Source organism: Mytilus californianus, unplaced genomic scaffold (assembly GCF_021869535.1).
Source record: "Mytilus californianus isolate M0D057914Y unplaced genomic scaffold, xbMytCali1.0.p SCAF_11, whole genome shotgun sequence".
Lineage (NCBI taxonomy): Eukaryota > Metazoa > Mollusca > Bivalvia > Mytilida > Mytilidae > Mytilus > Mytilus californianus.
The window spans coordinates 2,039,552-2,111,640 of record NW_026262593.1 but is presented as its reverse complement, the minus strand read 5'-3'; the positions used below and the strand labels follow the sequence as shown (position 1 = coordinate 2,111,640).

General features: G+C 33.1%; 1 protein-coding gene and 2 long non-coding RNA genes across 3 annotated transcripts; 2 read left to right on the top strand and 1 right to left on the bottom strand.

Moving 5' to 3' along the window:
- Positions 1 to 17,581: 17,581 nt before the first annotated feature.
- LOC127719361 (uncharacterized) lies at positions 17,582 to 27,307 on the bottom strand. Its single transcript, XR_007990233.1, has 5 exons — positions 27,232 to 27,307; positions 26,702 to 26,781; positions 25,288 to 25,384; positions 24,930 to 25,039; positions 17,582 to 21,294 (listed from the first exon to the last, which is right to left on the bottom strand). It is a non-coding gene; the product is annotated as an uncharacterized LOC127719361 (long non-coding RNA).
- A 15,694-nt stretch (positions 27,308 to 43,001) lies between these two features.
- On the top strand, positions 43,002 to 69,100 carry LOC127720748 (alkaline phosphatase-like). The gene is made up of 10 exons (XM_052227503.1): positions 43,002 to 43,034; positions 45,033 to 45,084; positions 48,780 to 49,000; positions 49,976 to 50,320; positions 50,962 to 51,066; positions 64,324 to 64,426; positions 66,136 to 66,276; positions 67,063 to 67,254; positions 67,796 to 67,897; positions 68,829 to 69,100. Exons 1-10 carry the CDS (start codon positions 43,017 to 43,019, stop codon positions 69,098 to 69,100), a joined length of 1,551 nt encoding a protein of 516 aa, XP_052083463.1. The 5' UTR covers positions 43,002 to 43,016.
- On the top strand, positions 57,878 to 60,381 carry LOC127719362 (uncharacterized). Its single transcript, XR_007990234.1, has 3 exons — positions 57,878 to 57,980; positions 59,434 to 59,624; positions 60,252 to 60,381. It is a non-coding gene; the product is annotated as an uncharacterized LOC127719362 (long non-coding RNA).
- Positions 69,101 to 72,089: the final 2,989 nt, after the last annotated feature.

Genomic DNA, 72,089 nt, shown 5'->3' with positions numbered 1-72,089 from the left:
AAGACAAATAAAAAAAACACTATAACACGTGATTAAGATGAAAAACAACGTCAGTACCTAGCATCTACACTTCAAGACCTTCATGTATTATTTGTGAAGTAATATGGAATATTTATCAGCAAGGTCTTGGTATCTTCCGATGAACGTTTTTTAAGAAAAAGGACGAGACGTTCTGGTTAATCAACGTTATGCTCAGACACTGGCGACGTCTTATAAAGTCTGAGTAGCAGCTGCAATCTCTTGAATACCGAATGAGTTTGTTTTCTGCCCTAGATTCCCATATCGACAATAACTGTCTCTTCAGTGATGCTCGATGCCGCAATATATGAACATTTATTAAAAAGATGAAGAGCGTATAAACCAAAAACGACAAAAATTATAGCCAAGGCCGGACAAGTAATAAGTACGAAAGCCTATTAGGGTCCCAAGAAAAAAAATAAGTATTTATCTCGTAATTAGGAGAAAACTATCGCGTAATTACGAGATAATTATCGCGTAATTACGAGAAAGCTATCGAGTAATTACCAGAAAACTATCGCGTAATTACGAGATTATCATTTTTTAACTCGTTATTACGAGATAATCATTTTTTAACTCGTAATTACGTGATAATAATTGCGTATTTACGAGAAAACTATCGCGTAATTACGAGATAATTATCGCGTAATTACGAGAAAACTATCTAGTAGTTACGAGATAATCATCGCGTAATAACGAGAAAACTATCGCGTAATTACGAGATAAGAAGTTTTTTATCTCTTAATTACGAGATAATTATCGCGTAATTACGAGAAAACTATCTTGTAATTACGAGAAAACTGTCGCGAAATTACGAGATAAAATAAACTGCTTCGCTGAGCGCAGCTCGATACGCCCGCAGAGGTCCAACCCTGAACAGTTGGGGCAAAAATGGACACAATATTCAAGCTTGTTACAGGTCTGAATTTGGATTGTAATTAAATATTTGACATATTATTGGTTTCTGAATAAATGTAATCAAAGAACTTGAAATTGGTTATATGAATTGAATTTATATTCAATTATAGATTTCTTGCTGTTGTGCAATACTCTGTGCTGTTGCGCAATACTTAGTAAATCTGTTGTCAGACTATAAACAAATAAAGTTCAATTAATTCTCAATGTCATATTAGAAATTTATGAAAATGTAAAGGGAGCTTACATCAATAGATATAAACTATTCACCAAAGTTTCATGAGAATTGCTGACAGCATTTTTGAGTTATTGTCCGAAAACTGGAAAATCCCCCCTTTTTTAATGAAAAAAAAACCCAATAACTCAGAAAGGATAAATGAAAAATTTATAAAATTCTAAACAGAGCTTATATCAATAGATATAAACAATACACCAAAGTTTTATAAGAACTGTATTTTCTTGCCAGTACCAAAGTACGGGCTTCTAGTCTTATGATAGCCTCGGGGACTAGCAGTCCAGCAGAAGATGTATCGACCCGGTGGTAGTACTAACATTAACGGTACCAATTTTTTGCACAGGTATACATTCTCATTAAATATACATATTATACAGTGTCGAATATGTCATACCGCAGTTGACATACAAGTTTTGAAAGGCGTAGATATTTAACAGCTCTAAAGATTCTACTACTGTGAATTCATTAATTATTAGGGATACCAATTTTCGTTGATTTCGTGGGTATAGATGAACCACAAATTTATATGTTCAACAAAGAAGGAATTCTTTATTGGCCTGTATGCAGCCTTTTGCAAAACCACGAAATTAAATATCCTAAAATACAATTTTTCCCCAATCCACGAAAATTGATACCCACGAAAATAGATGAATCCACAGTAAGTATTACATATTAGTATTTCAAGCAAAGATATGCAACTGACAAATATAAGGTCTTGGATCACCACATTTCATGTTATTCATTCCATTATAGTAAAGTACACCGAAAATAACATCCTGTAGTGTAAGGCAGCGTTCATCACAATTACCACAGAGTAAGGAAGATGGCTCCCATGGCGCCCATTTCAAATAGGTAACATCAGAACTATCTGAGTATTTCCAGTTGAACTTTACTGCAGTGTCATTTCCATCTATGAAAACATCCGTACCAGCTGCAAGTTAAAACAACCCGTTAATCATAGCTAAACAGGTCACTGTCCACAATTACAGGTGAAAGATATCAAACCATCTTAACGAAACAAATCAATAAAAACAATATAACCCAGGAAATGAAGACGAGAAAGAATGTAAGTTTAATACAAGCTTCCTTTGAAAGCAAAAACTTGTGGAAAATCGTCCATTAACAGTTATTATGTTTAATTATGATTATCAAGCATATACCCACTATTGCAAACAGAAGAAAATATGATTAAGGACATAATTTGTAAAATAAAAATCAAACGTATTCTGAATTTTTTTTTCAAACTTGCATAATAATTGGTGTGTGCACCTTTATAGAATTAAAATTGCAAAGGGCAGACAACATAAAATCAAACTACAATTCATTGAAAACTTAAAGGAAAACTAACGATTGAGCTTCCTATGTTAATCATCAGCGCAAGTCTTAGTTTCTGTTTAACTATTGGCACATGAATCGGTACAAATGACAATTTGAAAGCATTGATTGCAATAAATAGATGGCTTATAATGATTGATACACCAGACATGGGTTTCGTCTGCAAAACGCTTAAAGTGACGATCGAATCAAAATATTTACAAGCCATCAATTAAGGCGAAAAGTACTGAACACTGAACATTCCAAAACGTTTCGATAAATCTGGCTGGGGTTATTTATACCTTCTGTGGACCATTCTTAGTGTTTTGAATTGTTTTAACATTTTCTGAAGGGTAAATCTACCGAAAATGACTGCTTGAATGATATTTCATGTCAGCACAGTAGTGCTGACGGCTTGGCTGATGATACCATCGTGATTAATCAAAAATAAAACACCCCACATCCTATCGGTCGCACTGGCCAGCAACTTAATTTCACTAGGTGTCCTTACACCTCCGGTTTCCGTAAGGGCACGCCAAAGTAGATAAAATCCGTTGGGCGTGACATATCAATTGTAATTTGTCACAGCCATGCGATGCGACAGAGGCTATGTTACCTCTGAGAAATTGCAAATTAAAGCCATCCATATGGCTCCTCATGATTTCAAATATTTATACATCATTGGCTTTTCTTTTTTTCTTTTTTTGAGCGTTCAAGTCAAGCTAAATCCAGAAAAGGGCGTCGGCGCAAGAAACTGTAGTGTTATTTTCATTAAAAGCCGCCCATGTCATTTAAAAAAAAAATTGTGTAGCAGACATTCTAGTTTTGTTAGTGTACTTAACGTCAAATTCACTAGGATATGTGAGATATAATCAATCTCTAAAAGTTTGAACGAGGTTATGATAGCTTGAATTTTATTATTGTGGCTATTACAAACGGAACATACCATGATAATGTTTGCCATAGTTATTTATCAGTTAAGTTACATTTATTCAAAACACACTTTTTACTGTTTGACTCATAACACCGAGAGTAAAAATACAGTACAAACGACGAGCAAATGGCAAAATAACAACAAAAACTGCCTAACGACGGATGACACTTGTGAACAAGGATTTGCTTACCCTTCCGGAGCAACTATGATTTTTTTTGTTAGGTTCGTTTAGCTCAGCCTTTAAAATATTAAGCGTTTTGTAAACTGTTGTTTTTCTTTTCGTCTTTATTTTTGCCATTGCGTAATCAGTGTCTCTTCGACTTATGAGTTTTGAATTTCTTCTGTTTTTTTCTCTTTATGTACTCACAATTCTGATGATAATATACATTTGAATCATCACCCTAACGCAAAAAGCAGAAAATGTTGATTTTGTTGACTCACGATGCTGATATTTAATAAGCACAACCACTGTCAAATGTATTTATGTAGGATCGGTACAACATAAGGTAATTATCAACACATGTACATATATTATTCGTGTGATTATTGTGCGCTTTTTGTTTATTTCGCCACAACTTCTTGAAATCAGCTTATAATTCGTATTCAATCTTTTATTTGTTGTGAATGTTATGAGGGGGAGGGTAAACCAGCAAAACCTGTATAATCACATGAACAGATGACAAAATAAAAGAAGTCTGTTCTTATAATAGTTTCTATTCTAATATATATGTATATTATTTCTGGCTGAAGAGAATGCTTTAAAAGAGTATAAATAGAACGTAATAATTTTATTTTCATGTGACCAATACTTCAATAATTCCCAAATAATAATTCACAACATCATCTTACCGTTTATTCCCCTTAGGTATGCTCCAATATAAAAGATTGTATCATCATTGATAATCCGTAACAGTGTTGCTGCAGATTTTTGACATTCATCAGATGCGGAGATAGCGTCCAAAAATGTCGATTGAAATAACCGGATGCAAACGGGCATTTCCGGCAGAATTTGTGATTGGATGTATCCTTTTGATAAACAGTAATCTATTAAAATGTACAAACAAAAAGTTAAGAATACAAAATTTAATGAAAAACAAAAATCAATTGAACCGTACCGATTTTTTTGCGCCAGATGCTCATATCGATCATTAATATCTTTTTTTTGGTGCTTGGTCTTAATATTTAAAAACCATAACCTTATACAAACGGGGAAAAGCTAATAAAACAAAAAAGGACCAAAAGTATAGCCATGCCCGGACTAGAAATCAGACCTATTCACGAGGGATACATTCCTTAATTTAGAATGATTTCCAAAATTTTAAAACAGCAAATTTCAATAAAGACAATGTCCGTATGTTTGTGCAAGTACTGATGAAATACTAGCTATAGGGCTAATGGTTCTCTCCGGGACTATCAGTCCTGCAGCAGAGGCATCGAAAAATGAACTACTTAGTACAGTGAACATTACAAGTGTCTGGAATGATATTCATAACATGAACAACCAGGAATAAAACAGCAAATTCATACGAAAATTGTGTGTATCTAAACCATACAGAAAAATTATTTATATATAAATAATATTCGTGGTCCTTAGCAAATGAGCAAAAAGTATGAAAAAAGCAATCAAATGTATCTAGAAGTCAAAATTCGGTCATGGCAATATATCAATTTCTAAACAATTGGTCTTGCTCTAAATCGAATGTTCATATTGTTTTATTATATAAAAATGTAATAGGGCACCAAAATTGTATATATCTACACATATTTATTCAGTCTTTTTATTTAAATGAAATGATTTTTACTTAAACAAAACAACAAATGAAGTTGAAAGAGCATTAAATGCATACAAAATGACAAAAAAAACCGACATCCCCAAAGTAAGTACATTGAGCCCCAAATTCAATTAAAGAAAAAAAAAACAACTAAAAACAACTAAAAACAACGTTATAATAGATCTATAAAAGAGCACAAGCTCATAAACAATATAATAATAATCATAAAATGCACAAAGTCATTGAAAACAAGCCCAACTTATTTACGTCCTATTTCTACTGTACGTTCTCTGACCTATTGATATGATAGAGGACTGGTAATTTACCCCTGTGTCTTGCTTGGTTGTTGTTTGATCATCCTTCATAACCACATCCCCTCAACATTCTTAATTAACGCTCCTCCTTAAAATGAATATCAAACAGCACTTAATCAGGTATGGACAATATTGGCTTCTTAAGGATGTTCGGTACTCTTGTTTTGACATTTTGTAAGATTTTCGAAACTTGTTACTTTGAAACAGAGGAGCGACCATCATTAAAGAACATTTGAACCTTACAAAACTAAACGTTATAGTTGAATACATATGATTACTCTCGTTTTACTTCATTATTGACATTTTTAGTATCTAACATTGCAATCAAATCCTCTGTACTTTATACATACTAAAACTATTCATGTATTTGTCTTCATACTCTGGTTATTGTCACGATACTACTTTAATGTATTTTTTTTCTACAGCACTTATTACAAGGAGTATTTAATGCATGTAGACTTATAAATAATTTAACCGTATGAAAACATATTTACCTTTCCGTTTAAAGTACACGTTACCAACTGATGTTGATTGTGCAGTAGTATAAAATATTTTGGAGAATATTTTACATATCAATCCAAATTTATTCCATGTAAATGAGAGACACCTGCTATCTCTTGCACAAATATTTCCACACACTGCGGCACTTTTTCCTGGAACTGTCCATAGGATATAAACTGTAAAATCTTTATCGTCATAAACAGCCACATTCCGCCACTCCTCTCTGATTTTATTACTAAAAACTGAAAGATTAAGTACCAATAATCGACATTTGCAAATTAATTTGTATCACAAAAAAAAGAAGTTTTGAAAAAAGTAAAATAACAAAATGCCGAACTCCAAGGATAATTAAAAACGGATAGCCTTATCAAATGGAAAAAATCAAAAGCTCAAACACATCAAACGAATAGAAAACAACTGTCATATTCCGGACTTGGTACAGGCATTTCCTTAAGTAGAAAATGGTGGATTAAACCTGGTTTAATCGCTAGCTGAACCTCTCTCTTGTATGACAAACGAGAGGAATTTCGAAATTAAATTGTCCTCACCTTAGCAGCAATATACCAACTTCATCGTCGTATGGAGTATACATTTCTCAATTCATACGATGTTCAAGAGCTTGCAGCTGCTACTCAGACTTTGTTAAACGTCATCGGTTTCAGAGCAAAAAAATAATAAGTCAGGGTTTTGTTAAAGAACGTCTCGTCCGTTTTCTCAATAAGTTCATCGAAAGCACCAAGACCTAATAAATAAATATTCAGTGTCTACTTTACAAATAATACAAGATGGTCTTGACATATAGATTCTAGGTGCTGAAGTTGTGTATCTCTATATATCACTTTAGTTTCCCCGTTATTTATGTTCGTGCTATTATGTTTCTTATGGTTGTATGACTTTTGACGAGACTCGGTATTTATGCATCCCGCCATCAGGTTTTTTGACTTTTTAACTTTGGTCATTCATGGTGCAGGTGGGTCCTGAGGTCAATTCGGACAAAAAGGGTTTTATAGTGTTGTTTCTATTTTGTTTACTCTTGTATATTATATTTACTTAATTTTTACTTTGTCGAGAAAGTGTTTACTATATACGGTTTGTACCATCAACGACAAAAAAAAATTTTTTGTTGACGTCATTGTCAGATTGACATCTTTTTTGTTGGCATCTTTGATAGATTTATTTGTATATTTGTTTGAATTTTTAGTCAGTTGTGTTGTATTTCTATGATGTATGTTTACACAGTTAGGCTACCTGGTCCCAATTATTGTCGCATTAACCTATTACGGCTCTAATTTACCTTGCAGCTTGATATTTTTGTTATACTTTTTTATAGAACAGTTAGTAAAAAAATGTTTGCTGTTGAAAAAGCTTTTATAATTACAAAACAATAAACGAAAAACAAAGTCAGTTTGAAGTTCAAAGATATTTTTTTTATATTTTCTCACAAATATACACTATCAAATCAATTATCATATTCTAACAAAAAGTTAGGAACGCAAGTAGATTGGTAGAAAATGCAACCATATCTCATTATGGTGTTTTGAAAGAGCGACTTAAATCGACAGTTTACCAGGTTTACGGTCAATTTCAAAAATTGATTGTCCTATACGATGTGTCTTTGTCTCAACTTACTAGAGACATGTCTTCTTATATATTAAGATACAAAAATAGATAGTCTGATCTGTAAATTTACCGATTGTGTTCATTTTCCGATAGTGAAATTATTATTGAGTGTGGATTCACATGACGGGTGATGCATACATAGCAGGAGACATTCAACTTGTTGCAACGCACCAGGTCTCGATCCTTTTGAGGTCATGCGATTCAGTCAGTATTTGTGTTTTACCTTGATTTGTATGTTCTTAATGGATGTAAGGAACCATGAGTTGTGACAGTGTAATAGTACTAGAATGAAACGAGTATTTGTTGAGACTTTCTATTTCACATAGGAAAATGGTCATACATTTCAATTATACAAGAGAAAGGGTCATGCATTTCAATTATACAAGAGGAAGTGTTTTTTCAGCAAATAACGATTCCAAATACATATAATTTGTAATAAATGATATTAAGATAAAGGTGTTGGGTTATGTTATGTACAACTCCTGGTATTTTGAGAAGTGTCGTCATCTAAATATGAAACGGCTTGATCATGCTTGATAATGCTTGATAATGCTTACATCAGCTTTGGGAATATCAAACAAAGCCACAGTGTTAAATACTTATTGTTAGTGTATATTTTTTGTGCTTTTCCTGAATTAATTTTTTAAAACATAAAACTCTAACTAAATTCATTTTGAAAATAGTACCTTTACTGATCAATAAGTTTTGTCCATACTTTTCTTTTTGATTTTGTATTGAATATTGTCAAAATATTTGACAGAGGGATTATATATGGCCACCTGAAAAATTTTGCTGGCAATTGTAAAAATGAAAAAAAAAATATTGTCAACATCAACATTGTTCTGTTTCTATTATCAAATTTGCTGTAAATATTTAGAAGACATTGCTTCTACAATTTTGAGACAAAACAGTATAACTCTACCTATAAACAAAAATGATAATTATGAATAAATCTCATACCATACGAATAGCATATTAATCCTAAAAAGAATCCTTTGCTTATTAATAAATAGTCCATAATTCAAATGATTTGAACTGTATTATCCCAATGCAAAATGTTTATGGTGGATCGGGAGAATTATAAGCAGTACATCTTCATGAATCAAAAGATTGTGAAGAGAAATCCAATATGTCACGGTTGATTTCATTAGCTATGACAGCTTAATTTAAGAATAATACAAAACATTAAAAGAAAAAGCTTTTGTCTCTGCAATTAACTTTTATTTTGATTAAGTTGGGATGTTATCCTTCTTTCAAAACTCGTCCAATATACCATACTGGTACGTCAGAAGCGCGTTTCGTTAACATGTGACTCATCAGTGGCACTCAAATCAAAACAGTTGAAAGGTCAAACCTAAAACGAGGTTAAAGAATATTTAAAGCCAAAACTTCCGAAAAAATTGCGGCGAAGACGGCTGAGGCAGTCTATGCTTAGTGTAGAAAAATCTTAATGTTTTAATAATTCAAAATTGTATCAACATTAAATTATAGAAAATGAACATGTCAATGATATTGCATTTCAGTATAAGGGTATTGACTACTGGGTTGGTGATATCATCGGGGATGAGACATTCACCAGCAGTGGCATCGTCCCAGTTGTTGTAAAAACTTACCAAAAAATATCAGGTTTAAAAAATTGGGTTCGCCAGCTGCACATTTTAAATTATTAAGTGTAAATCTTTACAGCTCAAATTCATGAACAAAAGATAGTAAAACTGGCATATTAAAAGTGGAAATATTCAAATCAATCTAAATAGTGTGTCCATCTTAAAAGTATATGGGAGTCTAAATTATAATTGTTTATTAATTTGCTACGATACTGTTGATATCATGCTTATTTCAAAATATGTTTATAATTATAGGCCAATGATTTTCTTCAATCTAAAGATTTTGCACAATTGTAAGGATTATACATGAAAAATGCACTTTTGTGTAGATAGAAAAGTAAGCGATAGAACTTTTCTTTCTTTTTTTTTATAATCGATAGATAAAATAAAATAGAAAAGTTTTTTCTTTTAATTTGCTTTCTGAAAATTAAAAAGAATAAAAATTAGGGTCGTCGAAATCGTTGTTTTGCCTCAAAACAAATGATATTCACAGTACATTCTTCTAGAGTTATCTGAATAATATGATATTTCAACACCGGTTAACTACTATAATTTTTGACGTTTTTACCTATTATGTCTGTTTGTTTTGTTCACATATTGTTGTCAATATAATGTTATTCTATGCAACTGTCATACAAGTGAGAGGTTTAACTAGTTATAAACCCATGTTTAATCCACCATTTTCTACATAAGGAAATGCCTGTACCGAGTCAGGAACATGACAGTTGTTTTCCATTCGTTTGCTGTGTTTGAACTTTTGATTTTGCCATTTTATAAAGGACTTTTCGTATAAATTTCACTTGGAGTTCGGTATTTTTGTTATTTTACTTTTTATCTTATTTGATAAAGCACAGTTTTCCAATTTTGAATCAAATAACACTGTTTCTGTTTTTTCTTGTAAAACAATGATAATTTTTTCATAAAACCATTCCATTTCTGCGGTAAATTTGATAATTAACTAAACTAATATAAACCAGTTCTACTATAGAACAGTTTCGTACAGGTTTACACAAGAACTGATCTTGACATTATACCCAAGACAAGTAATACTCTGCAACTGTTTTATGGTAAAACCGTCTGGATTAGTACACATGTTCAAATCTGTTCTAGAACTATTGAGAAACTGTTCTATGACAGATTATACTTCCCGTTCTAACGAGAAGTTAATACTGATTTCATTTGGATATCTATCCTATTTTGTTGACCTGTGTCGATTATAAGCTTGTCGTATAATGTATTCGTCTAGTATCAAAGGCGGTCTGGATGTTTATTATTGTTAATCTATTTGTTTTTTGGTTTACTTATATTTGAATTTATAATCAGTCTTAGTTTCTTTCCCATTTTGCTCCCTAATACAAATGTACCATAAATGACACAAACGATTCGATTTTTCATTTAATTTTCATTTTTAGTGAGCAAAGCAAAAATACCACTATTATAGATTATATTTATCGTTGGTCATCTCAACGAGATTGATTTTCTGGCTTGAGCCGGTACGGCGAAAGTGAGAAAAGGAATCGAGTTGAGATGACCAATGATAATCTGTTTATCGCTATTTTACCTATGACGACGTTGTTAATTTCATTGACAATGGCACGTGCGCCCTTAATTTCTAGCAGTAATTTTTCATATCACTCTGTTGTGCTGAGAAAGGAAATTATCAGTCAGTAAGATCAAAGGAAAATTTCGTAAAATAGCGGTAATAGTTAGAATCTATTTATGTTTCGAAAGCACATGAGTACCACAAACTGATATACATTTAGCTTAATTCGAAGCAGAAGATGGAAGATAACAAGGGGACATTTAAAACTAATAAGTCGAAGAGAAACTGATTAAAGTAAAATAATAAAAATACCGAACTCCAGGGAAAATTCAAAACGGAAAGTCCCTTATCAAATGACAAAAGCAAAAGTTCAAACACATCAAACGAATAGAAAACAACTTTCATAGTCCTGACTTAATACAGTCATTTCCTTGTGTCAAAAATACTGGATTAAACCTGGTTTTATAGCTAGCTAAAACTCTCACTTGTATGACAGTCGCATAGAATTCCATTATATTGACAATAATGTGTGAGCAAAACAAACAGACATAATAGGTAAAAGTGTCAAATATTTAGGGTACAGCAGTCAACATTGTGTTATAATCTTAATCACTATAAAAACAAATAATTATTTCAACAAAGAAAAACAAAATGGCATATAAACACTCTATAGACAAAGTACATAAGCAAAAATGAAAGACAAGAATACAAAAAATAACCATAGCACAATAACACAATGGAGGGATGTATAAATACCCAGCCACGCCAAAAGTATATTACCAAAAATGAACTAAACAGTAAAGGTTAAAAATATACAAAGACAAATAAAAAGAACACTATAACACGTAAATAAGATGCTAAACAACGTAAGTGCCTAGAATCTATACTTCAAGACCATCATGTATTGTCTGTGAAGTTGATACGGAATTTTTATCAACAAGGTCTTGGTATCTTCCAATGAACTTTTTTAGAAAAAGGACAAGACATTCTTTTACATAACCCTGGTTCATCAACTTTCTGCTCAGACACTGGTGACGTTTTATAAAGTCTGAGTAGCAGCTGCAGCTCTTAAATACCGAATGTGTTGGGAAATGTATATCCCATATGCAGGTGAAGCTGGTATATTGCTGTTAAGGTGGGGGAAATTTATAATTTCAAAATCAAAATCGTGTCGTTTGTCATAGATTCTGATACTGAGATGACCGTTAATTAATCCTATTAAGATAAACTGTCATGTCAGTTAGAAGATATTGCATTTATCTTTGTTCTTTGGTGAGCTTTTTGAAAATAATCCAAAAAATTAAGTTTTAAGTAACAGATCTGATTAGATAATTTTGTTAATGGCCAACGATAAGTGACTAAATCTGACTGATTTTATAAGTACAAGAAAATTAAATTAAAAGAAGTTATTTATGAATAGACGGCAAGATTAATAGAGGTAAAACAATTGTGATTACTAGATACGTCTTATCAATCCTGGTACATTCTTCATCATTAATTAACGTACTTAAAGATAACCACTCTTAACTCAAATCTTAATACACGTACATTGGCTTATAATGTTTAAACTAAGAGCACGGAGTAGTGAATCGATGTTCTAGTTAATCCATTGTATAGCACGTAACGAGGGAATTGTATGATTTATAAAAAATCGAGATAGGGTGGATGAACTGTTATGAATGCTTAATTTGCCATGTAAATCCAGACATATTAGATACTGTCTCTATAAGAAATAATACACAATCTTCAATTGAGGCAAAAGACGAAAATCATATACTTACATCGGTATTTAATATAGACATCTTCACAACAGACTTCTTCCCCATGAACCGAAATCAAAATCGAAACCAAGGGCAATAACACGGTCAACATCTAAAAGATGTTAAATTATATTAGAATTTGAATATTGAAGCTTTAATCATGTACTTCAAACATGTTTTTACAATTCTATAAATTTACGATTAAACCAAATTTATTTCAGCGCTATATGTTGAAGGCATTTTGACAAAAAATTTTAAATTTTACATGTTTTGTAAAAGGCAAAGACCTTTCAATGTTAACCGGTTCATTGTAAAACTTGAATCGACTCTGATCATGAATATTTTATATCAATTATATAAAGAGCTGAATTAAAGAATTGACACAAAAATGAAATTCCTTGTAATGTGTTAGATGTCAAGTATCTAATCTGCAGATTACTTTTCCAAGCTAAGAAGATTATAAAAATATTAAAACTAAGAATATTAGATATTTTATAATGTCTGAGTTTTTTTAAATTGTTTATTGAATAGTTCTTATGTAGAACTGTCATATTGTTCATCATTGATATCTATTAATCTTTTCGTGCCGCGTTATTAGATACGCCATGGAAACGCTTTTTTTTCTTATTTGGATCGTCGGTCTATCGCTTGTATGGTAAACACAAGTTACCGTGTCGACAACTTCGAATATGAACCACCCTGTATTTTAAAATTAATAACCCAAAACCTGTGTCTTTGATGTGCTGATATTAGTTTTACATGGACAACATATCAAGGGATCAGTTTAACAATTTGTTTTTAATTTAGTGAACAATTATGGTCCAGACGTCATTTACAAGGACTCTGAGAATACGCAGCGTAATTTACGAGGGTATTGAAGTTGAATTTCGTTGATTATAAAGGTCGCCAAACTTGATAATAAACGTCCTCATTTGAATTCCCTAATGCACCCCAATGGTTGACTGCGGCATTAAAATATGGTAATCCCATCAAATACTTCGTGTAGGTTGACAGCCACGCTCCCTGTTCGTTGAATAACCCTTGTAACAACTCTCTGGTGGTTCTGTAGGTAACCTTTGTACTTGGTGGCAAGTTGTCTCAGGCAATCATACCACATCTTCTTATTTGTATATCAAAGTACATAACCTCCTTGTAAAAAAATCATTCTCAAAAACTGCTCCAACAAAGTTACGAAGAAGAACGAGACTTCATAAGTCAACATCACAATTTGGTCGACCGATGCAAAAAAATATGTGGCACTACTCACTCGACATGTTTTCGCAGTCTGAGATCTTAAGATAACGGATTAGTTGTCTTCTCTGTGTCCTATATCGATTATGACATTTTAACTGAGCGAGGATTCGCCTGGCGGGTGATCCATGCATAGCATGAAACGCTTACCCTGATGAGGCATCCGTTCTTGCTTAAACTGAAGTTCCTGAGATTCCCATGATTTGGATTGTTACCTTGATATATCTCCTTAATCGATTAATGAGACAATTTTCCATAATCTTGAAAGTATAGTAAATAAAGGCAACAGTAGTATACCGCTGTTCGAAAGTCATAAATCGATTGAGACAAAAACAAATCCGGGTTACAAACTAAAACCGAGGGAAACACATCAACTATAAGAGGAAGACAACGAAACAACAGAAACACTGAAGTGAACAAAAAACAAACGACAATGCAACACACACAGAAACGAACTATAAGATAACAACTGCCATTTTCCTGACCTGGTACAGGACATTTTAAGAAAAAATGATGGTAGTAAGATTTTTATACAGATAGTAGAAAGGCATTTGATATGGTCTGGAGACTAGGTTCTATGTTCAAATTGTTTCAACTAGGTGTGAACGGTAAATTATGGGTAATACTCAATGACTTTCATACAAACACAAAGAGTGCTAAAGTTGTTAACCAACATCAGTCAAATTTTTTTTCCAGTTTTGGAAGGTGTAAGACAAGGCAGTCTGCATTCTGGTTTATTGTATTTAGTGTTTATCAATGATTTAATATTTGAAATTGACAAATGCAATCAAAACACAGGTGTATACAGTATTAATTGCTGTGCACCTGTTTTTGCTGATGACATGTCATGTATTGCCACGCCCCGCTGTCTCTTCGGCGCGAAATTATGTGTTTCGAGTACTCCAGAAATTAGAAATTGGATGTTTTGTTTTAACGCCAGCAAATCAAGTATTATGCAATTCTCCGTGATTACAAGAGACAGCAATGTGAACTTCCACTCGTGTATGGGAAATAATCTGACAATTACGCACATTTAGGTATAGAAGTTAGTTCTCGATTAAAAACTAAAGACAGAGCTATCAATGTATATAGAAAAGGTGAAAACGCATGAAAGGAGTAATGCCAAGAGCAACTAATCCGTCTGTAATAGTTAGATTATACAAAACTGTTGTCTTACCTAGTGTCCTTTATGGTTGCGAAACATGGAGTAACCTCAAATCCTGTGATATAACGACTCGATTGTTTTCATCACTTCATTGTCAAACATATTTCAGCACTTTTAAAAAACTTCTACCATATGTTATATGTGTGAAAGCATCAATGGGATTCATCTGATTATGAGTTTTATTCACAAATGAAAATTGTTCATTTTTCAAAAAACTGTGTATGTAAACTAGCATTTATCTTTCAAGAAGAATATTTTTAGTTCGACTTTTTCCATTCTTCATAGACTCTCATCGCCGCGTCACTATGGATACATCCATGATGTTATTGACATTTTAAGAACATATGGACTTATTCAATATCTTACCGAATATATTGATACTGGGAGTTTCCCTAAAAGACAATTGAAATCGAGTGTTCACTAAAAAATTAACGAATAGCAGTCAGTCAACTGGTTATACCGTATTGCGTCAGATGACAATTTTATGCGTTTTAGAAATATTCACAAGACAGTTTTTATGATCAACTTCTGGAAAAAGCACGATCGTTTGCAGAAATAAGAAAATCCTATTTCATACAAAACTATTACCGAAATACCAAATTCATCAGGAAATAAGTGCGTCGCATGCAACACATACTTTGATGATATTTATGTACAAGGGTTTTATTCATTGTTGAAGGCCGTTCGATGACCTAAAGTTGTTAGTTTCAACAGTGAACAAAACCCACTGTCAGCTGTAAAAGGTCCCGAAATGACAAATGTAAAACAATTCAAAAGAGAAAACAAACGGCCTAATCTATGTACAAAATTATGAACGAAAAAAACAAACAAATCGTCATTAAAGAGCAATAACTCCAATAAAGAATCTTCTAACAATGTTGGATATTGGATTTTATTCTTAGAGCTTGTCCTGCTGATCTTTTTTGCTTATTTAACTTTTTATCTTTGTATAATAGTCAAGTTTTAAAGATATAAGGCAAAAAAGCGCAAACAATGATAAAAAAGTCATTAAAAGGCAATAACTCCAATAAGGAGTTGTCGGACGATTTAGGCCTTGTTGACATATTTATAGTTCTTGTCGTGTTATCCTGTTGCTATTTATGTTTTATCTTTCTATTATAGTTTTCAGGATAATGGATAAAAATACTAAAAATGGGGTAAATATCGTCATTAAAGAGCAATAACTCTAATAAGAAGTCATCGAACGATTTTGGTCATGTTGATTTATTTGTAGATTTTGTCATGCTGATCATATTTATTATTCTAAGTTTCTCTCAATCTATTATAGTTTTCAAGATAAAAGGCACAAAAAAATAAAACGATTGGCAAAGTTCGTCATTTAAGGTTACTAGCTCCTATAAAAAGTCATCTAACAGTTATGATAAATATGAACAACAATAAGTTCGCAATATTTTGAACATTTTTATTCTGTCAGATTTAATCTGTTAATAGCGGTTTTCAAAATAATAGACAAAAGTTGCATTTAACCCCAATGTTCTATTTCACCCAAGTCGGCCATATTGGTAGACCAAATGGGTCACCGGACATCTTTTTAAAACTAGATACCCCAATGATGATTGTGGCCCAGTTTGATTAAAGTTAGCTTAGTTGTTTCAGATGAGATGATTTTTGTAAAAGTTAACGGACGTCGATAGACACTGACGGAAGGCAACGGGGAATGGAAGAGATGCGCGACGGACGACAAGTTATGAGAAAGCTCACATGGCCCTTCGATCCAGGAGAGATAATAAGTAACACGATGAAACAAAAACAAATTCATAGAGAACAAGAGACCAAATGACACAGAAATTAACAAGTATAGGTCACCGTACGGTTTTCAACAATGAGCAAAGTCCATACCGCATAGTCAGCTATAAAAGGCCCCGAAATGACAATTGTAAAACAATTCAAACGAGAAACTTACGGCCTAATTAATGTACAAAATAATGAACAAAAAAATATGTAACACAGCAACAAACGACAACCACTGAATTACAGGCTTCTGACTTGGGACAGGCACATACATACAGAATGTGGCGGGTTAAACATGTTAGCGGGATAGTTTATTCTTGTGTTTTGTCGTTGCACCGCTGTCCGAGGTTAGGGGTAGGGTTGGCGCCTACAAACATGTTTAACCCAAACATTCTTTATGTGTCTGTCCTAAGTCAGTGGTTGTCGTAAGTTCAGGTATGTCATACTTGTGTCTGGTAATTTTTTGTTATATATGAGCCATTAACTCAATTGAACTATTTCCTATTTTTCATGTCGGGGCCTTTTATAACCGACTAAATGGTATGGGTTTTTGTCATTGTTGAAAGCCGTGCGGTTGCCTGTAGTTGCTAACATCAACTTCATTTGAACTTTGGTGGATAGATGTCTCAGTTATCATTCTTACCAGATCTACATATTTTTTTCACTCTCCCTTCAAAAAAGAAGCGGTGATAAAAATGAGCTTGGCTTCCGTTTAACGCCCCTGAGATAAATTATAAACGATTCAAAATCAATCTATACACACTAAATTTTAACCTCATTGTAACGGGGATTAATCTTTTCATCGGAACTATTGGTCTCTTTTTCGAAAAATTATTTCCATACCTGTAATATAAGCTCCGTGTAATAGTACACATATATAAAAAAAAAATATAGCTTTTACTGTAAATACAACAATTATAGTCACCTAGTACATTAAAACATGTTGATGAAACAAAAAGACATTAGATAGTTAATATTAAAGAGAGAAAAAATAGAGAAAGCTTTTATCTTAAATTTTGAGAAAAGGCCAAGTATTCGCTAGTTTTAGGTTTAGATATCCGATATATCATGACTTTTCGCGTAGAAGGATCATTTTTACACACATCGATGTCAATATAATAGAATTTTATGCGACTGTTATACAAGTGAGAGGTTTAGCTAGCTATAAAACCAGGTGTAATCCACCATTTTCTACATAAGAAAATGCCTGTACCAAGTCAAGAATATGACAGTTGTTTTCCATTCTTTTGATGTGCTTGAGCTTTTGATATTGCCATTTGATAAGGAACTTTCCGATTTGAATTTTCCTTGGAGATCAGTTTTGTCGTTATTTTACTTTATTTCCAAATTGATTGATTGCTTAACGCCACTTTGAGTACTATTGGCTTTATCTTGATGGTCAGTTGTTATTTTTGAGACACACCAAACTTAGGCAGGTAAACTGACAATCCTAGTCAATAAAGATTGAAGTTGAACGTATCCTTTACGTGCTATGTTCAAACTCACATCCTCAGTGTTGACATGCTAGTGATACATTAGATGAACTACTTAGATCACTGGGCCACGGAGGTCCCTTTCAAAGAAGCCATTATGCACTCTACCCCAGCAAAAGGATTTAGCGGTAAAAATTATTCTTTCCATATACAAAATATGTTTTGAAAATGTCACAGATGTTCAAAGAAATTATTAGATATTATATTACTTTGAACAAAATGAATGTACAATATAGACATCCTATTCCATTTTTCAATAGTAAAATGAACACAATATTTCTGCTCAGAGGAAAACGTCCATTCAGAGGAAAAGTTTCGTTTTTTCTTTAGGTAAATCTGAATTTTGTTTCATCTGAGAGCGTCGTAGAATTTGACTGGAATATTTGAATAAAAGTCTTAATCCACCGGTTTCTACCTATGGAAATGCAGGAATATGACATTTGTTTTCCATTTGTTTGATGTGTTTGAGCTTTTAATTTAGCCATTTGATAATGCACTTTTTGTTATGAATTTTCCATGGAGTTCGATATTTTTATTATTTTACTTTTTCCTATTCGTGTAATTGATAAAGCAAAATAAAATTCACTGAAACCGAGACCGGAATGTGACCTGTTTCAGAACGATGAAACAATGTCAAAGAAAATGCAGTGTAAGCAAATGTCCGGTTTATTCAACTCTAAACGCCAAAAGAAATGTAAGTATAAAAAGAATATGATATGATTCCTGGTTTATAGCATTTTTTCACAAAATATTTACTACAGCAATGACTTAAAATAATACAACCATTAATTGCAATTTCGAATGGCTCTAAATCAAATACGCCAAGTTTAATAGATTATTGAAATATAGAAGTTAAAAAAACAGTTTTTCTATTTCAAATTCTTATCTTTAGATCAGCCAGAGTTGAACTTCAGTGTATTTAGCATATATTTTTAGGTCCTTTGTGGTCATATATCTCTTCAACTGTTTCGATTCTCATACATCCTTGACACTAAAGTGTTCGGCTTTGAGCGTTTCTGATGAATGTAAATCCAGAAAAGCGCTTTCGGACGCATGAAATTTACAATGTGCTGTTTTCATTTTTTTTGTAGCACTGAGTCAATACCGCTGTTAGTGGACTGTCAGTCTATGATGTTATCATCAACTCAGTAGTTCGAACTGTGGTATTGACATGATTTATAACAAACCTTTCTTTAATTGTCCGTTTAAAAATTTAGAAATTGTTAGAAAAGACCAGGTTTCAACGCCCTCGATAATTTGGCTATTATATTTGGTCTTTTTGGTCATATAGCTCTTCAACAAGATTTTTGTAAAAGTTAACGACGACGACTGGTGACGACGGACGAAGGACCACGCGATGACAAAATATCACTTGACCTTTAAGGCCAGTTGAGCTACAAATCATAGAAAGTTATGGTTGTCGATATGATAGATAAATTCATCATAGATACCAGGATTGAAATTGTGTACACCAGAAGCGCGTTACGTCTACAAAAAACTCATCAGGGACACTCGAATAAAACGAGTTCAAAAGGGCAAAAAAAAAATAGGTTGAAAAGCATTGATGACCCAAAATTCCTAAATGTTTTGCCAAATACAGCTAACGCAATCTATTCCTGAGGTAGAATTGCCTTAGTATTTCGAAAATTAATTTGATTGCTTACTTCCAGCGACAAATAGTTTTGGCATAATGAAGACGCAAACAAATAAACATTGTAGGTTTTTTTTAAGTTGGGCTATTATTTTTTCCTTTGTAAACATTTTCTTTGACTAACTTTAAGATTTTCATTGCGTCGAGATTCCTTGTTAAGAAATTATTTGCATTTGTTTTTATATCCCTTCCGCGACTTTTATTACCGTCTCTGGAATCTTTAGAGGTCGCCTTCGTGGATTTTATTTTTGGTAATCAGTACCTCCTTTAATTTCCGGACGCTGAACCCAAACTTGCTCTGTATCGATTTCATTGGATAGCAGGTCTAGAATTTTTAGGCTTTGGACTTTAGTAAATTTAAAACACCTGATGTTTTCAATCGAGTCCCTCATGTTTTGACATTATTGACGTGTCAGAAGACATATAAGCGCTAAAAAAAATGAGACGTTCTGATGTCTAAAAATGAACACGTTTTGGCGGATAAAATTGTTGTTTACGATTTGGCGAGGTCAAAATAGAACACGTTTGAGTGGAGAAAATAAGCAGAAACATTTGGATAATATGAAATTTGACATGTTTGGGATATTTGTGATTTTAAGAAGACAATAGAGCAAAATGAACAAGTTTCTGCTTGGCGGAAATGATTAAGGGGGTCGAAACAGTTAAGAGTGTCACATATATATGATTAAATATGCACGTACTACATTCAAAATTAAATAATCATTATAGGTTGCAATTCTGTAAATATAGACCATGCAATTTCCCATTTGAACTCCCTTTGCGGCTAAAACTGTGCCACTTTAACTGTGAAGGTTCGTGAAAAATTATATCCCAGAACGGAAAGTTGATATGCACTACTATTTTATTCAAAGGTCAAAATATAGGGCTGTGCGGCATATTTTCAACATTTATATGCCCTAAACTTCTAAGAGTTTAAACTTATACTAAAATTCTATACTAGCCCTACCTCCATTTTTGGACCTCCTAAGAATTAAATTATAGGCGCTACCATGTTTTTCTATACTGGTAACATTCCCAAGTTATGTCTTTATGAGATGAAACACAGAGATCATATCTGGGAACTAGTACGTTAACAAATTAACATATCTATGAATATTATATATCTCCCCAAAAGAGGTGACTTGTGAAACAGCTGTATTTACAAAGTGCAACCTATAACTAATGGATGCAGACTAGTGAATCCATGTGTTATTTCATTAGCTTTCATATTGACTATGAATCTATTGAATCAAACGTATCATGTGATATTTTGTTAAATCTATTTTCGTTTGTTTTAAAATAATAATTGATATTAGTCTAATCATTCTTGTCGCCATGATTGTCTTTGTTCTTTTTTTTTTTTTTTATTAAAGTACAACATCTAAAACAGTTTATAAAATGCAAGTCCTAAACTCAAGGTTACCAAGTTGACCACAAGACTTCCAGCACCTACAAAAAAATGTAACTTTAAAAACAAGAATGTTAAGAAATATAAAACAATCTACAATAGAATGTATCATGACTTGTTTAATGTTAATTCGTAATACACCCTCCTCCATACAAATATAAAATTAAACAAAAGCATTGTAAAGACAATTTAAGAAATATCAATAACAATGACCAGCATGAATAGTTTAAAACGGTTTTCATGTATAAAAGACAATTAAAGAAATATCAATAACAATGACCAGCAAAACGGTTTTCATGTATACCAGTAGTATAAACTTATATATTATTTTAAACAGTTTTTCACTCGATTAGCTAAAATCGTTTTAAGTCAAAGCAACGAGGTAAGCTGAAACTATTATTGTTTTCGTACAAGTTCATTATTTACGAATGATATTTGTTAACCATAACTCTTCAGTTTTTTTGTTGGTGCAAAGATATTATAAATCAAACATATCTTCTTAAGAAGGTCTTTTCACGAACAGGGAAAGCGGCTGAGTTGTACTACTGTGGAACTGACTACTAGAAATATGACAGCTTTTGGTACTGACATTCCAGAAGTTGGAGACTTCGTGAAAGATGATAACCTTAGTTTCTGACATTCCAACGGTAGAGGAAGCGACCTAGTTGTACTACTGAAGTAACACTGAAGGACTAACCACGAGAAAGATGACAACCTTAGGTCTGATAATCCACCAATAGGGGAAGCAACCCAGTTGTACTAATTAAGTAACATTGAAGTACTGACCACGAGAAAGATGATAACCTTAAGTCTGTCATTTCCCCATAAGGGGAAGCAACCCAGTTGTACTACTGAAGTAACACGGAATTACTCACTACGAGAAATATGATAACCTTAGGTACTGACATTCCACCAGTAGAGGAAGCGACCTAGTTGTACTACTGAAGTAACACTGAAGGACTAACCACGAGAAAGATGACAACCTTAGGTCTGATATTCCACCAGTAGGGGAAGCAACCCAGTTGTACTACTTTAGTAACATTGAAGTACTGACCACGAGAAAGATGATAACCTTAGGTTCTGACATTCAACCAGTAGAGGAAGCGACCTAGTTGTACTACTGAAGTAACACTGAATTACTGACTACGAGAAATATGAGAACATTAGGTCTGACATTCCACCAGTAGGGGAAGCAACCCAGTTGTACCCCTGAAGTACTGACTACGAGGAAGATGATAATCGTAGTTTCTGATATTCCACGAATAAGGGAAGTGCCCCAGTTGGAACACTGGCGTACTAACTACTAGACAGATGATAACCTAAGTAACTGTCATTCCACCAGTAGGGGAAACGCCCTAGTTATATTATTGAAGTATTGCCTACCAGAAAGATAATAACCTTAAGATGTTTGCAAAGATGTGCTCAGATCCTTCTGTCAATGAAATGTGCATATGCAAAAATTCATTTGGGGTTTTGGCATCTTGATAACATGTACCTAACTAAATTATCGACACAAAGAACATAAAAATATATAAAACAGAAAGAACTTTTGGATGAGGGTTCAAATTGGTTGATTTATAAAGTAAGAGGCAATATATGCTAGTAATTTGTATGAGACTAAATTATCAGCCATATAACTTTTCTAACGACTGTAAAATTTCAAAGACAGAGAGGCGAATATAAAAAAAGAAGATGTGGTATGATTGCCAATGAGACAACTCTCCACAAGAGACCAAATGACACAGAATTAACAACTATAGGTCACCGTACGGCCTTCAACAATGAGCAAAGCCCATACCGCACAGTCATCTATAAAAGGTCCCGAAATGACAATGTAAAATAATTCAAACGAGAAAACTAACGGCCTAATTTATGTACAAAAAATGAACGAAAAACAAATATGTAACACGAGTCTTACAGAACTACATAATGTACCAACGGCAGAATCATAAAATAAGTACACAGGAAATCTGAAAGGATGAAACATAGAGGCAAAAAATACAAAAGGGACATTCAAACTCATAAGTAGAAAATAAACTGACAACGCCTTGCCTAAAAAAAGAAATGATCAACAGACAAACAAAAGTACTCAAAACCCATCATAGAAAAATAAAGACTGAGCAACACGAACCCCACCAAAAACTGGGAGCGATCTCAGGTGCTCCAGAAGGGTAAGAAAATCATGATCCATATGTGGCACCCGTCGTCGTGTTTATCATGTTAATACCAAACCAGGTTTGAAGTCTTATTCGGTAGGTCACATTCGGGAAATAAATTGTAACATATCGACTGTCATCTGTGAAACGGATATTCCATAACGGTCAACCAACTCGTGATGGTGTCCGTAAAATTTACGAAGTGATGATTTCAACTCCACCACTTGGACTTAACGTCGTTTTGTCGACAATAATGCAGTTGATAGTTTTCATGATTTGATTGCATGATTCCATAGGAGGGACGATACTCTGCAGACGGCACGCATATTGGACTTATTTTATCGAACGGTCGCGGTGATAATGTGTCGTTCATTACAAGCAGTTCGTGCTGTGAACATCACCTGGACAGTCAAAATTTGTCAATTGAAATTCACAAACAAAAGCAGTTAATACAGTTGTAATGATTATACAATTAACATACATGTAAACATAATAAACGAATTTGGCGGGAATATACAACTATATCCCCTTATTCAACTATTAATTCATGGGGCCTTTTTCGTACGACATGCACATTAATTGAATACTCGTTTATTAAAGTCATTTGAATAATTTTGAGCTTCTTTACGAGTCAAAACTTATAAAAAAATTATCAGAAAAAAAAACATGAGAAAACACACTAACGAAGCCGACCAAGATGCCGAAAAATAAACAATCTAAAAATTAAAAGCAATTTATATTTTTTTGAGTGAACATTTTCATTTTATCTTGAGTATATTCAAAATTCACAATAAATGGTTTGTATGGCTAAAGTTTAGTATTTACTCACGGATTTAACAACTTTATTCGGAAATCGTAGTTTTTTAGCGTGGGACTATACAGCAACGGATGGAGACTTAAGGAGACCTTTTATGTTTCAGGCCGTTTGAACAATATTCGTTAACATTTATAAATTTCGATGTTTTTTACTAACGAACTAACGAAATATGCCTTGTATTTTTTTTTACTGACCTCGGATTAAAATTCGAACAAATCGATCTTTTACAATATTTGCCAAAACGGAAGCTTAAATCAAACCACGTGACCTGAAAAGTTTTTGCACACGGCACCCTGGCCGTCGTCTCTCCTCTAGCATGATTCGATGAAAACATCTTATATTGTAAAAACAAATAAATTTTAATACGATAAGTAGCATGGCAATACTGTAAAATTTCGTTTGGATTTTTTGCGATTTTTTGAGATGTGTCGATCTTTCATTTAACTTAAGGGGTTACTAGTAGTGTCTTCTTTAAATACAAGAGCAAGTGCAAGAGCCTATGATTAAAACAATATATAATTTTTAACCTGCCACTGCTTTTTAAAAAAATTTGAAAACAATACGTCAAGGTAAATTTGTATAAGGTGTATAATTTTAAAAGTGAGACATACGTTTTGTCCTCATAAGACACATGAAGTGGAAAGCCCATTTATAGTAACGTGTCGGTATATATAAAAGGATAACTAAGATCTAATATACTTACCACAACCGTAATGGTAAATAGCCTTCCTGGCTTCCGTAATGGTCGTACCTGCATCCATATTGCAGTCTGTGAAAGCTTTATCCAAACAGTCTATAAAGGTTTCAACTGCACTGTTTTTAAAATAAATAAAATAATGAAATATCAAAGAAGCGAATCTAAATATCAAAATTACATATTGATATTTTAAACATGTACCACTGTTTTATGCATTTATAATTAATATATTTCTACAGAAGTATCGAAGTTATTTTTTAACTGAATCTGCTGCCGATAGTCAATTTGTTTTTCTAATAATTCTAATTTGTTTATCAATAAAGCACTCTTTATATAATTAAGTGGGCAAATAACAAAATCTGACCTGCAAACTTTCGCCATGTCTTGCACTGCCTGTGTTATTGAGCTCATGTATGCTGAGTTACAGGACTCTATTTTTGAAGTAGAACAATTACCATCTCCTATATAATGTATGAACAAAACTATTTTGATAATTTATTTTGTGACAGCTTAGGTTTTCGTGCCAAATATTTTTCTATTTTTATCGAAAGGCTTTAATATCATCGTGTGTGTCACTGAATATTGAAACCACTGATTTTACGCAAGCATTGTATGTGTGGGCCTCTCATTTGGGAATGTACACACTTTTAATATACAAATTGCATTGATGGAATACATATTTTTGCATTAAAGTTTATAGGAATTTGTTTTAAATATCTTCTTTACATAATCGAAATGAAATAGTTCATATAAAAGAATAATAAATGATTAGATTTAATATCAAATATTGTTTAAACTCTTTCGAGAACTCATGCATACCTGATTAAGATAAAAATCACATACGATTGATTTTAGTCGTAAGATATGTTTACAGAAAAGAGCCTTGTTTTTTTTTTTTGTTTTTTTTTTATTTGTTTTTTTTAACTTTTTTCCACCGACCTAAATTAACCCATAATGCTTTTTATGATTTATCTAGCACCCCGAAGACTTTAGTGTATATTTCGAACACCGACATAGGATAGAGATAGAGAAAAAAACAACTTAGTATGCATTAAAATATAAAAGATACAATAAAGATTAAAGGGGCACTAGCTACAAGATATATAAAAAAATAAAAATATATTTTTTTTTGTTCAATCATTAATGAAAGTGAAATAGTGAAATAACAATTCGCTTTTAGCAGCCAGTTTGGTTTAATTTTGTCGAAATAAGCTAAGAAACATCGATGATGAATTATTCACTTGCAAGTGAATAATTAGATCTCATTAAATCCGTATTCATGTGACCTTCAATTTAACCTCTTAGCTAGAGATGGATTACACATGAATTATGCTTGTTCAGTTGTTAAAAAGAACATTGACAGGGAAACAAACGTAACTCATTTGATTGACTAATTCAATCCACAAAAACTCATTCTTATACAGGTAAAAACGATGATTAACACATTTTTAACCTATAATATGAAATTAAACAGACCTAGCAAAATTCAATTGCATGAGTTCGCTATCTATTTATACCTATATTTATGTTTATATCGCTTATATGACCGTCAACAGTCTTCGGAGGTCAACTCGATAATTCATTAGATGACATCTAGACTAAAATACACACAAAACAATGCTACATATTATCGAGCCCATGTCTTGTAAATTATTTATTTTAGACTCTTTATAATTTGGATATACGTTTTAGTATGTTATAAATCAAATATGAGAATTTGAGTCAAATCGGTGAACATGAAATATGATAGCCAATGCCCCTTTAAAGAAATATCTCACCCTGCACTATCGTACAAATAGACACAAGACAAATACCAAGGGCAATGCCAGACATGGTGTACATTCTCGTGGTTTTCACTCTGCATAAAAAAACAACCATATAAAGATGTAGTAAAATAAAATATTCAAATAAACAAATACAACCATTCAATCGAATTAAATTTGAGAAAATGAAAAACTATCACGATAAAGCTAATTCCTCAATGCTTAATTAATAAAATGAAACAAACACGAATTTACTGAACAAAAAAGAATCGTACCTGTAAACCAAAGGAAACGAAGAGTTCAAATTTGTAATAGTTTTTTTCATAAGAGAATGCATATAAACAATATTTCACAATTTAATAACACCCATTCAACAAAAATAAAAGTTAATAGTTCAAAAGAATACAACCATGAATTATTTTCATTGATTCATTTTATCATATACAACAATGCGTAATTAAAATACATAAACCATTTTTTTTTCTGAAAAAAAAAATCAAGATCTATATAGAGCCTCCAATGTTCGAATATATAGAAAATATTACCTGTTCGGTGTAAATAAATGTATGGTATTGTCGAAGAAGAAGCTTTGGGGGATTTTCATACGCTCTTAATATTTATATACGTGTCCGATTTGTCATTTCACTATTTACGTATGGCCAATCATTTTATTGCTTACAAGTCGCAGATGTTTGATAGGTTTAAGGTACAAAATAAAAGAAAGAAGATACCAAGGACTGAAAAAGCAAAATAAATATGATAGTCTTTAGAAAATAGAATGGACAATAACAGAACGACAATAGCGCTTCACCCTTGACTCAAACTTTTTTTTTGTATTGCAACACTGGATTTAAGTTGTGTGTCAGATGTAAAAAGTAGCTATCTGAAGACAAAAAATATTATATAATTGTGTCAAATTAAGGCGTCTGACTTGAAATGTAATATCGCTATGTTATTTCTGCAAATATTGATAACATAATATTTCTGTAATAAAATGTTTTATTATTTTTCTTTTATTTACTCAATACTTGCTGAATACAGCATGCAACTTATGGCTATTGTATCAAGCAAACACTTATTTCATTCAACTATCTACGGTTACGCAGTGTGTTATAGTGCTTGCTTAGCAGTCGTAAATACATGTGATTCCTTCGTGTCATATATAGTGTATAACAAACTAACGGCAGCTGCTTACATTTGTTAAATTTGTAAAAAGGTAATAATTTATATATAAGAGAGGCAGTTTTTTAATGTTGTATTAGACATTTTCGAAAACTATTCAACACCGACGCTTACACCTACACCTATGCCTACAGGTAACCTTTTTGAGAAGGGGTCATCTCAATATGTACAACGATCACACGCATTTATATTATATTTTTTTTTCTAATTTACATTCTAAATACTGTATAAAACTTTTTATTTTGAATGATCTGCTACTTTATTATCTCTGTTTAGTTGCTGAGAATTAGCCGGTCTTAACATTGTACTTTGTAAAAAAAAGGGGGGCTTTGCGTAAATTAGTAAGATTTTAATCCGAAACAGGAACGTGTAAAGTCTTTTATAGCGTGAAACTGAATGTATAAGTATATAGATGATAGTATGTGTTATCTGAGTGTAATCAGGGGTGTACTGAATTTTGCACCGGTGTCGAAAATGCATTGTAAAATTCCGTACACCCCTGATAACACTAGGAAAACGAATTTATTAACTTTCCTTTACTAATCTTTATACCTGGGTATAAAGTTGAAAAATTCTTTTGAAGAACTTCCACTTCACATGAATTCAACACTGATGTTGCTGTGCGTTGTCAAATATAACTTTGATATACATGTATTTTTTTTGTAAAAGGGGGGAGGGGTCAAAATTTAATTTTTCTGTTTAGTTTTTGGACATTGTATTTTGGGGAATTTCGGCCAAAAAAAGTTTTTGTTTTATTTTGGCAACATTTAGTGTTTTTGTAATTTTGTAATTGTTTTATTACTTTTTGCATTTCGTTTTTACTTTTTGCAGTTTTTTTTTGTGGAATTTTACACAACAACCATTTTTATTTTACACTTGAGTCACCGAAACGTCCATTACACATCCTAAGACCTGTTGATTTACATTGATTTGATATATGCTCGCTTCATCAGAAATTAGATACTTTATCTATATTCCGAATGCTTTCTGGCAATTCAATTCGCCAATTGTATATTCTACCGCAACACTCACGGTATTCCGTTTGAAAGATTGAAAAGAAATGAATGGAATATCACATATTCATACTTAAAATAATCCAAAACTAATTAGAGCATTCGGTGTTTCTAGCGCAGATTCCGAATAAGATACCTGCAACCAAGTTTTACGAGGTCATTCATTCAATATGTTTCGACATTTTGATACGGTCCCTATATTTTTGTAGTCAGTGTAGGCATCGGTGTCGTTGTAAGTGCCTGTGTAGACGACTTTTCGAAAATGTCTTTTAGAGCTGTGTGGTCCTATCAAAAAGAGTATACTTTGCCAAAAAAAAAAAAACATCAACAAAAAATACCGAAATCAAAGGTAAGTTCAAAAAAGGGGAATTCAACAAAACTTGACTAAATCAAACGTTCGACCATTAAAACCAACTGAACAAATGAAAAAAAAAATGTCATATTCAACTTAATAAAAACTTCAAGCGCACACATAAATACATCTGAAAGGTTTTGTAGTTAACAGCACAAATCGTATAATAGTAAAACATAATTTAATCCACCATTTGCTAAATAAGGAAATGCCTGTACCAAGTCAGGAATACGACAGTTGTTTTCCATTCGTTAGATGTTTGAGCTTATGATTTTGCATTTTATAAAGGACTTTCCGTTTTGGATTTCACTTGCATTTTTATTATTTTACTTTTTTAAATATACTTTCTCAATAATTTGAATGGAGCATATACAAAACTGTGTAAACATGCATCACAGACATACTAACTCAACTTACTTAAACAAATCAAACAAACATTACTGCTAGTAGTCCTTTGTTAACCTATATATCATTGTCATTTTACTTAGTTTCGTTTGTTACCTATTCTGACATTGGACTCGGACTTCTTTTAAACTGAGTTTTACTGTGCGTAATGCTGTGTGTTTGTTTTTTTCTCATTGGCTAGAGGTATAGGGGGAGGGTTGAGATCTCACTAAACATGTTTAACCCTGTCGCATTTTTGCGTCTCTCCCAAGTCAGGAGCCTCTGGCCTTTGTGAGTCTTGTATTATTTTTAATTTTAGTTCATTTATATGTTTTGGAGTTTAGTATGACGTCCATTTTCACTGAACTAGTACACATTATTGTTTAGGGGCCAGCTGAAGCCCGCCTCCGGGTGCGGGATTTTCTCGCTGTGTTGAAGACCCATTGGTGGCCTTCGGCTGTTTTATGCTCTTTGGTCGAGTTGTTGTCTCTTTGACATATTCCCCATTTCCATTCTCAATTTTATTATACAAATATATCTGACAAGGACGTCGACAAAAAAGCCTTGGTAGTAAACAGAATGATTTAAGGTTTTTCCTTAAACATGATTACAATACATTGGTGGTTTGTTATTAGAGTATTGGGTTTTAATGGCAGATGTTTATTTCGTTTTCAGCTCACTTCTAGCAACACCAAGTCTGAACCGATTGGTTTAGTCTTGTCAAGTCTTATTCGACTGAATTTCATCGCAAATGAAAATCTTAATATAATAATTAGCAAATGTTGTTTATATGATTCTTATGGAAACAGCTACTCATCAGAAACCAAGGGATATTGATGTAGGCCAATTGAAGTCACTATACGACTTTCAACTATGACCTAATTCCATACCGAATAGTACGTTTTATAAGAACCTTTAATGAACAAATGTAAACAATCCAAATGATAAAAAACAACGACTGTTTACAGCTTAAACAATAACAAGTAATCAAATGTGATATTGTCTTAGAACTAGCTTTCACTAACTGCGAGTACTCTCAGATTTGTATGTTGTGTCTTTTGAGATTTTGTTAATGTTTTTGTGCATGGTATTAATTTCATGACGTTAAGCCCTTTTAAACAGATTTTTATAGTTTGTTCTTATGTTGCCCTCTTACACCACTGTAATAGATCGGGGAAGGTTGGGCGCATTTTTAACCCCGCCACATTCTGTTTGTTCTTATTTCTATTCAGAAATCTGTAATTCAGTCGTTTCTCAGTTCGTTTTGTTTTTCTCTCAATAGATTTATGACTTTTGAACAGCGGTATACTACTGTTGCCTTTATTTATTGCTGTATGGCATATTATTTTTCATTTAGTGTTTTGTACATAAATCAGAATGTTAGTGTTTCCGTTTTAATTGGTTTACGTTTGTCATTTTCGTGCTATTTGCTGTGTGGTATGATATTTTGCTCGTTGTTAAAGGCCGTACGGTGACCTTTGACTGCTAACTTATACGTCAGTTGGTCGGTCTCTGGTTGAGAGTTGTCTCATTGCCAATCATACCACATCTTAGTATTTATATATTGACAAACTGCACCCGATTTGCATTAGCATTGATAATAAAATTGAGAATGGAAATGGGGAATGTGTCAAAGAGACAACAACCCGACCATAGAACAGACAACAGCAGAAGGTCACTAACAGGTCTTCAATGCAGCGAGAAATTCCCGCACCCGGAGGCGTCCTTCAGCTGGCCCCTTAACAAATTTATATACTAGTTCAGTGATAATGAACGCCATACTAAACTCCAAATTGTACACAAGAAACTAAAATTAAAAATAATACAAGACTAACAAAGGCTAGAGGCTCCTGACTTGGGACAGGCGCAAAAATGCGGCGGGGTTAAACATGTTTATGAGATCCCCCTATACCTCTAGCCAATGTAGAAAAGTAAACGCATTACAATACGCACATTAAAATTGAAGTTTATATCAGACGGTTTCATATACCATGCCTATTTCCCTACCAACAAAAAAGATTCAAACAATAAATATACGTTGACAAATGTATATTCAAATGATAAGAACGAAAGCATGTAACTATGAATCCAAAAATAAAACCTTTACATTTGTATGTCAGAGTCCTGTTAATTTTATGATTTTACGTAATTGATATTGAAGACTCAGATCTTTCAAATAAAGCGCGATATTTATTTACTTACCAACATGACCATCAAATGCGAGGAATAAAACTTATTATCTATCTAGAGTTTGCAATTTAATGTTTATGGTTTTGACCTACTATGAAAGTATTGTGCATTAAGCAAGAGCCATAAACCACCAAGGAATCGCTTTATGTTTATAAGATGAGTAAAAATTATCAGATTGTGACAAAATGTTTGAATTATTTTACAAATAGAGTAGGCTACAAAGTTAAAATAAAGACTGATGTTATCTAGTTTTCTTATGAATGCATTGTAAACAAGTGTTTCGTGTGTCAAAGTTTCACATTGACCGCGAAGGCGGAAGATGATACATAAAGAGCTCAAATGTCCTATTTTGTCTTTATTCAATACGTTTGAACAAAGCTAAGGATACAGAGAAAGGTCGTTTGAAAATAATATGTTTACCTTTTTTGTTTCTTTTTGGTTTGAGATATTTTTTAATCATACTTGGGGAAGTATAGGGGAATAACCAAAATAGTACATATTTTTTTCATAATTAGAAAAACATGTACTATATGTGAGCGGGTTTATTTTCCAGCTACATCTTTCAAAAAATGTACACATATTTGAGGGATTTACAGGCATGATTTATATAGAATAAGCATACGTTGTCTCGAAAGATAAATCACCTCATGTTTGCGGTATACCATCTTTTCCGCAGGTTTATTGTTTTCTGTTTGGTATTAAATTAATAATAAAGGTCCATTTTATTACATCTTGTGATCCGCTTATTTTGCAATCGCCAATGGCAGTCAGCAGGGTTTAAGAACATCCGTTGTTCGACCTGTTAGTCAAATGCGTTTTGTTTAAATATACTTTTTCACTTTTTTGGTCTTTTGGAAAATGTTGTTTGTGCTGTATTTAGACCCTTCTACTAAGAAATTTGTTTTGTATGCACACGTATAACAATTGCGTCTTTTATGCAACGCAATCATAGGTTGAACGTTGTTTTCAATTTAGACTTATTTATATTGTATTATATTTGCCTTCGGGTTATATGATCCGCTCATCCGATTTCGACTCTTCAAAATTCAAGAGTCTATCCTAAATTGTGGTAAATAAAGGCAACTGTAGTATACCGCTGTTCGAAACTCATAAATCGATAGAGATAAAAACAAATCCGGGTTACAAACTAAAACCGAGGGAAACGCATCAAATATTAGAGGAGAACAACGACACAACCAAAACACAACATTAAAATGTAACACCCACAGAAACGAACTATAATATAACAATGGCCATTTTCCTGACTTGGTACAGGACATTTTGAGAAAAAAATGGTGGGTTGAACCTGGTTTTGTGGCATGCCAAACCTCCCGCTATTATGGCAACGTCAAACACAACACCAAAACGACAACATCACATGACAGGACCACACTACAAATAAATGGGTGAACACATAGGACAAAGAAACATACGAATAATAGCTAACAAAAGGTACTAGGCTTAAAATTCAATACGCCAGACGTGCGTCTCGTCCACCGAAGACCAACCAGTGACGCTCAGATGAAAAAAGTTTGAAAGCCAAAACAAGTACAAAGCTGAAGAGCACCGAGGACCAAAACTTCCAAAAAGTTGCACCTAACACGGCCTGGGTTTTCTGTCTGGGACATGAACATCCTTATTATTTAGAATAATTTATAATATTTTGCAGACAGTAAATTTTATAAAATGACTATATAATAGATATACATGATAAAACCGAAGTGGGGACTAACTACACAATAAAAACGGATACATTACATAAAACAACTTAATCCAACACATAAAAATACACAGCCGAGTTAGCCAAAGCCTCAACGCACAAAGTGACGTCACATTTGAAATTCTAAAAAAACACACAAATTATATGGCCTTCCAAATACCGTTTCGATTCCTAACATCACTGAAGAGACATTAATTGTCGAAATCCGGATATGGTGTACAAATATTTGCACCTCATGTTTGAGGTATACCATCTTCTCCGCAAGTTTATTGTTTTCTGTTTGGTATGAAATTAATAATAAAGATCCATTTTGTTACATCTTGTAATCCGTTTATTTGGCAATCGCCAATGGCAGTCAGCAGGGTTTAAGAACATCCGTTGTTCGACCTGTTAGTGAAATGCGTTTTGTTTAAATATACTTTTTCACTTTTTTTGGTCTTTTGGAAAATATTGTTTGTGCTGTATTTAGACCCCTCTACCAAGAAATTTGTTTTGCATGCACACATATAAAAATTGCGGTTTTTATCCAACGCAATCATAGGTTGAACGTTGTTTTCAATTTAGACTTATTTATATTTTTTCGTTTGGGCTTGTATTATATTTGCCTTAGGGTTTATATGATCCGTTCATCCTATTTCGAGTCTTCAAAATTCAAAAGTCTATCCAAATTGAGGTAAATTATATGGCTTTCCAAATACCGTTTCGATTCCTAACATCACTGAAGAGACATTAATTGTCGAAATACCTCTAGCCAATGTAGAAAAGTAAACGCATTACAATACGCACATTAAAATTGAAGTTTATATCAGACGGTTTCATATACCATGCCTATTTCCCTACCAACAAAAAAGATTCAAACAATAAATATACGTTGACAAATGTATATTCAAATGATAAGAACGAAAGCATGTAACTATGAATCCAAAAATAAAACCTTTACATTTGTATGTCAGAGTCCTGTTAATTTTATGATTTTACGTAATTGATATTGAAGACTCAGATCTTTCAAATAAAGCGCGATATTTATTTACTTACCAACATGACCATCAAATGCGAGGAATAAAACTTATTATCTATCTAGAGTTTGCAATTTAATGTTTATGGTTTTGACCTACTATGAAAGTATTGTGCATTAAGCAAGAGCCATAAACCACCAAGGAATCGCTTTATGTTTATAAGATGAGTAAAAATTATCAGATTGTGACAAAATGTTTGAATTATTTTACAAATAGAGTAGGCTACAAAGTTAAAATAAAGACTGATGTTATCTAGTTTTCTTATGAATGCATTGTAAACAAGTGTTTCGTGTGTCAAAGTTTCACATTGACCGCGAAGGCGGAAGATGATACATAAAGAGCTCAAATGTCCTATTTTGTCTTTATTCAATACGTTTGAACAAAGCTAAGGATACAGAGAAAGGTCGTTTGAAAATAATATGTTTACCTTTTTTGTTTCTTTTTGGTTTGAGATATTTTTTAATCATACTTGGGGAAGTATAGGGGAATAACCAAAATAGTACATATTTTTTTCAAAATTAGAAAAACATGTACTATATGTGAGCGGGTTTATTTTCCAGCTACATCTTTCAAAAAATGTACACATATTTGAGGGATTTACAGGCATGATTTATATAGAATAAGCATACGTTGTCTCGAAAGATAAATCACCTCATGTTTGCGGTATACCATCTTTTCCGCAGGTTTATTGTTTTCTGTTTGGTATTAAATTAATAATAAAGGTCCATTTTATTACATCTTGTGATCCGCTTATTTTGCAATCGCCAATGGCAGTCAGCAGGGTTTAAGAACATCCGTTGTTCGACCTGTTAGTCAAATGCGTTTTGTTTAAATATACTTTTTCACTTTTTTGGTCTTTTGGAAAATGTTGTTTGTGCTGTATTTAGACCCTTCTACTAAGAAATTTGTTTTGTATGCACACGTATAACAATTGCGTCTTTTATGCAACGCAATCATAGGTTGAACGTTGTTTTCAATTTAGACTTATTTATATTGTATTATATTTGCCTTCGGGTTATATGATCCGCTCATCCGATTTCGACTCTTCAAAATTCAAGAGTCTATCCTAAATTGTGGTAAATAAAGGCAACTGTAGTATACCGCTGTTCGAAACTCATAAATCGATAGAGATAAAAACAAATCCGGGTTACAAACTAAAACCGAGGGAAACGCATCAAATATTAGAGGAGAACAACGACACAACCAAAACACAACATTAAAATGTAACACCCACAGAAACGAACTATAATATAACAATGGCCATTTTCCTGACTTGGTACAGGACATTTTGAGAAAAAAATGGTGGGTTGAACCTGGTTTTGTGGCATGCCAAACCTCCCGCTATTATGGCAACGTCAAACACAACACCAAAACGACAACATCACATGACAGGACCACACTACAAATAAATGGGTGAACACATAGGACAAAGAAACATACGAATAATAGCTAACAAAAGGTACTAGGCTTAAAATTCAATACGCCAGACGTGCGTCTCGTCCACCGAAGACCAACCAGTGACGCTCAGATGAAAAAAGTTTGAAAGCCAAAACAAGTACAAAGCTGAAGAGCACCGAGGACCAAAACTTCCAAAAAGTTGCACCTAACACGGCCTGGGTTTTCTGTCTGGGACATGAACATCCTTATTATTTAGAATAATTTATAATATTTTGCAGACAGTAAATTTTATAAAATGACTATATAATAGATATACATGATAAAACCGAAGTGGGGACTAACTACACAATAAAAACGGATACATTACATAAAACAACTTAATCCAACACATAAAAATACACAGCCGAGTTAGCCAAAGCCTCAACGCACAAAGTGACGTCACATTTGAAATTCTAAAAAAACACACAAATTATATGGCCTTCCAAATACCGTTTCGATTCCTAACATCACTGAAGAGACATTAATTGTCGAAATCCGGATATGGTGTACAAATATTTGCACCTCATGTTTGAGGTATACCATCTTCTCCGCAAGTTTATTGTTTTCTGTTTGGTATGAAATTAATAATAAAGATCCATTTTGTTACATCTTGTAATCCGTTTATTTGGCAATCGCCAATGGCAGTCAGCAGGGTTTAAGAACATCCGTTGTTCGACCTGTTAGTGAAATGCGTTTTGTTTAAATATACTTTTTCACTTTTTTTGGTCTTTTGGAAAATATTGTTTGTGCTGTATTTAGACCCCTCTACCAAGAAATTTGTTTTGCATGCACACATATAAAAATTGCGGTTTTTATCCAACGCAATCATAGGTTGAACGTTGTTTTCAATTTAGACTTATTTATATTTTTTCGTTTGGGCTTGTATTATATTTGCCTTAGGGTTTATATGATCCGTTCATCCTATTTCGAGTCTTCAAAATTCAAAAGTCTATCCAAATTGAGGTAAATTATATGGCTTTCCAAATACCGTTTCGATTCCTAACATCACTGAAGAGACATTAATTGTCGAAATCCGGATATGGTGTACAAATTTTTGCACCTACCATCTTTTCCGCAAGTTTATTGTTTTCTGTTTGGTATTTAATTAATAATAAAGATACATTTTGTTACATCTTGTTAACCGTTTATTTGGCAATCGCCAATGGCAGTCAGCAGGGTTTAAGAACATCCCTTGTTCCACCTGTTAGTCAAATGCGTTTTGTTTTAATATACTTTTTCACTTTTTTGGTCTTTTGGAAAATGTTGTTTGTGCTGTATTTAGACCCTCTACTAAGAAATTTGTTTTGCATGAACACGTATAAAATTACGGGTTTTTTCCAACGCAATCATAGGTTGAACGCAGTTTTCAATTTAGACTTATTTATATTTTTTCATTTGGGCTTGTATTATATTTGCCTTCGGGTTTATATGATCCGTTCATCCTATTTCGAGTCTTCAAAATTCAAAAGTCTATCCTAAATTGAGGTAAATTATATGGGTTTTCAAATACCGTTTCGATTCCTAACATCACTGAAGAGACATTAATTGTCGAAATCCGGATATGGTGTACAAAGTTTTGCACCTCATGTTTGCTGTATGCCATCTTTTCCGCAAGTTTATTGTTTACTTTTTGGTATTAAATTAATAATAAAGATTCATTTTGTAACATCTTGTAATCCGTTTATTTGGTAATCGCCAATGGCAGTCAGCAGGGTTTAAGAACATCCGTTGTTCGACCTGTTAGTCAAATGCGTTTTGTTTTAATATACTTTTTCACTTTTTTGGTCTTTTGGAAAATGTTGTTTGTGCTGTATTTAGACCCTCTACTAAGAAATTTGTTTTGCATGCACACGTATAAAAATTGCGGTTTTTTCCAACGCAATCATAGGTTGAACGTAGTTTTCAATTTAGACTCATTTATATGTTTTCGTTTGGGCTTGTATTATATTTGCCTTCGGGTTTGTATGATCCGTTCATCCTATTTCGTCTCTTCAAAATTCAAGAGTCTATCCTAAATTGAGGTAAATTATATGGCCTTCCAAATACCGTTTCGATTCCTAACATCACTGAAAAGACATAAATTGTCGAAACCCGGATATGGTGTACAAATTTTTGCACCTCATGTTTGTGGTATACCATCTTTTCCGCAAGTTTGTTGTTTTCTGTTTGGTATGAAATTAATAATAAAGATCCATTTTGTTACATCTTGTAATCCGTTTATTTGGCAATCACCAATGGCAGTCAGCAGGGTTTAAGAACATCCGTTGTTCGACCTGTTAGTCAAAGCGTTTTGTTTAAATATACTTTTCACTTTTTTGGTCTTTTGAAAAATGTTGTTTGTGCTGTATTTAAACCCCATTACCAAGAAATTTGTTTTGCATGCACACGTATAACAATTGCGGCTTTTATCCAACGCAGTCATAGGTTGAACGTAGTTTTCAATTTAGACTTATTTATATTTTTTCGTTTGGGCTAGTATTATATTTGCCTTCGGTTTTATATGATCCGTTCATCCTATCTCGACTCTTCAAAATTCAAGAGTCTATCCTAAATTGAGGTAAATTATATGGCCTTCCAAATACCGTTTCGATTCCTAACATCACTGAAGAGACATTAATTGTCGAAATCCGGATATGGTGTACAAAGTTTTGCACCTCATGTTTGCTGTATACCATCTTTTCCGCAAGTTTATTGTTTTCTGTTTGGTATTAAATTAATAATAAAGATCCATTTTGTTACATCTTGTGATACGTTTATTTGGCAATCGCCAATGGCAGTCATCAGGGTTTAAGAACATCCGTTGTTCGACCTGTTAGTCAAATGCGTTTTGTTTAAGTATGATATTTATATACAGTATAGTGACAATTATATATATTGGGTTTTGATTGATATTTACAGTGTGGTGTCAGTGGTGAAATGCATAAGATTGAATTATTTATGAGGGGCTTCAGTAAGGTGACAACCAATTGATATTAAATGATGGGGGGAGGGGGGAGCAGATTTTTTCTGTTTTAATAATTTATTTTCATATAATGCTTCGCATGGTTAATTTTTTTTTCAAAATATCTAGTTTTGTCAGAGGTCTCAAATAATTATCGTCACGTGATTTGTCAAAATCAGTCGACTGGTTTATAGTCTTAAAGAAAGTGAACATTTTATTGTCATGCAAGAAAAATTACCGTTAACGTAATTTGGCAAGACTTGTTACCGTTATTTGTCATGAAGGTACCCCAATATTACGACCCTAAGACATTCATTTTCAAAATCATCCTGGCCGCCCCCAGAAAATCAACTGGTCGTCCCCTATGAACACTTCACTGACCTGACTCCTACACATGGAGGATTTTTATGGTCTGTTGAACCAGAGCACATGTTGTAGTAAGAAAGGGAAAAGGGGGGGGGGGGGGAAATGCCTCTCTCCATTTAAACTGTTATTTTGTATTCAAAGATGATGTATGTGTTCTTTGTTTCAATGCTACATTTTTCATACCTTTCACAAGTTTTTTTAGTGTTTTATGCGTTATGTATGCTCTTAGGGACTGGAAAGAGAGTCACTTCAGCTATTTCGCCGATACAAGTAAATAAATGCGTACAAAGCTATCTCCCCAAAGACGATTTTTCAAAACTGAAAGTAGGAAATTCGGAATTGTTTCTTGCGCATGCGCATAAAGCGCGGTGATAGTTACGGTGACTATATCTATAACCTTGTATATTATAAACCTCAAATGGGGGATGAGTAGTGAAAAATAAATGAAAACGGAACGACTCTGATTCTAAAAACGGATGTTAGATATACTGTATATTTGGGTTGATATAGATATATACGATGTTATATTTTTGTCCAGTTTTCCATGTTAAATAATTAAAATGAGAAGATATTAATTTACCTTACAGTTTCCTTTTCCGGCGATGTTGAAATGTATAAATGATATAAAACAAGATAAACGTCCTTGACCTACTTTATATCTTTATTCGGATACTTGCGGATATCTTCTCAAAGTTCAAGGGAAATATTAGAAAAGAACCTGGATAGAACCAAGAAGTTTGGTTCCTATAACCCAACAACCCGGATGTTGAACCAGTTATCATGGTTTCGAACCAAAGAACCCCGATAGAACCAAGGTTCAGAACCAAAAGACCCGGATGGAACCAAGGTTTTGAACCAGAGTGCCCGGATAGAACCTAATTGCATTCGGAAATCTCATGATTTTTTATACCTTCAACGTATTTTCCAAATCATTTATTTATTTAGTATATTTATATATAATTTAGACTGGGACGATTAAGAGTTTTTTTTATATCCTATAAATGAAGAATTTATGTTTCCCTCAATGTGTCTTTTGGCTGCATTCGTCACAACTCGGCCGATTCCGTACCTTCACCTAATATGATAGAAGGAGAGTAGAGGATTGCCGATTGTTTTTGGCTTTTGTCTCATTTACGTATATTCCACATCTGCTTTTATTCATAAATGTTTTTTTGTTTGTTATCTATGGGTCTGTTAAAAATCAAACTGTCAAATTTATGAATCCTGGAAAATGCTAGTGAGTCATGAGTAACAACATGCATGTCACTAGGGGACCTGACCCTAAAATGGAGTTATTTGAAGATATTCCGAATTGAAGAAAATATTATAAAAGGAGATTTCGGCTATCCATAAATAAGAGAGCTATCAACGACAAAAATAAGAAAATAAATACATCTAGAGGGCAGCACTACAGCAACAACACTGCTGCATTTATACGAGATCATATTGATGTTTCAAATTGAAGACCATTTTCTTTATTTTGGATACTTATTAGAATTTATAAATTGACACCAAGATTGAACAAGTATGTTTTTCCGTACTTTGGTATGCTGTGTCATGCGATATATAATGTAAGTCAGTAGTGAAGGTACTTTGGTATGCTGTGTCATGTGAGATATATTGTAAGTCAGTTAGTGAAGGTACTTTGGTATGCTGTGTCATGTGAGATATACTGTAAGTCAGTAGTGAAGGTACTTTGGTATGCTGTGTCATGTGAGATATAATGTAAGTCAGTAGTGAAGGTACTTTGGTATGCTGTGTCGTGTGAGATATAATGTAAGTCAGTAGTGAAGGTACTTTGGTATGCTGTGGCGTGTGAGATATACTGTAAGTCAGAAGTGAAGGTACTTTGGTATGCTGTGTCATGTGAGATATAATGTAAGTCAGTAGTGAAGGTACTTTGGTATGCTGTGTCATGTGATATATAATGTAAGTCAGTAATGAAGGTACTTTGGTATGCTGTGTCATGTGAGATATACTGTTAGTCAGTTAGTGAAGGTACTTTGGTATGTTGTGTCATGTGAGATATAATGTAAGTCAGTAGTGAAGGTACTTTGGTATGCTGTGTCATGTGAGATATACTGTAAGTCAGAAGTGACGGTACTTTGGTATGCTGTGTCGTATGAAATATAATGTAAGTCAGTAGTGAAGGTACTTTGGTATGCTGTGTCATGTGAGATATAATGTAAGTCAGTTAGTGAAGGTACTTTGGTATGCTGTGTCGTGTGAGATATAATGTAAGTCAGTAGTGAAGGTACTTTGGTATGCTGTGTCATGTGAGATATACTGTAAGTCAGTAAGTGAAGGTACTTTGGTATGCTGTGGCGTGTGAGATATACTGTAAGTCAGTAGTGAAGGTACTTTGGTATGCTGTGTCATGTGAAATATAATGTAAGTCAGTAGTGAATGTACTTTGGTATGCTGTGTCGTGTGAGATATAATGTAAGTCAGTTGTGAAGGTACTTTGGTATGCTGTGTCATGTGAGATATAATGTAAATCTGTAGTGAAGGTACTTTGGTATGCTGTGTCATGTGAGATATAATATAAGTCATTAGTGATGGTACTTTGGTATGCTGTGCCATGTGAAATATAATGTAAGTCAGTAGTGAAGGTACTTTGGTATGCTGTGTCATGTGAGATATAATGTGTCAGTAGTGAAGGTACTTTGGTATGCTGTGGCATGTGAGATATACTGTAAGTCAGTAGTGAGAGTACTTTGGTATGCTGTGTCGTGTGAGTTATAATGTAAGTCATTAGTGATGGTACTTTGGTATGCTGTGTCCTGTGAGATATAATGTAAGTCAGTAGTGAGAGTACTTTGGTATGCTGTGTCGTGTGAGATATAATGTAAGTCATTAGTGATGGTACTTTGGTATGCTGTGTCCTGTGAGATATAATGTAAGTCATTAGTGATGGTACTTTGGTATGCTGTGTCATGTGATAGATACTGTAAGTCAGTAGTGAAGGTACTTTGGTATGCTGTGTCATGTGAGATATAATGTAAGTCAGTAGTGAAGGTACTTTGGTATGCTGTGTCATGTGAGATATAATGTAAGTCAGTAGTGATGGTACTTTGGTATGCTGTGTCATGTGAGATATAATGTAAGTCAGTAGTGAAGGTACTTTGGTATGCTGTGTCATGTGAGATATAAGGTAAGTCAGTAGTGAAGGTACTTTGGTATGCTGTGTCATGTGAGATATAATGTAAGTCAGTAGTGAAGGTACTTTGATATGCTGTGTCATGTGAGATATACTGTAAGTCAGTTAGTGAAGGTACTTTGGTATGCTGTGTCATGTGAGATATAATGTAAGTCAGTAGTGAAGGTACTTTGGTATGCTGTGTCATATAAGATATAATGTAAGTCATTAGTGATGGTACTTTGGTATGCTGTGGCATGTGAGATATAATGTAAGTCTGTTTTGAAGGTACTTTGGTATGCTGTGTCATGTGAGATATAATGTAAGTCAGTAGTGAAGGTATTATCTAAATCTTTAGATTACGCGATGATTATTTGTTGTCCTTGACATTTGATTTACGCATTTCTAACAACAATATACCCTATATGTATAAATTTAAGATGCAATTCAAACCGACAGATACTGAAGTGTTACCGACATACTGGTGAATATTATGATGTGCAATAAATTAAGTTTTATATCTATAGTAATAAATACCCAAATAATAAGTATACCCTATTAATATTCTGGATGATTTCTCTCACAGTACAATGTTACATGTTTTGCTTGTAAGTATTGATAATATTTGAATTCGGAAATACTCTAAATTATTTATTGAAACAGGAAATATGATATTTGTACTGATTCTGAAATAAATGTATCTCCATGACAAAGTTTACTCAAATATAGTCTTTTTTTAAGACTTTCGTTTTTAATGTGAATAACTCGTGCAGGTTTAGATTTACTCTTTTTATCGTTAATGCTCATCTGCGACATATGAGTTTTGAATGTCCTCTTGGTATTTTCCGCGTGTTTCTTTTTAAACGTAAAAAAACAACAAGAGAATAAACTGCCAAAATCAATTGGAAAGGGCTTGAACCATCAGATTGGAACCAAGCACAAAACAATAAGGGAATGAACTGCCAAAATCAATTAGAAAGGGCTTGAACCATCATATTGGAACCAAGCACAAAACATTAAAGGAATAAGCTGCCAAAATCAACTGGAAAGGACTTGAACCATCAGATTGGTTCTAACCAGAAAACAACAAAGGAATAAGCTGCTAAAATTAATTGGAAATGGATTGAACCATCAGATTGGTACTAAGCACAAAACAATAAGGGGATAAACTGCCAAAATCAATTGGAAGGGGCATGAAAGAGAGGCGAAAGATACCAAAGGGACATTCAAACAAAAGTCGAAAATAAAATGACAACGCCATGGCTAAAAAAGAAAAAACCCAACAGACAAACAATAGTACACAAAACAAAACATAGAAAACTAAAGACTGAGCAACATGAACCCCAACAAAAACTAGGGGTGATCTCAGGTGCTCCGGAAGGGTTAGCAGATCCAGCTCCACATGTGGCCAATCAGATTGGTACAAAACCAACTAACAAGCGACATTAGACATGTAGTACCGATCTAAGAGTACTCGTAGTTAATAAAAACTCGTTCAAAGTTGAATTAAACAACTACGGGTTATGTGGAAATAAGTCAAAGGCAGAATGTACATGTCAATTTTTGAGGCGTAAGACCATTAGTGTCTCCTTATTCATTCTTGGACATGCAAACAAACATTTGATTCGTAATAGAAATTGAAAAAAAAAGTTTCGTCATTTATTTAGTAAATTCACAATGAAACCGGTCATTGATATCAAAATAACTGATTTTTTAAAATAGACTTGAAGTTAAGTACATTTGTTGATCACAAACTATACGAACAGTTACGTCATAATATTTCCAATCTCTTTGTTGTACACTGTGTTAATGCATCTTACAAATCAACCATCAACAAACCAATATTTATTTTAGACGTTTCTATACTGACATAAATTCAAATTTATGATTACAAATAGTTTTATACTTTAATGTTTGGACTACACTTTAAATACACGACTTAATTTATTTTCAAACCAAAAATGTAAATGCGTAATAGATAAAATTTCCTTTAATATTCAATACATAATAAAATATATGTCGATTTTCAAGTTAACACAAAACGATTCAAAAATACCTTGTACTTGACGTAAAACCTGTGTTACATGTATAAAGACGAAACGTGGACATGATGTAGAATTTGTTAATAGGTTCACATTTGATATGGCATGCGTTGTCAGATATGATCGACTGCACCTTTATCTGGTTAGTTTTGTCTTTCTATCATAGTTAGTTTTTTTTTCTTTCTATCATAGCTCAGGCTATAAAATTTTAAATGTTGTGTGATTTATAATTATTAAATGGTTATGGAAAAGTCATGCGGAATTGTGTACAACTATATTAGGAAATTTCTTTTAATGTTCTTAAAAAAGTAAGATTAACATTTTATAAATTTAATGCGTACGAAGCGATTTTCTGGATTTACCTAATACAGGAAAAGTCAAAACAAAAACCTCTGAGAGCCAAAGATGTATTATGAGGAGCTATATGACCAAAAGGTCAACATCGTTATCAAGTTGACTTCTTTGGTTCTAGCTCCACTGAAGAGTCTTGTGGAGGGAAAACGCGCCAAGCGTACTAGAATTATTCTATAGGTATCTGTGATTTCTCTAGTTTCATAATTGTAGATTTCACTGTTGTCTGCAGCCTGCGGAAATCCCGTAACAAAAACGGTTGAAGGTATGTAAGTCTCTCAATCAGGTATCAAAAACACTAGAAGGTTTGTAAATGTCTATCAGTTTATTCATATTTATTTTATTTAACTTTTACCGCAAACGTACTTCGTAAAAAATAATCACGAACTTGTCTGATGAAGTTACTCCATAGAAAACGCTTCGTTCGCGAAACAATTGTACTCTCGGAATTGCTTTCTGATTTTCATGTAAGAACTACAATGTTATAAAGTCAGCAGTTTTAACGATTGTGGCTTTTCCAAAAGAGAGGCGAAAGATACCAAAGGGACATTTGTGTATCGCTTATTCACAGAAATGTACCGGAAGTTAATTGAAAGCCCCCCAAACGTAATGATAAATTACAAGGATAAAAACATCGAATAGTACGACAATATACCACACCCAACAACAACGGACTTGATATCCTTAAGTGATAGGATTTGACTTTAAAGTGCACCCCCCTTTTAATCTATCTAAGACCATATTTCATTAAAAAAAAACTAAAATACAAAAACCTACACAAACCAGCTGTCTTCATAATGGCTACTAACTTGAACAAGAATATTAAGGACGGCTAGTATTCATAGATTGGTCAAAGGGGCTGCTACTACAGACAGCTAGCTTAGTAAGCCTCGGTTAATTGTTGAATATTGCCGCTAAAAAAACAGAAACAACACTCCTAACTTATTTAATGCAGTCACCTCGTGAAGTCAATCAAATCGTCAGTATACAATCTGCTTATGAGAGGCCATAGTCAGACAATCGAAAGAAACGATATGTTCAATTATACTAGTTTATCGCACCGCCGGTAAATTATCACGTTGTGATTGGTTTAACGCCGTCACGTGGTGACCCCCTATGGATCCGTAGGGGGTTAGTAAATTTCATAGGGGGTTCATGACGTCATCTATTAATGTTGTTGTGTTTAATTGTTTATTTCTCTACAAAACACAGCGGAAAAAAGTCTCGCGGGCGATAAATTCGTTATACGGTTAATTACTGACCCCCTACGGACCATAGAGGGTGAATAAAATCCATAGGAGATTCGGCCTTCGGCCTCACCCCTATGGATTTTACTAACCCTCTATGGATCCGTAGGGGGTCAGTAGCGAACCATATAACTTATAATATCACGTCGGTAGCCCTTGGTGGTGTGTTACAACTATCCCTGGTTTAAATATATTATGTTTCAGTGTTTTAGTTCTACAAGTTCTTCAGACATACAAACAAACAAACAATGTTACAAAATTAATGCTACACGATAATTGTGAATGAATTGGAGGCAACATAGTTAACTGATGTTTAAATATCATAAGGGACCGGTCAATATTTATTGGGGGGTTGGGACCGGTGCAATTCATATTTCTCCCTTAAAAAATCTATGTCCTACCCTCTGAATATACCAAAAAAAGTTTCTGTCCTATATGAAATATCTACTAAATAAGTATATGTCCTATCTAATCTATGAATAAATCAAACAGACTTTAACTTCATTTTTATCAGATTATCATAGATCACATATAGTAGTCTTTGAATTTGTCTGGAATTTTAACTGATCTCCTCCTTGAAGAAGGCAATTTTAACTGATCTCCTCCTTGAAGAAGGCAAATAAGATTCCTTTTCAATTTCACTTTCACTGCCACTACTACTACTATTACTACTATATTCATCATTAGTATTATTATCATTATTGTCATTATCACTGTCAGAACTGTCATAGGCTCTTATTACAAGGTCATCTTCTTCATCACTTTGGATTTGTTCATTATCTAGAGCTAACATTGTTGCTATGTTTCGTTTAACTGCTTGAGTCTTTTCTGTCTTGTAATGATATACACCTAACTTGTGATGTTCTATGTATTTATCCAAAGTTGCAACTGTTTGCTTTTCAATTAAATTGTTTTCAAACAGTTCATCCCAGTTTATTTCTTCATCTGTCTTTTCAGCTTCACCCTGTCGTTTTTTTTGTGCGGTAAGCATGCTTTTCCCCCACAAAAATAACCACTTATATGGTACATGTATATGAATTTATTTATACAATAATATTTTTATGAATTCCATGTGATATGCAAAAGAAGTTCTTGGTAAGAAGGCATAATGCACAACCCGAAGGAAGAACCAAGAACTATTTTTGCATATCACATGGAACACATAATATTACTGTTATTATTACTCTGAATGTTCATGCGCAGAGATGATCTTGAATTAATATGCGAATTATCCGCCCACACATACATGTATTCATTGTGATTTTATATTTAAACCGCTCATGTTATATTAAAATCGATATAACACCCTGAATGTGGATATAACCCATTTGATATTACGATGGATATTATTTGAATCCTATTTATTCCTTATAAAAATATGTCAAAACAGTAGAACTGCAATTCTAATGGAAGATTCTTACATGAAGAGTAATACTCTACAATAGTTTATGAACAATTTGTATTATCTTTTTTTTTTTAATATATATTTTTTTTCTGTCTTTTGACTTTGTTTTTTTCTTAATTTTCTAGTCAGAATGTTTTATTGTTAAAATAGTTTTCCTTATTTTTAAAGATGTATAATTTATTTAATCCTACCTTTATTTAATGATTTGCGTTTGGTTAATTTGTACCACACTGATGGCAGTATATCATATCACTTATTAAAAGCTCCATCAATGTTCTCTTTTTACATTTGTTTATTGTTGTTTATTTTGTTTTTATTAATTTTATGTTTTTTTTGTTATTATTTATTTTTTATACATGTATATTTTTTCAACCTTTTTAAAATCATTACATTATTGTTCTATAAACATTATATTAATGTCTAGACTTGAAATTGTATTTCCATTGTTGTTACTTGTTTATTCCTCAATTAATCTTGTTTATTTTGTTGTAATTAAATTTGTATAGCCTATTTTCTACATTCATACATATGCCATAAAAATATTGCTGTCCTATCAGTGCTGAAAACTAAAAAAGTAGAAGTCCTATCAAAAATTAAGTAAAAAAAAATGTGTTTTCTTCTGCGTTTTGCACCGGTCCCCCCCCCCCCCCCCCCAATAACTATTGACCGGTCCCTAAATCTATCAAGAATATACAAATCGAGATGAAATTAAGAGCTGCGCCGTGAGCGCATGATATGCCCGTCCCTTTTTCAACGACTAAAGTTACATTACTCCTCAATGTCATATCAGAAATTTCTAATAAAAAACTAAAGGGAGCTTATTTTAATAGATATAAACTATTCACCTTAGTTTCATGAAAACTGCTCAAGCATTTTTGAGTTATTGTCCGAAAACTGAAAAAATCCCCACTATTTTATGAATATAATCCCATAACTCGGAAACGTAAAATCTAAAATTTCTAAAAAAAAAATCGAAAGAGAGCTTACGACAATAGATATAAACAATTCATCAAAGTTTCATGAAAATTGTTTAAAGCGTTTTTTGAGTTATTGACCGACATGTTGACGACGGACGGACAACGGTATACTATAATACGTCCCGTAAACGGGCGTATAAAAAAACTAAAAAAACTGAGAAAATACCATGAACTCCAAAAGGAGGCAGACCGGATGCTTCGACAGGTAAGCGTCTCCAGCTATCCATGCATCACCCGCCATGCATATCCATACTCAGTCATAAAGTCACAAACACAATTTATTTATATTGAATTTTTAAACTGGCTACATTCATTTTTTTTCACTGTTAAGATGCAGATTTTTGGAGAAATCAAGCTCAAGAGGATTTAAATCAACGACTTTCTTATCTATGGAACACAAACGCTGCCAAAAATGTGATAATGTTCTTGGGAGATGGTATGGGAATATCTACTGTTACGGCTGCACGGATTTATAAAGGACAGTTGAATGGACAAACAGGAGAGGAAGCGGAAATGACATTCGAAACATTTCCATACACAGGGTTCATAAAGGTATATCCTCTTATTTTGTGACGTATTAAATATTTGATTTAGGAGATATGGATTTAATTTTTGATGTAATAGAAAGAGGCAAGATTGATAATTGTATCAATGAGTATATGAAACGATGATGGAATCAACGAATAACAACAGTTTTACAGTCTAAGTGCGAGGAAAGCCTTTCTTTTGACATCTCATTTGTTGGCAAAAAATCAAAGATATTCATGTTATGAAAGAACGTTCAAAAGAAAGTCTTGCATCAGCAGACATTATTAGAACAACAGAAGTGTATACGGTCTTTATAAAACAATGGCATTAAATATTTCGGCTTCCCGTGCTTGATTTTATTTGCTTTAAAACTTATGATAATTATGTGTTGATCTTAAAACCAAACGGTATTCTATAATTATCCGAAACCAAATGTTAGAAGGCGTCACTAGTTGAGCAGAAAATGTTGATCATACCACATAACCTTATTTATGCACTCCGTTTTTTTTTCGTGTTGTTCAATCTTAAGTTTTGTATCTTCTACTTGTTTTACATCAGCTTCGTCAATCTCGATCACGTGATCTCAATCAAAAATTTATTCTAAAACCAATGAATTACATGTAAATAAAGGCAATAGTTGTAGTTTACCGATGTTCAAAATTCAAAAGTCAAATCAAGGGCAACAAACAAAAACCGAGAGAATCGCGAAAGGAGCGAGACCTGGTGCACTGACTGGGCAAGTTTCTCCTGCTATGTATGCATCACTAGCCACGCGAATCCACAATCCACGCTCAGTCGAAATTTCACAATCCGGAAAAGGACACATTCGGTAAAATAACAGATCAGACTATGTAAATATTATCGCAAAGAAGGAATGCTTAATTTAGTTTGACGACGTCATTTGTTTACTTCTTTTTTATCAAGAATTTAAGCGTTCCCATAATGCTTTTTAAATGAAATACATGTAACAATGATCCATCGTATTCTTGGTTTGTACAGACGTACAATACAGACCAACAGGTACCAGATTCTGCTGGAACTGCAACAGCATTCCTCTGTGGTGTTAAATCAAAGGCTGGTACAGTAGGAGTAGACGATAAAGTTCAATATTCCAACTGTTCGACAGTTCAAGGAGCGGAAGTGACGTCGATCTTAGACTGGTCTCTGGCTGAGGGAAAATCAGTTGGATTAGTTACTACCACAAGAGTTACCCATGCGACTCCTGCAGCTGCGTATGCCCACGCACCAAGGCGTTCCTGGGAAGGAGATACCCGACTAGATAGTACCCAAAAAGGTTGCACTGATATTGCTTATCAGTTGATAAAAGACAATCCGGATATTCAGGTTTCGTTTTAAATTCCATTGTTTTTAATAGATATTCATTGATCGTTGTTTTTAAAAATAAAATTTATTTGACTTCGTTCCCATGGGTATCAATATCTGTTCCAAGATAAATAGGGAAACAGCAAGAAGATAAACGGTTATCGAAAAAGGTCCGACGGCTCAAGGTGAAATAAATTAGGCGTATTTTATGTCTGACATAAGACAGCCGACGAGGTCTTTTCTAATGTTAATGTATTTGGTCTACACAAATACAACAGAAAACTTATAATGGGCAGCGTGTTGCCTAAGACAATCCTTAAATCGATTCACACGTTCGCGTGTATTGATAATATTCCAACATCATTGGTTGTCTTTGTAAATCATTTGGAAATTCGCCGCATTTAGTAATGATGGCAGATCTTTGATGGTATCTGTTTAATTTATTTACAATTTTTGGTATCGTTGGGTTGCCGCCTCATTGACGTATACCTCAAATCTTTTGCTATTCATCTTTAAATAAATGTTATTCATCTTCATTTTCAAAGTGCAAAAAAATATACATGTCACAAATCATTCACATTAAGAATTACGATTACGTGTATTGTCGTTTCTTCTTCTTTCAATTTTACTTAATACTTTTATCAACCACAACATTATTTTAGGTAATATTGGGTGGTGGAAGGCGCTTCTTTCTATCGGAAAATGAAACAGACCCCGAATTAAACTATACTCACAGCTACCAAAGACGGGATACCAGTCTAGTGCAGGTAAACCATTTTTTTTCTTATTTTTTAAATTTAAATATGATGATACGGTTAGTCATACACTTTGCTGATGTCTCGAAACAACAACATTTTCTTCCAGATATTCGCAACTTTTGAAGTGCGAATACCAATTTTAAGATATACACTCAATCATAATGAACTCACTTATCTAGTTTATAACCGCTAATTTCAGTTTTCCAATGACGAGAACTTTCCATTTTTATGAACAACATCTAGCAAGAAAAGAAGAAGTTTATTTTCCGTTAAGGATGTACTTAGGTCAGGTTTAGGAATTTTTGTCAGATGTGCGATACAGGGTAAAATATTTTGCCCAATAACACCCAATTTTCTTTTCATATAAGACTTTAATAGCTCATAAAAGGTCATTTACTAAAATTTAAGCAGATTCTAGATTTCTTTTTTTTATTTCAGACCCAAATAATACCAATGCAAATATAAGGAAAAAGTCCGAGTCAGCCATTTCCCGCAATTTAAAAAAAAAAAATAATATCTCGAAAAGGAGTTCCATAACTTATCAATATTTTTAGCATATTTTGTTCCTTAACTAATGCTCTTCTGACTTATAGTATCAATTTTTAATTCTAGATTTTTTTAATTTCACCTAAGAACATCCTTAAATGGGCCCACAAGAAACATATATAATGATAATCTATATCTCCAAGTTGATACTGTATTGATGAACTTGCATTTCTAACAGGATAAATTCCACAAGCACTTGTTTCTGAAAAAAATACACTTGTTTATTAATGTATAAAGGTATTATTTCCGGAGACATTTGCCTGTGGTATATTTCCCTTATACAGTGTGCTGCCTACTAGTATTACAAAGACGCTACTGTTTGATAAAAATAAGGAGATGTGGTATAATTGCTAACCAGATAACTTTCCATAAGAGAATTTGCCTGTTATGGACTGGTATTTTTGTATAACCCGTATTCTGCAATAAGTAATCGACATCAAGCAGAGTTCCGGACTGGTACCGTGGACAGTTTTTCGTGAACTTGTAATGCTCGAGGTGTGAAATTATAATGAGGTGTGAACATTGCTCATGTGTTGTAAGCTTCACTGCATGTCATTGTGTCAGTAATAGTTATCTCACGAGGACGCGGTGTGTCAGTGTAAGAACACCCCGACGGCCGGAGGGCGGAGGGTGATCTTACACTGACACACCAAGTCCGAGTGGGATAACTATTTTACATCCCATCTCTTCTAGACTATATAAAATAAATGGAGAATGTGTCCCCATGGACACAGATGATGCCCCCGCTTGCATACAACATTATAAAGGGACATAACTCAAGAACAATAAAAGTGACGCTACCCAAATTTGTACTTGATCTGAGTTTTGTGGTAATAAGTATTGCGTAAAGGTTTCATAATGTTTGGTTGGGGCAAACTTAAGTTACAGAACGGAAACTAAAAATTTTGCATTTTTTTCCATTTATAAAGGGGCATAACTCGAGAATGGTTAAAGTGACCCCACCAAAATTCAAACTTGATCTTAATTTTGTGGTAATAAGCATTGTGTATAAGTTTCATAACATTTGGTTGAGGCAAACGTAAGTTAGAAAACGGAAACTAAAAATTTTTGCAATTTTTCTATATATAAAGGGGCATAACTCTAGAACAGTTAAAGTGACGCCACTAAAATTCAAACTTGATCTGTGTTTTGTAGTAATAAGCATTGTGTATAAGTTTCATAATATTTGGTTGAGGCAAACTTAAGTTAGAGAAAGGAAACTAAAAATTTTGTAATTTTTCCATTTATAAAGGGGCATAACTCTACAACAGTTAGAGTGACGCTACCAAAATTCAAACTTGATCTGTATTTTGTGGTAATAAGTTACGGAGGGGACATAAAAACGTTTACGCTTCATAACATCTAGTTCAGAAATCCATACAATAATTATAATATACTTTATATATTACTATATAGTATATATATGGTGTCTGCTGTTTGGTCGGGTTGTTGTCTCTTTGACATATCCCCCATTTCCATTCTCAATTTTATACCCTTTATGAGCCCCGGATACAACGTTTAAATATGTTAAATTAACAGAGAGTTTGTATTCAGTTGTCCTGGTGTAGGGGTATGAATCGTGGCTTCATATGCTAAAGGTCTTGAGTTGAGTTCGATTCCCCGCTTAGACACTGGAAAATTAGTAGATTTTTCTACATAGTTTTGAAAGTTAGTCTTTATTCCGCTTAAATGTATTTAAGTTTTATTGTGTGTTCATCATTCTCGCCAAAATGTTACAGAACAAAAGAAAGCATGCAGAACAAAGAAACTCAAGGTAGGGTGATCTGGTAGGGGTGATCCGACTCAGATCACCTCTGTTAGAACAAAGGAGTTGGGATGTAAACAGCAATAAATTAAAAGCGCCGTTCTTCTGACCATTTCTCGTGTCTACTGTTTATTTTGTTTTAGTACAAGTGTGGACACAGATGAATGTGGATAGTATGTTTGGATGTTTGACAGTGTTTTATATGACAAAAGGAGTTCTATGTTTTTCCTATATGGTGTTATTAACTGTGTTGCACGATGACAACCAACCTGAGCATGAAGAGTGTTGTTTATTTAATATTTAGATTTTATGTTCAAAAGGGCATGGAAGAGACACTAATTGCATTAATTACCAAATGATTATGATAGAATATTTTCCACATCTTTGATTTTGGATACATTTTGTAGCTAGGAGAGCAACACATAATAGGTTCATTTTTTCATGTGATTTTTTTTTAAATGGGAGATGATATCTGAGAACATGATATCAGGAGGCTGTAATTCAATGGTTGTCGTTTGTCTATGTGTTACATAATATTTGTTTTTTGTTTATTTTGTGTACACAAATAACATAAATGACTATTCGTTATGGGCTTTGCTCATTGTTGAAGGCTGTACGGTGACCCGTAGTTGTTAATTTCTGTGTCATTTTGGTCTGTTGTGGAGAATTGTCTCATTGGCAATCATACCACATCTTTTTTATATGTATTTGCTCACTATTTGTATGGTTCTATTTATATTACTTTGAGGTGGATTGTCAGTATCATTAGTAAAATATTTTGTTAAAATGTCGAAATTGTTTCTCAGATTAGAAGACATTTATTGGTTTTTAGTAATGACAATGCCTGACATGATGCTTGGGGCTAGATGAGCTAGAAAGTAAACTTCTGTGCTGTTTTTTATCAATTCTTTGATAACATCTCCTCCAAAGCTGGCCGAAGCAAAAAAAAGTTTTGACCAATATGAAAATGATATCAACAAAAAAACCTTTGTGAGCATGCTTCAAAGACTCATAACTGCTCCAAAAGTAATCTGATAGAATTTCAAGCATGTCAAGTGGCTAAATATAAAAAAAGTTATAGTATTCAATATGAAAAAGGTATTGCAAAATTATTCTCTTTTCAATTTTTTTTGTTATATGGATACAAATATAAGTGATACCAATACAGTATTTGTTGTGGTATGAAAGTGTAGTAGTTAACATTTACTGTAACAATGTTAATTCACACAAATTAAGAAATAAACAAATGAATGAAAAATGTTGAACATGTACAATGAAATATAGTTTTAGAAATCAATTAGGCCAGATAGGCCTTATAAATGTTTTTATTTTTTTAACATACTGAACATCTGAATGACCATTTACACTCAGGTCAGAGTCATCAGTAGGCAGTACAGATGTATTAAAACAACCTAGCATCATATTGCTAGTAGCGAGTGTAGCATTGTCGGGTAAATTTGTTCTTTTTTTTAAATTTGGTTAATGGACAAAAAATGTTTGGTTCAAATCATAATAAAATGCTTTTATCTCCTTATTACTTACATTGTACATAGAATGGATACTACCCTGACAAATCCTTGTACATGAGAGTTGTCTGTCAAATCTTTATTTCACAAAGAATGAATTGCATAACAATGAACTGAGCTCAAAGCAAAGCACTTTAATAATACACTTAGACAAAGAGCTCAATCCAGTGATATACTTTGTACTACAGGTCCTTCATGAACATCCTATCCACCAAAACTATATCCCACAAACATGCCATACTACATGGTTCGATCAGAAGTCCTGAAAAAGACATGAATTTTATTATCATATTTTAATTATATATACACAGGTTAAAAGTTATATACTCCAACGGCAGTCTTTTCTGCTAAAATGTCATGTGTACAATGTGATATACCATTTTTGGGTCTATATGGGTACTGTCCTTTATATTCATTAGGTCATTTTGACACAGCAAAATATATAGAAAATGTTAACTTTGATCTGGAAATTGAGTTCTTTTTCGCAAAATAAACCCACTAAAACTAAACTTTGAATGCAAAAGACCCCTAAATGGCTAACAGATATTGCTATAAAGAATAGTCCATGATGATTATTGTTATTAAAGAGTTCATGAAATGTACACCGATTCTGTCAGTTGAATGGACTAGAATGAGATAAGTTATATAAACATAAAGGTTTTTTCAACAGTTGTGGTGTAAATTAAATCAGTTTTATTTTATGGTTGACATATTTAAGTATATATGTAGATCATTGGCTTTTCAACACATTGATATTTTACAATATCGATTCAACACATTGATATTTTACAATATCGATTATCTATTTATTGTTATATTCTTGGTATTTTTTACCTTCCTAAAACAGTTTTAACGCAACATGAACGCAAGCTTAATAGGGTGTCCTCACATATTTTGAGGTTGCTGAAAAATTTTGGTTGACATGTATCCTCTTCTCATCGTTTTTCGTGCTATTAAGAATGCATACTGTCTCCACAATTTCCATTGAAAAGGCATGCATAGTACAAATTCATATGACGTACGAAAACATATGATCTGACCATGTACATGTATGTATAGGTTATCAGCTTTTCTACACATATTAGCCAGTAAGCCGCAATTAACCTATTATGGAGAGTGAGCGCAGCTAACGAGCTAAAATGAATCAAATTGTGTCCTCAGTGGGGGATATTTTAAGGGATCTATATGAAGAAAACCTGATCATCTGTTTATCGTTCTATTACTGGCTTTTTCACCTCCCTAACTTGGCCTAAGACAGTTTTTACAGACGAAAGCTTGATAACTACTCCTCACACACATGTATAGATTATTGTAAAATGTTAGCCAGTGAGCAGGCCTGCAATGAACCTTTTTAGCGAGTGAGCCCAGCTAATGAGCTAAAATGAATCAAATTATGTACTCAGTCACAGTTGGTGATATTTTAAGGTATCTACACAAAGAAAACCTGCTTATATAAATCTCAGTGGCGGATCCACAACTTTTCATAAAAGGGGGGTGGCCGCTGACTGACCTAAGGGTTACCCACTCCCGTCATGCTTCCCCAGTGGCAGATCCGAAGGGAGGGTTCCGAGGGTTGTAACCCCCCTTTCTTGGACGATCAATGCATTTGAATGGGGACACATAGTTGGAACACCACCCCCTTTGTCCCGAGTTGGGAACCTCCCTTTTATAAAATGGCTGGATCCGCCCCTGCTTCCCTATAAAATCAACCAAATTTTCCCCACCCCCTGGATCCGTCTATGTAACTGTTTATCGTTCTGCGTAATACTGGCTTTTTCACCTCCCTTACTTGGCCCTAGACAGTTACTTATCTGTTTATCGACAATATCGTTCTGTCACTGGCTTTTTTTTAGACTAGAGACTTCATGTGTACAAACCTGACGTCAAACTCGTATACTATAAAAGAAGAGACAAATAATTTCACATTAAATCCTGTAACATTACATCTAAAGATAATAATCCAAAGTAAATTATATTACGATGTCAATGGACTAAATTCCCGCGCAAATGTCATCACTGGGATAGACCAAAACGAATTTTAGGTTTATGTATCATTCACATTCCGATCAATTTACTCAGTTAAATGAAATATATGTGTTAACGATTTTTATATTGGTTTTGAATTTAGTTAATCTATCAGAAAAAATGATTTATTTCTCGCAGACAGCCCTCAATACTATACACCAACTCGACACTGAAGCTAAAAAACCCTAAAACATAATAGTATATGGAATCGTCCAAACGGATTACCTAATATTGATATAGGTGAAATATGTAGATTCAGAATTGTGTACACAGAAATAAGATCAGAAATAAAGCCCTCTGTAAGGTGAAAACAATAACACAACTGCATAAAATCATTGTTTATTAAATTTGCTTGCATAAGAACCATGAAGTTAAAATTTATAACGATTACGTTTGTCCTGTCAACCCCTTTTCTTCATTGCACCAAGGCTTCCGTTGCTTTACATCGAGCAGCACAGTAGGACAACCGGAAGCGCCTGAGTATTGATTTCGGTGCTCAGTGATACGGTTCACTAGACGACGTTGTCAACACGTAATGGCGGCCATTGTTTGACGTTGGATTTGGCATTCCACGCTGTAAAGATGCATTTATGACATTCTTGGATGCTAAAACTTAATGCCACACAACATAAAAGGTAAAGGATTATTTCAGATATACCGAGTTAATTATTTTCTAATAAGTGGGATCCCAAAAAATGATTTAAACGGCAAAAATAAAGTGTAAAATTATATGAAACATGAAAATTGCAATTCCATTTTTCATCATTTCCTTTTCATATATTGAAATAATGAATACACTATTTACACCAACCACTGGTGAATTATATTCGGATTTCGGATTTCGGTCTTAGGTATCCGTCCTTGTCTCCGGGAATATTATACCCACACAAGTTGTCAACATCCGTTTTCAAACTGTTGAAAGTGTTCTTCACCATCTCCCTGGAAAATATTAACGCTATCACTTCGTGCTCAGATAATACAACATTGTTAACCTCTAACAGCAAATACGGACCAAAATTAATCAAATTTGAAAGCACGGATGATCACGTGTAATGCCGACTGTAAGTGTAAGTTCTCTAAAAAAAAGGGGGGGGGGGCAATTTCTCCCCCAAATACACATGAATTTTGCTGACCGTCTCAAATTCAACTTAAAAGTCCAATATCAAATCAGAGGCGCCCCCCCCCCTTTTGTGGGAAAAATTTGGTTGATTATATAGGGAATCACTGATGCATGACTGGAGCGGGCCCCCTCTTATTAAAATTTCTGGATCCGCCACTGCAAATCATTAGAATGTAAGACATATTCACTTCAACTGTTGGATATTTTATAGCTGGTCTACTATTAATAGATTCGTCCCATTTCATATACACCAAAATTTAATATTTAAAAAAACTTTCATTATTATATTTACATATAATACTAAGGGAAATCAATCACAAGCACTTGTTTCTGTCAATGGGGGGTTCACTATCCATACCCATACGAATCTTTTTATTTTTATGTGGGTGGGTGGGTACAAGGAATTGTATATTTAAATATACAATTCCTTGGTGGGTAGGAGGAATTTAAGGGGACATTATATCCATCTTCTTATTTTACTATTATGGCTTATTAATTTTTTTTCAATCTGTACACAATTATTCTTTCCTTTTTTATTGGACAGAATATTCATGTTCATCCTGTGTCATCACTCTTGTCAGAGCAATGTTTATTTTATGTTCGGTTATTACCATGATTACATGGACATGTACCAGATCCTTCCCATAAAAAAATTATTTAAGATAGCCATCCTCTAAATCATAACTCTGAAATTATAAAAGAAATTTACACATTGAAATTAACCAATCACCCACCCATTTGAAAAGCTTGTACACATGCTGCTTTGCATTACATGAATCCCCATAAACTAATAATTTACAATTTCTTTATACATGTTATATCTGACATGTTATATTCTTCCAATGATTATATACACAATCTAATTAGAAATGATAATCCATTAACAATATTACTTTCTCAAACTTCATTAATATTGTCAAATTCAAGGTGTCAATTTAGGACAATACAGTCATGACAGTAGTGGTTCCAGGATTTAAATTAAAATGAAACTGGGTTGTGAGTGCCCCCAAAATGTATAAAATTTCAGCTTGCATTGTATAATAGACATGTTATGATCTTATGATGTTTATGCAAACTATTAAATATAAAAATGTTATCAAAAGGTTTGGTATAACATAAATTTGCTCCTTGTTAAACCTAAAAATTATTTTTCAAGACTTTTGAAATGTTTTCTTTGTCTGAAACTTTTATGTACATGTATTGAGCAAAAAATACTGGGGGCATAATTATCTATAATACTTAATGAATACATGTACATGTATTTTCTTGGTAATTTATTTTGCAAATTTGTATACATGTGTTGATAATAACAATGCAAAGTTTAATTTTGCTTTGAATAATTTAGTAAATGAACATTAATAGTAATTGTATGTAAATTTGCTTTATATTTACAGGATGGAGAAAGATGTTCACTATGGATCAAAAATTCAAAACAGAGGACCTTTTTATTCAAACAAAAATACTTGTACATGTATGATATTCTGTACATACAACAAGAAAACAGTAATCAAATGGAATGTCCAGTGATGTTGAAAGCAAAATTATTTTTGTTAACAGTAAACAATAGGACTACAATATATTAAGGGTAAGTAATCCAAAATTGTCTGTTTTAATAGGGTTACAAAAGTGGGTTATTGACAATGTGCTATGCCAATTTCAATCCCCCAAATATGAAACAAAAACATAATATACATGGTATTTAAACTGTTTTCATAAGGAAACAGACTGAAAATATTCTGCATTTAACAGTCAGACATGAAAGTTGCCAATGTAATAAATTGGGACTGGAACTTCAAATTTATAGGATATAGGCCAAGGAATCATTCAGACTTTAAGGTCAAATGGTATACTTTTAAAAGTTTAAAGATTTTATTCTATTATCTATGCTGTATAAATGTCAATACTGTTTCATTTGGATTTAAAACCTAATTTCAAGAATGAAGGGTACAGTAATTTAAAATTAATTTAAATGATTAAAAACAATACAAGGGCAGTAACTCTTCCAAGATGTGCATTATATCCTAATGAAGTGTTTTATTGAATTTGTCCATTTTTTTCAAATAAGAGAATGACTTAACATGCTTAAGCAGACTGTATTGGGGTCATAGATGGACTTAACAATGAAATACAACATATTATAATTATCATTCTTCATTACATTTTCATTGAATTAACAAACTTAATTTAATAACAAAATATTTTCTTTTTTCAGTACACAACACATCGTGTCAGAAGAATAATTTTACTGGAGGATAAAAAAATTTAATACCTGGAATCAGCAATTTACAAAATGTATATGAAATTTATTAAGAGAGATATATTCATGTACAGAATGGTAACCCCACCAAATAACTCGGGTGGTTCAAGTGATTATTAGCAGACATTTTTGTTGAACTAATGCAGGATTAAATAAATGAAGCTTTAGCAGACTATGGGCTCCAAAGTGTAGTAAAAAGAGGATTTTTAAATATGACAGACTCATAAACATTAAAATGTGCATAAGTGAAATGTTACAATATTTAGTAAAAAAATCAGATTATTGACTCAGTTGTTTTCATGAAATTTTTTATCAAAGCAATATCACTGTTATATAATTAATAAGATTCCATATGTTTTATTTTACCGCTATACTTTTGACAACCGAATATATCTTCCCTCAGCTCTGGCCTCAAGTGTACCCCTTTTATTTTGTATAAGTGTAATTTACAGAAAGCTCACTTTGCTTTTGGCGAATTCAAGTTTTGCCTTTCTAGAATTATTGGACTTTATTCATGGAAAATTATACATTTGCCCATATGTTGTAGAAGAACTCAATTTTGCTTTAATACTTTTTCAAGAAATTGTATCACAAGGCTAGATTTGATCAAATAATCTCACTTTTGAATATTTATCACATATCACATACTTAAATAATCTAGTATGCTAAGATTGATTTCCTTCACTTTTGCCCTGTTGTTGAGATTGAGTGAAATAATTTAATTATTTTATCCCTATCAATTTGGGGTTGCCTGGGGATCTGTGACCCATTGGGACCGGCATTTAACACTGCATAACTATATCCTATCACAAGTTATGATACAGCCAACCATATAACATAACTCCTGCCACTGAAAGGAGAAAAGAGGTGCACAACATACAAACAAATATTTCATATGGCTAGCTTCATTGTATCCTTTGAATATTTCATTGATTTTTTGTCAGTAGTTATTTATTAAAGGTATTACAGTTCCCTTTCAGTTTGCCTGCTTAAGACTTGATTACAGTTCCAATATAAAAATAAGAAGTTGGGGTATGATTGCCAATGAGACAACTCTCCACCAGATACCTTATGACGAAAAGGTTAATAAATATATGTATAGGTCTCTGACAGCCTTCATCAATGAGCAGAACCAATAACGCATAGTAAGCTACATGTATAAAAGGTCCCTAAATAACATGACACAATAGAGGCTGAAAATGAATATTCTGCATCAGTGAGTATGCAAAAGTGAAAATATACATGTATTTAGAAAGAAATGCATGTGTACCAATGGATGCAAATAAAAAGTCAATCCAGAAAAAAAATCCTACTACCTCACACATTATGGCTTATGCAGTTTATTCACTAAATTGTCAACAAACTTTTACATACTTCAACTAATTTACATTAAACCTGGGAACAGTATATAGCTGTCAATATATGTTCGTGATTAAACAAGACAAAATAAAAGAAAAGAACAGGGCGAAAGGACCCAGAGCGAACAAGTACTAGTGCGAACAGACCAGGATTCCCTTCCCACCACCTACCTAGAATAGCAAATGGTCCTCCCCATATGCATAGATATATTAATACTAGTCTAATATAGTCATTATACATGTACATGTTATACCAATGCCCTGAGAAACTGCACATTGAATTTTTAAAAAGTAAAGTCATGAAGAGTTTAAACCAACACTGCAAACCAGAAATTAAGAATCAATAAAATGACACATGCCTTTGACAAAATTACCCCCCCCCCCCCTTTTTCAAAAAAGAAACAAAACAAAACACATAACGATAACTGTATTAACTTAAGGAAACTTATGAAAAAAACCGACAGCTTTTCTATGGCCTATTCAGATTAGATGTTCATTAAAAACTCATCGGCCGGTAACATACTAACAATATTCACGAAATAAATATGGATTGATCAACGAAGTACGATATCAACAAATCAATCCCATGGCCATGATGATGTAGGCCTAAAACTGTTTATTTACAAAGCAAGGGCTGTTTTTAGTATAACGTTAATATGAATTCAACATATCGCATGACTTCCTTGGCATTCAGATTATGAGATAAACAAAATTGCTACAAAGAAGTAAAGAATCCAACTTTTAATGACATTTACGTTGACATTTCTGGCGCCGGAAATTGACAACGTTGGTCTATATATATATACTGACACAACATCGGTTGAGGTCGATTCCGGCAATTCTGCTTCTAAAAATCTCTAGCAGTTAGAATTTATTGATGTCTTAAAATATATTTGTTATGTTTCAATAAATTTTAGTGGATAATTATTTTTGAGAGAAGAAAAGCTATCGTGTACTTCAGAAATAAGGTTTAGGGAGGACCACGCCCCCATAGTGGGGAACATACAAAATAAAGATGACCGTTCTCCATTTCTACTCGATAGAAGTGCCTAATTTTTTCATAACATTTACATTATGTACCAAAGATAATTATATGAAAGTATAAAAAAAATCGAGGCGGAGATTTTTTAGAAACGGCTAATAATTATAGCAGACCAATTGACGTAATAGATAAAAAGACGAAAATGGCGCCTTCTTCAATTTCGAAAAAAATCTATTATTTTACAATTTATTGACACATATTGTTATTTTTAAAGGGGTTTAATATCTATTGATTCACTTTTCCATGAGAATTGAATGAATATTTACTTTAAAAACAGAAACTCTTCCAATTTCTAAATCTACCGACCATGCAAGGAAAAACCTATAAAAAATTGCGACCCCTACATTAAATGGGAACAAATTTTTGCCCTGGCTTGAACACTCACGTTCTTTACGAATTTCGATGCCAAAAACTAGCGAGAATATGATGTAGAAATTTTTTAAAAATCGAAGGATAGGTATTTTTTTGTTCCCATTTTTAATATTGGCATTTTATCCTACAGTGTAGAAAATCAATATCCGAAATTCTATGTTCAGATATAAAAAAACGAGATTTCCGTTTATTTTAATGTTCAAAAAAGAAAATAATATGTAAATTCATATATTTTTCTCATATAGATTTGCTTACAATCAACAATATTTATCGTCGGTACTTTGCCGCAAACGAACGAAAAAAAATTACAAAAGCGCGCCATTTTTCAGTTGACGTCGGCCGACGCAAAATAGTCCAATTTTCGGCGTAGGACTACTGAGCGCCGCCGAATCACATTTTGGCCAAAAAGGCACATCCGGTTGTCCTACTGGCAATTCAACCAATCGGGGAATGTTAAGTTGGGACATACCTCTATTTTTGGAAGCGTGATCTTTACATCGAGGCTTGCGTTGCTTTACACCGAGGCCACAGTAGTTCGACCAATCGGGGAATGTTTATTTGGGGTATGTGACCTATTGAACTGCAGGTTTTATAATATTTCAATCGAAATTGTAGAAAAATGAATTGTTGTTAGTACATACAACACAGAAAATGATGAATACTTTTAGTAAAAGATAATTTGGATCCGGGTTCTGTGTATTCACATCATTTGTACAACTCTCCTTACTGATGCCATTTTTTGGAATTTCTGTGACCTAAATGGTTCGCGAAAATTAATATTTTAGTATATATATAGTAATAATAATCGTCATGCTGTGTATAATACTGAGATTCATCAAAAATAAAAACGGTTCATTATGTAAAGGATGTAAAAAGAACTTTTTTGTGAGGTGGGATGTGGAGGTAAACATAAAGGTAGTGCTACTAAAATTACTCCATGTACGAAAATCATGCTAGTTAAAGCACCAAACTCCAAAAAAGGTCATCTATAATCATTGTCTGTTAGGTTCGTTTGAATAAGATTATCATTTGCCTGATATCAGAAAGTAAAAAATTACATGATACATGTATTAAAAATATATGGCTAAAGTAACCTTATTTAGAGGCAACAACTGTCGCTCATCCTTGGGGAATCACAATCTAGGAGACAGACTTGTTTTGGCTATCGACACAGCGATTAGAAATGCGTTGACTTTGTTAAGTTCTTACATAAGTAATTTTATTTAGTCGAGATACATAACTATGTCATTTTCAGGAATGGATACAAGATAAACAAAACAGAAATAAGACCCATGCATACGCTTGGAGAAAAGAGGAATTTGATGCTATTAACCCAGATAATACAGACTTTGTCTTGGGTATGTTTCATTATATCAATTATGGTTGTTTTGAAGGTATTTTGTGATGTGTATAAACTCTGCATTTGACTCACAAAAAGATGTTGACTCCTTTGCGTCTTTTTGTTACTGTTGTCGTAGTATTGCTGTCTCATTGCCACTATTGATATCATTTATTGCTCGTGTTTATGTTTGTTTTCGTTTTCTATTTTCCCATTGTTGTATCAGACAGCTATCCTTCAAAGATGTAAACAGCTATAGTATAACAACAAGGAAATTTTTTATAATAGCCAATCAGACAACTGGAAACGAGTTTATTATAGTTCTCAGCCTTTTCTGATCGGATCTAAATTATGAATAAAAGTTGACGTGGGCTCCGTCAATAAGACAACAGCTCAATGCAGAAAATACCAAAATTCATCTAGAGGACACCAAGCAACCTTCAACAATAGACAAGTGAATATATAATACGTCCTGGATCCACGTATATTTTTTTCATTGGCAATATATAACACTTGTGCATTTATCACAATCGTCAGAATACATAAAGGCATTAATTGGAATTCACGGTCACTCCTTATCATTATAGGTAAACATGCATCTAATCGTTTTGATAAAGTAGACATTTTTTTTCTTTTTTTTGATTTGTTTTTATATATTCTATTATTAATTATCTTTATTTTTTCCCCAACAAACCAAATTACATTGGTATACACACAATAACTATTACATAATATATATGTACAGACATACAAAAGTTGTACGAAAATAATCTTATCTTACAAGATAAGATTATTAATTCGACAATGACAATTTCACAATAAAATTTATACCATAAATATAAATATTTTGCATATATTAGTTGTATAGGTCTATAGAATCGTCCAATTTGATATTATATTTGCATGTATAGGTCTGCTTGAATTGTCCTATTTGATATTATATTTGTATAGGCGTGTTTGAATTATCCCAAATGGAGTATAATCTTGTTTCGTTGATATTATATTTGTATAAGCGTGTTTGAATTATCCAATATGGAGTATAATAGGTCTGTTTGAATCGTCTCATATGATATGATATTTGTATAGGTCTGTTTGAATCGTCTCATATGATTTTATATTTGTATAGGTCTGTTTGAATCGTCTCATTTATCATGTGTGTAAAGGTCTGTTTGAATCGTCTCACATGATATTATATTTATATAGGTCTGTTTGAACCTATACATTTCTAGGAATATGATTGGTTAAAAGCAACCGCGTGGAGACCGTGTATATTTCATATGGGGTTAGTAGGCGGGGCTTATTTCAATACACGGTTAGTAATGGTGTTACGTCCCTTTATAAAAACAACACGGTGTTGAGGAAAAATCTAAAAGGTTTCAACAGACGAAGAAATTGATGATGAACGATTGAAACAAATTCATAAAACAAATTTAAAGCTAACAAGTTTTTACTGTTGGCATTTGTTTTTGTATAGACCAATTGAAGTAGGATATTAATACTAAGTATTGAAGACTTGATCACTTTGATAGGCCACTAGTCTTAACACCACATGTTAAGATAGTCGGTAAGATAAATTCGTTACACAGTGTGCCAGTGACCTAATACGATATATATGGGGTCAGTAAATTCCATATGGGGATTCGCTCGAATCCCCATATGGAATTTACTGACCCCATATATATCGTATTAGGTCACTAGCATACCATGTAACTAATAATATTTGTATAGGTCTGTTTGAATCGTCCCATATGCAATATGAGCATGAACGAGATACAACATCAAATGGAGAACCATCTTTACAAGACATGACAATAAAAGCTCTAGAGATTCTAAGGAGAAACACAAATGGATATTTTCTACTAGTTGAAGGTATTTTGTAAAGACTTATGATAATTTTACCCTGTATTTACTAGTATTTCCTTTCAAAGACTATCGGAATTTGGTGAATTCTAATGAAATTTTAATATCTAAAAAATATGCTGTTAATTATTAGTATTTTACAACGTTTTACAACTACTGTGTGGAAAGTTAAAATAAAAAAGACAATTAAAAATTAAAAACGGAACAAACTGAGTACAATTTTCATAACATTTAACAAACCGTACATATGTTTTTTATAATTTTGTATTATAATTTTTTAAACCAAAACGGATATATATATACAATGTTTTTAATTGAAAGATAACTTCGATAGAAATTTTGTTTTATCTTAAATATTCAATTTCTTCCTCTGCATTTTAAATATAACTCTATAAATCTTAGTTTTTTATCCAGCTTTATACATTCACAATTAAATTCAATGTTCTGAAATATATGTTATAATATATTCAGAATATAAACCAGTTAGACTGTTTATAATCAGTAATTACTTATTTTTCAAATTATAGCTATCCATTAAATAAAAACAGGGTCATATTTCTTTATGCAGGTAAACGAAGATACAACACATTACGTAACAAGAATAGTTTTAATATTCAAGGACGATATCAGTGCGCCTGCATTGTAATGTTCAAATATATTTGGCTGATTTGTTTAAAGCACTTTTATGTATTATGCACTCAAACCTTTTAACTTTTAGTCACGTGCATACCCGAAGAATGTTTTGCAAGAAACACGTGTTTAAGTACGAAAATCATATGATTTGTTTGTTTATAGGTGGGCGAATAGACCATGGTCATCACGGTACATATGGTCGGCGGGCTTTGGAAGAAACTGTAATGTTTGATAAAGCTGTTTCGTCGGCTATTGATATGACGTCAGAAAGGGACACATTGATAGTGGTGACTGCTGACCATTCACATGTATTTGCTATGGGAGGTTATCCAACAAGAGGAAATGATATACTTGGTATAATATCACTTCGATAAAGTGTACCTCCATTCGATTAGAGTTATCCCTCTTTGCTTTATGGCCGTGAAAAACAAAAGTGATAGGTTTTTTTTCATAACTCCACTCCAAATGAGGTGATACACTGGTTTACCTGTGTCCGTCTTGTCTTGTATCAACTAATCATTACACATTCCTGTCTCATTTTCTTAGCAACTATAAGTATACTTCTTCTGTATGATGATTTTTAACGTTTTGGAGTTTTTTTTAATAAATATTTGTCTATTTTATGTCAAAGTTTTGAATTGTTTTGTATTACCTTGTTCAATTGTTGTTGATTACAATCCTATATTGAATTCTAAAGCAATAAGTTAATTCTTTATAATTTTTAATTAATATTTCCTTATGGTATGTAATGAACAGATTTTTTTTAATGATTTACCGTAATTATAAGGAATTTAGACGGTAATATTACCGTAATTGGAAGGAACTTAGCCGGTATTATTTACCGTAATTATAAGGAACTTAGTCGTAGTTGTTAAGATTCAATGTATATTTTAAGGTTTGGTGGAAAACGACATAGCAGATGATGGAATGCCATATACATCTCTTGTGTATGGAAATGGAAGGGTTCAAAGGGAAAATCTCACAGGAGTGAATACAAGTAAGTTCATTAAGACAAAGTGATTTGGTTACATTTGGTGAAATAAACGTATATAAAAAAGGGAGATATCAAACAATGAGGATTTTGAGAAGAAACGTAAGGGATAATTGTTTAAATTCACTTAGTTTGATTTACTCTTTAAACAAGTCAATCAGAAGATTCTTGAGTTTTTCCTTAATGTAAAGCACAAAACGGTTGACGGGAGAGTCTTGAAAAGTAGTCAATGGTAAAGATCTTCAGATTGCTTGCCAGCAATCTTATCCCCAAAACTCTACCTTCTCACTACAATTTTGATACATAGCCTAGCACTGGCTTGAATGGATGTCTTTGCTTTAGATCGAACACGCTACATCCGTGCACCGCAGAACATAGCTGCAGGGCAATATCAACAAATTGTTAATTATATCTGGCAAAGAAATCTAACAATACTGTCATAAATTGCCCGACATTCTAATGGTAAAATACAAAACAAATGCAGACATACCGAGGTGTATCTGACGAAATGATAGGATGATAAAGGTGAGGTTTTCAAAATAACGGCATTGTGTAAGATTCAATATATGTTTGTAACCATTCGACAATAGTTTAATGAAAATAAATATTTTCCATAATATGCCACAAGGAATCTTTCCTATAATATTAATATATATTAAACCTCGTTTTGGTAAAAGGAATGTTGAACCTTTCCCAAAATCAAGAGTTCTATATCTTAACTGTATCCTTCGGGAAGCCAGCTGAGATTTTTAAAATCTTTAGCCCTTTCATTTAAACAGAAATAGAAATAGTTGTTGAATTTAATGACACGAGTCCTTCTTTCATATAGATAAACATATTTTATCTTTGAATGAAAATTATGGAAAGAAATTGACACTCGTTAGTAGTTTTTATAGTTAGACACTGTTTTCCAAATAATTATTATTATTAATTTCAGGAGATTTCAACTACAGACAGACGAGTGCTGTGTACATGTCTTCAGAAACCCATGCAGGGGAGGACATTCCTGTTTATGCCAGAGGTCCAATGTCTCACTTGTTAACTGGAACACACGAACAGAATTACATTCCTCATGTTATGGCATATGCTGCCTGTGTGGGACGCAATAAAAACCACTGTAAACGGACTTTAACATCGGATTCGCTAAATCTGAAGCATAGCATTACACTATTGTTTTCTCTTTATATACTTAAAATATCGATTGTTTAAATCAAATCATTGTATGTGTCCATTGTCTTTCTAAAAGTAAATAACAATTATATATAGTCAATCAATAATAAAACTTTTAAAAGAATGCAAATGAAATTATTTGTGTTTGAGTAAAAGAACACATTCAGGTATAATTATTGTCTTGGATGTCATCGGTAAACTATCTGTGTTGGAATATGACACCACATTCAGGTATAATTATTGTCTAGGGTGTCATCGGTAAACTATCTGTGTCGGAATATGAGACCACATTCAGGTATAATTATTGTCTAGGATGTAATCGGTAAACTATCTGTGTTGGAATATGAGACCACTTCAGGTATAATTATTGTCTAGGATGTCATAGGTGAACTATCTGTGTTGGAATATGAGACCACATCATGTTATAATTATTGTCTAGGCTGTCATCGGTAAACTATCTGTGTCGGAATATGAGACCACATTCAAATATAATTATTGTCTAGGTTGTCATCGGTAAACTATCTGTGTTGGAATATGAGACCACATCCAGGTATATAATTATTATCTAGGATGTCATCGGAAAACTATCTGTGTCGGAATATGAGACCACACTCAAATATAATTATTGTCTAGGGTGTCATCAGTAAACTATCTGTGTCGGAATATGAGACCACATTCAGGTATAATTATTGTCTAGGATCTCATCGGGAAACTATCTGTGTTGGAATATGAGACCACATTCAAATATAATTATTGTCTAGGGTGTCATCGGTAAACTATCTGTGTCGGAATATGAGACCACATTCAGGTATAATTATTGTCTAGGATGTCATCGGTAAACTATCTGTGTTGGAATATGAGACCACATTCAGGTATAATTATTGTCTAGGATGTCATAGGTGAACTATCTGTGTTGGAATATGAGACCACATCATGTTATAATTATTGTCTAGGATCTCATCGGTAAACTATCTGTGTCGGAATATGAGACCACATTCAGGTATAATTATTGTCTAGGATCTCATCAGTAAACTATCTGTGTTGGAATATGAGACCACATGCAGGTATAATTATTGTCTAGGATGGCATCTGTAAACTATCTTGTTGGAAGATGAGACCACATTCAGATATAATTATTGTCTAGGATGTCATCTGTAAACTATCTTTGTTGGAATATGAAACCACATTCTAGGATGTCATCGGTAAACTATCTGTGTTTGAAGATGAAACCACATTCAGGTATAATTATTGTCTAGAATCTCATCGGTAAACTATCTGTGTTGGAATATGAGACCACATTCAGGTATATAATTATTATCTAGGATGTCATCGGTAAACTATCTGTGTCGGAATATGAGAGCACATTCAGATATAATTATTGTCTAGGATGTCATCTGTAAACAATCTGTGTTGGAATATGAAACCACATTCTATTCTAGGATGTCATCGGTAAACTATCTGTGTTTGAATATGAGACCACATTCAGGTATAATTATTGTCTAGGATCTCATCAGTAAACTATCTGTGTTGGAATATGAGACCCCATTCAGTTATAATTATTGTCTAGGATGTCATCTGTAAACTATCTGTGTCGGAATATGAGACCACATGCAGGTATAATTATTGTCTAGGATGTCATCTGTAAACTATCTGTGTTGGAATATGAGACCACATTCAGGTATAATTATTGTCTAGGATGTCATCGGTAAACTATCTGTGTTGGAATATGAGACCACATTCTAGGATGTCATCAGTAAACTATCTGTGTTGGAATATGAGACCACATCATGTTATAATTATTGTCTAGGGTGTCATCGGTAAACTGTCTGTGTTGGAATATGAGACCACATTCAACAATTATTGTCTAGGATCTCATCGGTAAACTATCTGTGTCGGAATATGAGACCACATTCAGGTATAATTATTGTCTAGGTTGTCATCGGAAAACTATCTGTGTTTAAACATGAGACCACATTCAGGTATAATTATTGTCTAGGATGTCATCGGTAAACTATCTGTGTTGGAATATGAGACCACATCATGTTATAATTATTGTCTAGGGTGTCATCGGTAAACTATCTGTGTTGGAATATGAGACCACATTCAACAATTATTGTCTAGGATCTCATCGGTAAACTATCTGTGTCGGAATATGAGACCACATTCAGGTATAATTATTGTCTAGGATCTAATCAGTAAACTATCTGTGTTGGAATATGAGACCACATGCAGGTATAATTATTGTCTAGGATGGCATCTGTAAACTATCTTGTTGGAAGATGAGACCACATTCAGGTATAATTATTGTCTAGGATGTCATCTGTAAACTACCTGTGTTGGAATATGAGACCACATTCAGGTATAATTATTGTCTAGGATGTCATCTGTAAACTATCTGTGTTGGAATATGAGACCACCTTCAGGTATAATTATTGTCTAGGATGTCATCTGTAAACTATCTGTGTTGGAATATTAGACCACATTCAGGTATTATTATTGTCTAGGATGTCATCTGTAGACTATCTGTGTTGGAATATGAGACCACATTCAGGTATAATTATCGTCTAGGATGTCATCTGTAAATTATCTGTGTTGGAATATTAGACCACATTCAGGTATAATTATTGTCTAGGATGTCATCTGTAAACTATCTAAGATGTCATCTGTAAACTATCTGTGTTGGAATATAAGACCACATTCAGGTATAGTTATTGTCTAGGATGTCATCTGTAAACTATCTGTGTTGGAATATGAGACCACATTCAGGATTAATTATTGTCTAGGATGTCATCGGTAAACTATCTGTGTTGGAATATGAGACCACATTCAGGTATAGTTATTGTCTAGGATGTCATCTGTAAACTATCTGTGTTGGAATATTAGACCACATTCAGGTATAATTATTGTCTAGGATGTCATCTGTAAACTATCTGTGTTGGAATATGAGACCACATTCAGGTATAGTTATTGTCTAGGATGTCATCGGTAAACTATCTGTGTTGGAATATGAGACCACATTCAGGTATAA

Coding starts and splice junctions, on each gene's coding strand:
- LOC127720748 (XM_052227503.1), top strand. Junction 45,085..48,779: donor CGTAACAAAAACGGTTGAAG/GTATGTAAGTCT, acceptor TTCACTGTTAAG/ATGCAGATTTTTGGAGAAAT. Junction 64,427..66,135: donor TAATACAGACTTTGTCTTGG/GTATGTTTCATT, acceptor ATATTTGTATAG/GTCTGTTTGAATCGTCCCAT.